Genomic DNA, 53,344 nt, shown 5'->3' on the forward strand with positions numbered 1-53,344 from the left:
AAGGCCTTCCCAAGAGGACCGTGCCGGAACCAGAGCCCCCCACCCGCGGGGGGAGGAGATCAAAACTGGTCTCAGCTCCTGCAAAGTTAGCCCCCCGGGGACCACACTTCACTTGCTCCCAGATCCCAGAAGGAGCAGAAGAGGCTCGGTGGGTGCCTGTGGCGTCTCCTTTTCCACAGCTGAAGCATCTGGAAAAAGACAGAGGCCCAGAACACCTCCCTCGGGGTCCAAGACGCCCCAAAGCTCATCACTAACTCCCAGCCTTGCTGGCCTCCTTCTCCAACTGTTGTTGTTTTTAATGTAATTGTGGTAAAACATGCATAATGTGAAATTTACCAGTTTAACAGTTTCCGGGTTTTTTCTTTTCTTTTCTTTTTTGCCGCGTATTTATTTTTGAGAGACAGAGCGTGAGCAGGGGAGGGGCAGAGAGAAAGGGAGACACAGAATCCGAAGCAGGCTCTGAGCTGTCAGCCCAGAGCCCGACACGGGGCTCGAACTCACAGAGTTGTGAGATCATGCCCTGAGCCGAAATCAAGAGTCGGTGGCTCCACGGACTGAGCCCCCCCCCGGGCGCCGCACTCTGTGCTTTTTGATCTCACTTCTCTGGGACTCGACGGTCTCATCTGTCAAATGGGGCTGGCAATACCCACTCCTCCCAGGAAATGCTCGGGAATAGTGAAAGATTAACTCAACAGACGTTTACTGAGTCCGTGTGGTGTTTCGGGCCCTGTGCTAACCTGGGGACACGGCAGGAGGCCACCCAGTGGGAAATCCCTGGCGCTTGTGTTCTTGCCAGGGAGACAGCGACTTAAGCAGGGAAATGCAGAATGTGCAGAGTGGGAGTAAGAGCCGTGGAGAAGATAAAGCAATGATAATGCATTCAACAGGGAGCCCAGGGAGGGCTTCTCTGAGGAGGGGACATCTGAGCACAGATACGAATGAGGGGAGGGAGCGAGCTGTCAGGATCCCTGCGGGGAGAGCGTTTCAAGTGGTGGGGAAAGCAAGTGCAAAGGCCCTGAGGTGAGAGGGCCGTCGGTGTGTTTGAGGAGCACCGAAGAAGCCAGTGTGGCAGGAGCAGAGTGAGTGGGGCGGTGAGGGAGGGAGGTGAGGGCAGAGGGAAGGGGCAGATCGCGAAGGGCGCTGGTAAATTGTAGGCAAACTATGACCCGTTGTATATAACACTGTGAATTCCTGATTATAAAAAGGTCCGACGAATACAGACGTTTACAAAGTATTCAACGTTCAGTGGTTAAAAGAGAAGGGTTAAGGAATTATCAAGTGGGTATGTTTTATTTGTTTTTGAGGGAGGGAGAGAGAGAGCGCGCGCGCAAGCGGGGCAGGGGTAAGGGGGGGGGGGGACAGGGGATCCGAAGCGGGCTCTGCACGGACAGCAGCCAGCCCCATGCGTGAGATCACGACCTGCGCCGAGGGGGAGGCTCACCCGACCGAGCCACCCACGTGGCCCGCTGCTGTCGTTGTTGTTGGTCGTATTAATACTAGTATTCCCATATGAAGAGGAGGGACAGACCCGGGCGTGAGTGGCCCGGCGTCGGAGGCGGAACGGATTTTGAGCCCAGGGTCAGAAGTCCCGCTCTGACACCCGAGAAGCCGCCCGGCCATTCCGCCACCAGGGGGCGCCAGAGGCCGGGCTCCCGGTTTGGGGAGGGGGGGCGCCTGGTCCCGCCCCCCCCCCGCCCCTCCCTTCTCTCCTCCCCGCTCCGGGCCCCACCCGGCTCAGACGGCTCCGGACGGGACCTCGAGCACAGGCCGCTCCCCGGGCGCCTCGGATCCCCGCGGGACCCCCCCCCCCCATCCAGCCCGGTGCCGCCGCCTGCGCGCCCCATCGGTGAGTGGCCCCCGACCGCAGCTGTCGCTTCCCAGCTCCCTCCCACGGAGCCTAGGAGCCTGACCTGGCCCCGGATGGTTCCCCTGCTGCCCTAAGACCCTCCGCGCTCCCCGGTGTGTGTAACGGTGGCCTCGATGTCCCCAGTGCCACCCCTCCAAGAAACCTGGTCTCCCCGACTCCCTCCAGCTCCCTCCTTCCAGTCTGTAACAGTGCCCCCTGCCCTCCTTACCCTTCCCCGTCGTGCTCAGTGTCCCCCACTCCCAACTCGCCTCCCCACCCTCTCAGCCAGAAGAGATCCCCTCCTTAGGATCTCCCTCTAGTGCCCTCACCCACTCCTCCCACTCGAGAGCTCCTCTCCTGCTTCTCCAACCCATGGCCTGTCCAGCCACCCCCAAATTGTCCCTCAGACCCCTCCCTGCCTGGGACACCGCCCAGGGCCCCCTCCCTCTGCCAACATCCCAGTTCCTGCCTCTCCTTTACCTCTCTGGTACTCTTTCCCTTTCTCTTTTCCTGTTCATTTATTTATCTCTTCTCCTTTGCGTATCATTGTGATTTTATGGATTTTAACATTTTTGATGGACAGTTACTTTTGATGCTCAAATCGGCCCATCTTTGGCCAGTGGGGGCTCCTTCAGGCTGGCCCCTGTGTCCCCGTGACACACCTTTGACACCCTGTGCCCCATCTTTGAGCACCTTCCCAGTACCTGACGCAGCTTCACTGATCCTTCCCTTGCCCCAGCCCTGGAAACAGCCATTTCTCCAAGGAGCCCTGTTTTTCGTTGTTTGGTTTTGTCTTGTTTTGCTTCGTTTTGCTTTTTAATGGCAAATGGTATCTGGAGACTCCAATCTGACCCAAAGCTGGTCCTGTGAAAAGATCAGTAAAATTATAAGCATCTACTGAGACTGATCGAGGAAAAAAAAGAAAAAAGAAAAAAGACACAAATGACTGATATCCGGCACGAAAGAGGGGGCAGCACTACAGATCCTACAGAGAATGAAAAGATAGTAAGGGAATATAGAGAACACAGTCTGGGTGCTGGGGGTGCTTGTTGCTGCTGGGTCGGTGATTCTGTCCTCCTGAGTTCTTAGACTTATGAGCGCAGGCTCTGAGGTCAGGTTGCCGGGAGTCCCAGACCGCGCACTTTCTAAGCAAGTGATTTGGGGCAACTTACTGCTGTCTTCGCGAGCGAGCCCGCTTTGTGAGTCAGAAATGTGGGGATAACAACAGCCCCATCTCACAATGTTGTTATGAAGATGAAACGAGTTAGAGCAGTGTCTGGAATGCAGTGATCGTAAATGTTATTATTCTTGTGATCCCCTGAGGTCTCTTGTACCTGAGTGCACCCTGGCAACTCCTCAGCCTTAGTTGCCACCCCTCCTGTGTCCAGCAACCTCCTCCACGTGTCTCCCAGCTCCCAGCCTTGGCACACACCATCCTCTCCGCCCGTTTTGCACCGTATCCTTGTTTTCCATGGAAGCGAGCAGCTCAACCGTCAGCTCAGCCAGAGTTTACCGACCCTGTGGTCAGTTCGCTGTGTCCCCCCTCCCTCTGCTGCCACTGCCCGGCATTTCCCAGGCATCACTGACTGCTTGGTGCCACGTCCTCCCCTCAATGGGGACTCTGAGTGGGTACGGGCCAGTCTCAGTCCTGTTTCTGGATCCATAGCTCCTGACCCATGGTTTCAGTGAAAGTGTGTGAACTGATGGAAGGGAGGGAAGGGAGGAAGGAAAGAATGAACAGCGGGTGGAGGAATACATTTCTTCCAGGCAGCTTCCGCAGCCTTCCCTTTGTCCATCCCTCGGTCCCCATCCAATCCTGCTTCCACTGGTAACCTCGTTCTCTTCCTCCTGCCTCCTCCGTGAACCATCACGTCCTGCCCTCCACCATCAGTGCTCATCTCCCACCCTCCTCCACCCACTCCACCTTCCGGCCCCCTTCCCCCTCTCCCCCCTCCACCAGGCAGCCCCCCGTCAACACCCTTTCCTCTTCCCGCAGGCCACTCCCCCCCCCCCGGCCCTGCACGGCTCCCTCGGCAAGCCCAGTGGGCAGTGCTCGGCCACCATGTTCAGCTGGCTAAAGCGGAGCGGGGCGCGGGGCCAGCAGCCCGAGGCCATCCGCACGGTGACCTCATCGCTCAAGGAGCTGTACCGCACCAAACTGCTGCCCCTTGAGGAACACTATCGATTCGGGGCCTTCCACTCGCCGGCCCTGGAGGACGCCGATTTCGACGGCAAGCCCATGGTGCTGGTGGCCGGCCAGTACAGCACGGGCAAGACCAGCTTCATCCAGTACCTGCTGGAACAGGAGGTGCCGGGCTCCCGCGTGGGGCCCGAGCCGACCACCGACTGCTTTGTGGCCGTCATGCACGGGGACACGGAGGGCACCGTGCCGGGCAACGCCCTCGTGGTTGACCCGGACAAGCCATTCCGCAAGCTCAACCCTTTTGGGAACACCTTCCTCAATAGGTAGGCACTTTGAGACGCAGGGGGGCAACTTCCTGTCCCCGGCGCCTCCGTCCCTGCCCTGCACGCGTTGCTTTCTTTTCAGCCCCAATTCCCTTCTCTCTTCCAGATCCTCCCCGCTTCCTGCCTCTGCTCTTCCCTCTAGGGCCCATGGAGCCAGCTTGCCTGGGTCCGACTCCTTTCTAGCTGGGCGGCTCTGGGCAAATGACTTAACCTCTCTGTACCTCTCTTAGCCTCATCTGGGACATGGGGGTAACCACGGTCCCCGCTCACACACGAGGTGCTTAGGACAGTACCTGGCACAAAGTAAGTGCTCAGCGAACGTCAGCTCTGATTTCTTTTGTTTTTTTTTTTTAATTTTTTACTGTTTGTTCTCGAGAGGGAGGGAGAGAGTGGGCGTGTGAACAGGGGAGGGTCAGAGAGAGGGGGAGACACAGAATCCGGAGCGGGCGCCAGGCTCCGAGCCGGCAGCACAGAGCCCGACGCGGGGCTCGAACCCACAGACTGTGAGCTCACGACCTGAGCCGAAGTCGGACGCTCAACCGACTGAGCCACCCAGGCGCCCCTGATTTTTCTTTTTTTTTTTTCTTAAGTGTTATTTATTCTCTGTCCTGATCTTCCTTTTCTCTTTCGAGATTCTTCCTGCCCTCTGCCTCATTCACCCTCTGTGGAGCCCTCGTCTGCCTTCTTCTGTGGCCTCTCCTCCTGCCTCTCCCCGCGTTGACCCCTGCCTCCCCCTCTGCCTCAGGTTCATGTGTGCCCAGCTGCCCAATCAGGTCCTGGAGAGCATTAGTATCATCGACACCCCGGGCATCCTGTCAGGCACCAAACAGAGAGTGAGCCGTGGTGAGTGGGGCCGGACGACTGAGCCTGAGGGAGGAGGCGGCCCGGCCTCTGCTGGGACATGGGCCCGCGTCAGCTGGCCCCAGCCGCCGGGCAGCAGAAGGGAACCCATGGGAGGCTGCGATTCCTCCGTGTCTCTGCACGTTGAGGGCACCGGGGAGGCGTGTGCGTGAACACGGGGGGAGCAGGGTGCAGCCCGTGTCTGGGCTGGTCGGGAGGATGGAGAGGGAGTGATCGAGAGAGACAGAGGGAGGTACACCAAGTCAGAGACAAAGATCTGAGCGTCCGGCAGCCTTACCGAGAGACAGGAGGCCCAGAGAGGAGGCAGAGGCCGGGCAGGGAGGCCCTGGGCGTGCCCCCCCCCGCCCCCCCGCCCCCAGGCACGCTCCTGGCTTCTCCGTCTGGGCCGCAGATGGGGCTGAGCAGGGGTTGGGAGGGGGAATCTGGGCGCCGGCCAAGGCCCGGCCTGGAATTTATAAACAGCTGTGCAGGGGGAGCAGCGGGGGGTGAATTCCAGCGGGGGCCCCGGGGGAGCCGGCCCCCCCACCCCAGCCCAGCCAGCTCAGCCTCTGCGCCCCCTCGCCAGCCCCCCCACAGTTGCTGTCCCGCGCCCGCCTGGCCTCAGGGGCCCGGGACTGGGGCAAAGGAGGCCGCCTTGTGGGGCAGAGGGGATGGGAGGCTGGGCTGCGGGGCAGGGCGAGGGCGAGGAGGGTCACGGCGTCCCTGGCCGCTGCCCAGCGGGCGCGCGTCCCCTTGGGAAAGAGGCAGGGGGCAGCTGCAGAACCGATCAGAGGGCGGGCTGGCAGCCAGCCTGAGGGGGGAGGCAAGAGGCTGGGCTGAGGGTTCCTGGGGCGCTGCCTCCTGGGGCTGGGCCTGGGAGAGAGGGAGGGGTGCCGGGTGGGGGCTGAAGGGAGAGAGTAGGGGTCTCCTTCCCTGGCAGGATGGGTAGAGGAAGAGGAGGTCTGTCTGTGGGGGGGGGGGGTCTGGGAGTCTGTGCCTCTGATTGTAGCTGGATGTGACTTCGTGGGGCGCATCGGCGGGAAGCGTGTATATAATATCCGGGGACACACGTGTGTGACCGTAGCATCGTGGAGACTCTGGTGGGGGGTTCGAATCCGGGCTCTGATATTTGTAATTGTTTTTAAGTTTATTTACTTATTTTGGAGAGAGAGAGGGAGAGAGAGAGCGCGCGCGCACGAGCGGGGGAGGGGCAGAGAGAGCGGGAGAGAGACAGAATCCCAAGCGGCCTGGGTACTGTGAGCGCGGAGCCTGATGGCGGGGCTCGAACCCCCGAACCTTGAGATCATGACCCGAGCTGAAACCAAGAGCCTGCCGCTCCGTCGACTGAGCCACCCGGGCGCCCCGGGGCTTTGCTGGTTTTAGCCCGTGCCCTCGGGGCAAGCCACTTGACCGCTCCCTGCCTCAGTCTCCCCATCTGTAAAATGGGAATGATAACAGTATCGGCCTCCCTAGGCTGCACAGGGGGTTAAAATTAAGGGTCAGACCCTGCCAGGAACTTCGGTGTGTGCACACAGTAGGCGCCGTGGGCGTGCTGAGCACGGTGTACCTGCGTTGAGGGCCACAGCCGGCCGGACACCCCCGGGTGCTCTCTGCCACGTCTCTTGTTCCCACGCTGACTCAGTCTCCCTCCCTCCCTCCCGCCCCGCATGAGACACACTTTCCAAATCCTAGCCTGTGTGTGTGTGTGTGTGTGTGTGTGTGTGTAGCCACTGGGGACGGAGGGAGCCCCAGACGCCGTCCCTCTGGTTACCCGGCCCTTCCTCCCCCACAACAGTGTCGCCCCCCCCCCACCCGGTCCAGTCCCCAGGGGCCACAGGGGACCTGCTTCCTCCTTGGAGCGCCCAACACCAGCCCCTCGGGGGAGCATAGGGACCCGTGCGGGCTCCTGCTCTGTGCCCCCTCCCTGCGTGCCCTGAGTAAATCCCGTCACCTCTCCGTGCCTCAGTTTCCTCCTCTGGAACATGGGGATCATAGGAGTGTCTGTCTCCCGAGGTTGTTTTGAAGACTCAAGGAGTCGAATCAGGGGGAGGACGAAGTGACGTCAGGGGAGTCAGCGGCGGGCTCCCTGCTCCTCCAGTTAACTCCTTCCTCGTCCCCCAGGTCGCCGTTAGGTCCCCTCCTCTGAGAAGCCCTCTCTGACCAACCCCCCCCCCCCAGTCTGGGTCAGGTGCTCGCCGCTGGGCTCCCCCAGCCCATCCTGACCACTCTGGGCCTGTCCTCGGTGGACCATGAACCCGATGAGAACAGGACTGGCACTGCCCTGGGGTGGTTCCTAAATGACACACCCACGGCGTCCTGTGTGCGTCGCAACTAAGACTCCTCGAGCACTTGCCATGTTCCCAGGCTGTTGGTTTTTGTTTTTTTGTTTTTTTTTTTTTACCCATTTAATCGAGGTGTAGTTTACATGCCTGAAGCTACTTCTTTGAAACAGGCACTGTTTTAGGCTCTTATTTTTAATTAAAAAAAAAATTGTAACATTTATTTTTGGGAGAGAGAGAGAGAGAGACAGAGCACAAGCAGGGGAGGGGTAGAAAAAGACGGAGACACTGAAGGAGGCTCCAGGCTCTGAACTGTCAGCACGGGGCCCGACGCGGGGCTCGAACCCACAGATCATGACCTGAGTCGAAGTTGGACGCTTAACCGACTGAACCACCCAGGTGCCCCTTGATTTTTTATTTTTTTTTAATTTTTTAAAAATTTATTTTAATTTAAAAAAGGTGTTTTTTTTTTAATGTTTATTTATTGTTGAGACAGAGACAGAGTGTGAACAGGGGTGGGGCAGAGAGAGAGGGAGACACAGAATCCGAAGCAGGCTCCAGGCTCTGAGCTGTCGGCACAGAGCCCGACGCAGGGCTCGAACCCATGAACCGCGAGACCATGACCTGATCTGAAGTCGGACGCTTAACCGACTGAGCCACCCAGGTGCCCCTGGATTTTCTATTTTTTAAAAGATTTATTTTTTTATTTAGAGAGCGAGTGTGCACAAGCAGGGGAAGGGCAGAGAGAGAGAGAGAGAGAGAGAGAGAGAGAGAGAATCCGAAGCAGGCTCCACAATGTCAGCACAGAGCCCCAAGCGGGACCCGATCTCACGAACCATAAGATCATTACCTGAGCTGAATTCAAGAGTCGGACACTTAACTGACTGAACCACCCAGGTGCCCCCCCCTTTTTTTTAAGAGAGAGAGAGAGACAGTGAGGGAGGGGCAGAGGGAGAGAGAGAGAGAAAGAGAGAGAGAGATCAGCACGGGAGCCCAAACTGGAGCTTGATCCCATGACCCTGGGCTCATGACCTGAGCCCAGATCAAGAATCAGATGCTCAACGGACTGAGCCACCCGGGCGCCCCTTCGGCTCTTTATGTATATTGGCTCGTTTCTATTCCCTTGTCCTCACCGCAGTCCGACAGGTTATGTTCTGTCACGACTTCCATTTTACAGAAGAGGACACGCAAGTTCAGAGAGGTTTCCTACTCGCTTAAGGTCACACAGCTGGGGGTGGGGTGGGGGGCAGAGTCGGGATTCAAACCCAGGTCTTCCTGGCTGCCACGTCAGGGGGTTGCCAACACTCCTCGCTGCTCTCCTGAGCATCGCCGTTTGAGTGAACAAGCGAGCAGCAGAAGAGTGAACAGTGTGAAAGAAACGAGTGAATGAGGAAGGAAGGAAGGAAGGAAGGAAGGAAGGAAGGAAGGAAGGAAGGAATACAGGAACCAGTTATCGAGCCAGATACTCCACGAAAGGCACTTGTCTCTGTGGCATCCCTGGTGCCCAGGATAGAGCCTGGCACACAGAAGAGCTGTAAATACTGTTTACATTACAGAGATGTAAATACTGTTAAATAAACTCAAAATATTTACCATCTGTTCTAGCAAAAGCATAGCCAGAGCCAACGTGAACTCTTCGGTGGCTGGATTGTGGGGAGATCCAGAAGTCCGAGGACGGGGCTGGGGTGATGGTGGCACTTGGGAGACTCGCGGAGGGGTGGGGGGTGTCATAGAAGCACGGAGAGTCTGTTAAGAAACACTTCAGTATTTTGACAACCTATACGTCTGGATCGGCCTAAGGAATGAATGAAAAGGGGGTAGGTGATCAGTCCTCTGTAGCCAGATGGCCCGAGGGGCTGGGGGCTGGGGTCAGAGTGATGGAGAAATTCTGGGGGCTGGGGGGGGGGGCAGAGGAGCGGGATGCACTTGGGGGCCTGGGCGGTTTCTCAGAGAAGGTTTTTGAAAGTCAACAACCTGAACGTCCGTACAGTCCGCTATCAATCCAAAGGCGCGGATGCTTCAGAAAGGCTGGAGGGCAGGGGAGGAGGTGGGGGGGGGTGGCTGACCTCTGCCCTTCGCGCCCCTTGTGCTCCGTACCCCCAGGCTACGACTTCCCGGCGGTGCTGCGCTGGTTCGCGGAGCGCGTGGACCTCATCATCCTGCTCTTCGACGCGCACAAGCTAGAGATCTCGGACGAGTTCTCGGAGGCCATCGGCGCCCTCCGGGGCCACGAGGACAAGATCCGCGTGGTGCTCAACAAGGCGGACATGGGGAGACCCAGCAGCTGATGCCGTCTACGGGGCGCTCATGTGGGCGCTGGGCAAGGTGGTGGGCACGCCCGAGGTGCTGCGCGTCTACATCGTCTCCTTCTGGGTCCCGCCCCGCCTGTTGCCCGACAACCGGCGCCTCTTCGATTTGGAGGGAGCAGGATCTGTTCCGGGACATCCAGGGCCTGCCGCGCCACGCCGCCCTGCGCAAGCTCAACGCCTGGTGAAGAGTGCCCGGCTGGTGCGGTGACCGCGCTGCGGGTGGACTGGGGGGGTAGCGTTGGCCGGAGGCGGGGACGGCCCGTCCGTTCCTCTTGGGCTGCCAGTCTCCGACTTCTCGAGCTCTTCCGATTGGTTTAGTTCTCTGGTCTAACAGATTCCTCCATGGCTGGGTCATTGTGGCACAAGGTGGCGTGGCCCTCCCCCCGCACCCCCTAGCGGTCCACAGCCTCTCCACCCACCTCCGCGCCGCTTTTCCTCTCCGCCCTCCTCTTGCGCTCCCTTCCTGTCATTCGTTGCACTTCACGCGGTCCTCCTGGCTCTGACCTCAGGGCCTTTGCACCTACCGTTCTCGGTAGGTTACTCGGTAGGTAGCCCGTTACCGGGCTCTGGAAACCCCCCCCCCCCCCACTCCTCGCCCCTCTCCTACCTGGCCGTCCGCTTGGCGCACTCCTCACCTCCAACGAGACTTTGCTTAACCTGCTCAGGAAAGCTGCCTTGCCCGCCCTCCGTTTTTAGAACTCCCCCGCGCCCGTCTTGCTTGAAGCCTTGCTGTAGTTTTCTTCACGGCGGTCATGACTGCCTTGCGTTCTGCGTACTTTGGAGTCTCTGGGTTCACTGCCTGCCTCCGCCTGCCTTTAAGCCCCACAGAATCAGAGATGTCTGAATTTGTTCACCGCCGTGTCCCCGGCGCCTGGAACAGAGTTGGTGCTCAGTCAATACTTACTGAACAGAGGGCATTTGAACAGACACTCTTCTTCAGCCACACCCCCCTGTGCCTGGCCCTGTGTTGGGCGGTACTGAGGATCCGCAGCAGTTCAGGGGAGGAGACAGCCCCAGCCCCAGACAGTGATGACGCAGCGCAGCGTGGACAGGGCTACCCGTCCTGGGGAGCTGGGGGGGAGGGGGGGCAGGGGCAGGGGGCTTCTTGGAGGAGACTGCGTCTGACTGCAAACCAGAGGGTAGGAGGCGAATTCTAGACAGTGGGACAAGCCGAGTGCCTGGACCGGAGATCAGCACATGGCCAGTTCAGAGAGAGGGCAAGATGGCAGTGTTGCACCCGGTGTAGACAGCGCAAGGAACTGAATCCGAGGCTGGGGAGGTGGGGTGGGGAGTCAGACCACCCAGGGCTGTGGCCTAGAAGCTGCGCGCGTCCTGGCAAGTTGGGCGGGGGGGGGGGGGGGGTTGCTGGGGAGCCATGGAAGGGTTCGGAGCACAGGAGGGACGGAGTCCTACTCGGGCTACCTTCTAGCGGGTGGATTCAAGGGCCGTGAGACTGGGGCCAGAGACCAGGAAGGAGGCTGGGGACCGAGGAACGGGGAGGAGGCTGGATCAGAACAGGGCCTCGGGAGGGGGAGGAGAGCACTGGTTTGAGAGCGATCTGGGAGGCCAAATGGAACATTCTTAGGGGAGGCTGCCAGGGAGGAGGTGGGGCAGGCAGGAAGCTGGGCAGGCAGGGAGGCCTGGAAGGTTGTGAGAGGTGGAGAGCCCGAGGTGGTGGTTGCAGGAGCGGCAGAGAGGGGGTGAGTCAGGGCCCCCACCCCCACCCCCACCCCAGGAATCCTCCTTGGGAGGGCGTGGCCCAGCGGGTGCCTCCAAGCCTTCGGGATCCACCTTTCTCTCCTCCCCCATCCGGGCCCTGGACTGTCTCTGTGTCCCCGTCCCTGCCTCCTCTCTCTGTCCGTCTCTCCCCCCGCCCTCGTTCTAGCTCTCCCTCTCCGTCCTCCTCCGCCCCTCTCTCGGTCCCCGCTCTGCCTCGCCCTCCTGCCCCACGGACCCCTGTCCCCGGGGCCCCTCGGGGAAGCGGACGACGGGACAGCGGCGGGGAGCCGGGGCCCGGGACCGTGGGACAGAGGGGCGGGGTCGGGCCGGACACCTGGTGCCCCCGCCAGGCGGGGGGGCGGCTCCGGAAACCCGGACAAACCCCGGAGCCCGGGACCCGCGCCCCGGCCCAGCCCGCCCTCCCACCTTATCTCTTCCTGGCACCTTCCCCCGCTTCCTCTCTGGAAAAGCCATCAGCGCCCTCCCGCCTTGCCTCTTCTGGGTCCCCGAGGAGCCGCCCTCGGCCCCGCCCCCTCGCCCCCATTGGCCCGCCCTCGCAGGCCCCGCCCACCCGCTTGACCACACCCCCGCCCCGATTGGCCCCCTCGGACCTACGGCCCTCTCCTTCGCTTTCCTCCCGCGGAGCCGTCTGTGGCTCCCCAGTGCCGCTCACACAGGGTCCCTCAGTGACCGAGCCTCGCCAGCCCCGCCTCTACGCCGTGTCCCCCACTCCTTCCCCGTGTCCGATGCCGCCAGACTGGGTCCGGCCATCAGACGACAGCCCACACCATTCACCTCTCCACGCGCTTCCCCCCAACAGTACGGGGCCTTTCTGGACTCCGGGTAACTACCCCTCGGTGCCGTTCGGTTTCCCCGTCTGTATCGTATCGAGTCACCTGGCTCTGCCCTTTGGTGGAAGCGATCGCTGCTCGAAGGGGGCGAGTTCCCTGTTCTGATACTTGAGGCCGAGGTCTTGGGAGGGTCTGATTCTAAAGGGCCCAAGGGGCCCTGAGCCTTCTTCCCAAGCTTCTCTGCGGCGACTCAGTGACGTTCGTTCGACAGACAGCCACCGAGCACCTACAACGTGCTTCCGCACTTTTCCAGGCCCCCCGGGGTTACAGCACCAGATGGGGTTACATCTGGATCAACCAGACGACGTTTGTTTTCTTGTACAATCACGTCTCGGTGGGGAAGTGGACCTTAAACAAATGAGTCGATAGTAGCTTATGCGATAAGGACCGCGGAGGAAAATGAAGCAGAGGAAAGGAGATTGGTGAGGGACTGGTTTTAGGGAGGTCAGGGAGGGCCTCCCTGAGGAGGTGCTACTGAGCAGAGACCTGAATGAAGGAGGGAAAGAGTGGAGGTGTGGGGGAGGCCCTACCGGGCGGAGGGACCAGGAAGTGCAAAGGCCCTGGGGCAGGAACGGGCTTGAACAAGGAGCCCAGGGTGGCTGGAGGAGACAGAGTGGTGGAGGTCATGAGGATTCAGAGCCAGCCAGGGGCCGCCAAAATTGTTAGCATTCTAAACCTATGATTCACGAAGAGAACTTGAAAACCAGTGTTCTCCGTTGAACAGTTGAGACCATCTCATGGCGGAGCATTTAAGCCCAGTTAAACGTGTCCCCTCCCGTCCCGGATCCCACCCATCAGCTCCCAGGGCATCTTCCCTGGAGGCAGCCCCCCGTGAGGAGTCACTTGTGTCTTTTTCCAGAGGTATTCTATTTTTTATTTAAGCATTTGCAGTTAATTACTGAGCTTCCTGTTAAAAACTGGGAATGTTCATTCCTCCGCCCTCCTTGTTTGTTTTTTGATAACTTACGAGATTGGAGATCAGAAGGTTCCCAAGTTCATTGCTTTCCTCCGCAACTATTTCTTGAGTGCTTTCTGTGCGCGTTGTGCCCGTGCTGGGGACAGAGGGAATAGATAAGGTCCCAGCCCTCCTGGAACTCACATTCTGATGGTAGGAGACAGAGTAAGCAAACCACCAGATAAGCAGAATAACGATAAGGTGCAATAAACATTGTGGGGGCGGGGGCGGGGAGTGAAGTTAGAAAAGAATTGGATGGTGGTAGTTGGGGCACCTGCTACTCATAAGATGGCCTCTGGGAGGAGGGTGGCATCGGAAAGGAAGTGAGGGACCCAGCTTGGGGAGATCGGGGCGAATTGCAGGCAGAGAGCGGCATGTGCAAAGGCCCTGTGGTCAGGGAAAGATGGGCATGCTGGCCACAAGGAAGGCCGGTGAGGAAACTGACACGGTGAGTTTGGTCAGGGCGTGGGAGAGGATGTCGGATGAAACACCAGCGGCCAAAATCATGGAGAGCCGTGGTTCTCAAAGCTTTCAGTCACAGGAGCTCATGACACTCTTAAAAATGACTGAGGGCCCCAAAGAGTTTGTAGGCACATGGGCTGCGTGGAGAAGGGATTGTAGGGGCAGGAGAAGCCGGGAGGCCAGGGGGATGCCTGCTGTGTCTCCGCGGGGGAGAGATGCCGACAGGTGCCATGGGGGCGGTGGCACCCGAGGTGGAGAGAAGCAGTGAAAGCAGAGGGGACGGACGCAGGAGGCAAGAGCTCGTGAATCGGAAGCTCTGGGGACGCCTGGGTGGCCCCGTCAGTTGAGCGTCCGACTCTCGATTTGGGTTCAGGTCGTGATCTCACGGTGCGTGAGTTCGAGCCCCGCATCGGGCTCTGCGCCGGCAGCGTGGAGCCTGCTTGGGATTCTCTCTCCCTCTCTCTCTCTCTCTCTGCCCCTCCCAGCTCTCCCTCTCTCAAAATAAATAAATAATGTTAAAAAAATAAAGAAAGAAGCCGTAGGTCGGGGGCCCGGCGGGCTCAGGCAGGCACTCTCTTCCCGCAGGTACACGCGTACATCATCAGCTACTTGAAGAAGGAGATGCCTTCCGTGTTTGGCAAGGAGAACAAGAAGAAGCAGTTAATCCTCAAGTTGCCCGTCATCTTTGCGAAGATTCAGCTGGAGCATCACATATCGCCCGGTGACTTTCCCGACTGCCAGAAAATGCAGGTGGGAGGTCGCCCAGGAGCGGGGCAGAAGGGGACAGCTTTTGGCTTCGGGGGTGGGGGCCTCGAAAACCGGAGGGATGGAAGGCAGGTTCCGGAGAACGCCCCCCTGCGCGCGGTTCCGTAAGAGCGTGGTTTTGTGCGTTAGGACGAGACAAGAGAAAACCGCAAATAACTGGTGTAGTTAGGGTGGAAGTTGGCTTCTCTCCGTAAAGTCCTAGAAGGTGGCCCAGGGCTGGTTTGGTGCTTTACAGAGCCGGGGACCCTGTCCCCTTCTTAGTTGTCCTCCATGTCTGGCTTCCGGTTCCGAGAACCCCACATGGTACAGAATGGCTGTCGAAACTCCAGCCGTTTCATCTGCATTCCAGTCAGCAAGAAGAGGTGAGGGAGAAGGGAGGGAAAGATAATGATACAGTCTCTCTCTCTCTCTTTTCTTTTTAAGATTTTATTTTTTTTTTATTTTTTTTTTTCAACGTTTATTTATTTTTGGGACAGAGAGAGACAGAGCATGAACGGGGGAGGGGCAGAGAGAGAGGGAGACACAGAATCGGAAACAGGCTCCAGGCTCTGAGCCATCAGCCCAGAGCCCGACGCGGGGCTCGAACTCCCGGACCGCGAGATCGTGACCTGGCTGAAGTCGGACGCTCAACCGACTGCGCCACCCAGGCGCCCCTAAGATTTTATTTTTAAGTAGTCTCTGCACCTGGTGTGGGGCTTGACCTCAACCCCAAGAGCGATCAAGAGTCACATGCTGTATGGACTGAGCCAGCCAGGCACGCCTACGCTCTCTTTAAGGATTTTTTTCTAGAACAGTGCCATCCAATAGCACCTTCTACCATGTTGGAAATGTTCTACGTTGTGCCGTCCAATATGGTAGCTGCTGGCCCCATTGAAACGGAAAGTTTAGGTTTTATTTAATTTTAACTAACTTAATATTCTTTAATGTTTATTTTGAGAGAGAGCGAGAGAGAGCGGGGGAAGGGCAAAGAGGGAGGGAGGCACAGAATCTAAAGCAAGTGCCAGGCTGTCGGCACCGAGCCCAACGCGGGGCTCGAACTCACGCACCGCGAGGTCATGCCCTGAGTCGAAGTCGGGCGCTTCACCGACTGAGCCACCCAGGCGCCCCTAAATTTATTTGTTTTTTATTTATTTTGAGAGAGAGGGAGAGAGAATCCTAAGCAGGCTGTACGCTGTCTGAGCCACCCATGCACCCCCCCCCCACCCCGGGGCCCCTTAACCAGTTTAAATTTAAATAAGCAGAGGTAACTACCGTCTTTTGGAACAGGCGATTCTAGGGTCGTGGATGCAACGCGTGCTGGTATCCAATTGGCCAGAACCTAGTCATGTGACCACAGCTGGCTGCAAGCTGGGAAATGTAGTCTTTCCTCTAGGGGGCCTGCTGCCCAAGGGATGCCAGTAGTGAGGAAGAAGGGGCAAATGAATACTGGGGCTCCCCGGGCATGTCCAGGCCTAGGATTAACCAGCGTTGGGGAGATCCCTGGGTCCGGGTGCCGTGCCCTGGGGTGGATGATGAACTGCTGATGAACCTGGGGACAGAGGTCCGGGCTCAGGCCTGGAGGTGGGGACTAGCTCACCCCGCCCCCTTCCCCTGGCCCGGCCCGGAGCCTCCGTCTGGAGACTGCATTAGGCTGACACTCAAAGCCCGTGCCCTTTGGGTCTGAGATGTTTGCTCACCCAAGCCCCTGAGGGCATTTCGTTCTGGCCGCTTGCAACCTCCGAGAGTCTGGGCAAGTCCCCTTTTCTGAGCCTCGGTTTCTTCCACTGGAAAATGGGCACGGTGACAGCGCTTATCTATTGCTGGGGGTGCGGAACCGGCCAGGGCTTGCAGCCCCCTGGGTACAGCGTGTGGCGGGGAGTTTGGGCTACATCGAGGTCTCGGCCGACCTCAGCGCTGCTGACATTGGGGGCCAGAGCGTTCGTGGTCGGGGGTGTCCCGTGCTTACTGCACGTCAGTAGCAACCCCCCACCCCCGCCCCCAGCTGTAACGATCAAAAACGTCTCTGGATCTTGCCAACTGTCCGCAGGGGAAGGGCAACGTCACCCCTGGCTGCGAACCAGAACCGCTGGGCTAGATGCACAGCAGCTGTTAGTTATGTTAGCATGTCTTGAACACCTTATCCAGATGAATCGACTCCCCAAATGAGGGGAGTGCTAATGTTAGGGTTCCGTTTTTACAAATCTGGAAACCGAGGCCCGGAGAGGTGGAGTCACTCGTCCGAGGACACGCAGCTCCTAAGGGGCAGAACCGGGTTGGAACCTGGGCCTCCTGGCCCTGGGGCCCGGGCCCCTACCCCTCTATGTCCAGATCAGCGGGCCTCTCCACCTTGGCTCCGGAAATGACGGTGGTGCCATGAAATGGATCGGTCTTTGCTGCGACTCTCCTGGTGCAGGTGACTTCGAGCTACCACGTGGGAAGGAGCAGGACCGCAAATCCACCCCCACGGCTGCTGTAGCACACCCTGACTTCTTGGGGGAGGAGGGGGTCCCAGGACCTCCCAGCGATCTGGCCACCTCGGACCTAACCTCCGAACTTGGCAGCGAGTTTCTGAGAAGCGGGTTAACAGAGCCAACCGAGCAGTGGGAACTGAATTTTCTTAGCCTGCAGAACGGTGGGGGTGCTGGGTGGCAGCAGCTAGGGGTGCCACGGACGGTGGGCAGACCCAGGGGTGCGCTGAGTCATCGGAGGGGCCCCCCCAGCCCCCCTACCGTCCAGTGATTCTGGGGGTACGCCTGACACGGGGAGGGGGGGAGGGCCTCCGGGACCCCGCTGCCCAAGTGTCTTCTGAGGGGTGATGCCCTAGTGGGACGCGTGGCACACGTATCTGAATTCTTATGCAGCATCCATTTGAGCTGCCCAAGTGTCCTGGTGACAGGTGGGGCTGGGGACCCGGGAGGATGATGTCCCCTGACTTCCCAGTATCCCCCCCCCCCCCATTTCTCCCCTTCCCCCCGACAGGAGCTGCTGATGGCTCACGACTTCACCAAATTCCACTCGTTGAAGCCGAAGCTGCTGGAGGCCCTTGACGAGATGCTGACCCACGACATCGCTAAGCTCATGCCCCTGCTGCGGCAGGAGGAGCTGGAGAACACCGAGGTGGGCGTGCAGGGCGGCGCTTTCGAGGGCACCCACATGGGCCCGTTCGTGGAGCGGGGGCCCGATGAGGCCCTGGAGGACGGCGAGGAGGGCTCGGACGACGAGGCCGAGTGGGTGGTGACCAAGGACAAGTCCAAGTACGACGAGATCTTCTACAACCTGGTGCCGGCCGACGGCAAGCTGAGCGGCACCAAGGCCAAGACCTGGATGGTGGGCACCAAGCTCCCCAACTCGGTGCTGGGGCGCATCTGGAAGCTGAGCGACGTCGACCGGGACGGCATGCTGGATGACGAGGAGTTCGCCCTGGCCAGCCACCTCATCGAGGCCAAGCTGGAGGGCCACGGGCTGCCCACCAACCTGCCCCGTCGTCTGGTGCCGCCCTCCAAGCGCCGTCACAAGGGCTCTGCAGAGTGAGCCGGCCACTGCCTGCAGGCCCTCCCTCCCACTCGCCCTGCTGTGGCTCCCCAGCTCCAGCTGGCTGCACGCACGCCCCTGCCCCAGCCTGCCACACGCGCTGCCTGCCCACCCTCCCAGCCGTAAGGATGGGGGTCTCTCCACCCGCCACCGCCGGACCGTGGGGACCAGGGGAGGGGCAAGGCTTCCCTGCCCGGCCTTTGCACCGCTACCCTCGCCTACACTTAGGCACATCACACCGACCTTAACACACGCACACAGACACACACACAGAGGCATCGATTCGATGGTGGGCCATTCAAGTATTTATTGAGCACCTACTATGTTTGAAGGCACAGAGCTTCCTCCAGGCCCTGGGGGTTACAGCAGAGAGCAGAACACATGGATCTGCCCTCAGGGGGGGGCTGACGTTCTCAGGACAGAGCACCTGCACTGTGACACAGACACACACGGGGCCCTAACCAGTCTGATCCCCGATTCTGGGCAGGAATCCTCGCCTCTCTCCATAGTTCCGTGGCCATTTGTTCGAAATAACCAAGGGAAAGTCCCCCTGGCCCCACTTCTTGACACCCAGACAAGGACAGCCACCCCCCCACCCCAATCATGTTCTCAGGCCTTGGGACCACGGGGAGCTCGGAGCGGGAGACCCAACCTCCTTCCTCAGACGGACCCCTCTTCAGCCCCTCCCCCCCGGTTCTAGCCACACCCCTTGCTTTAATAAGGATTCTTAGGCCACCGAAGAGCCCCTTGGATCCTGGCTTCACCCGTACCGTGCCCCCTTCGAGGTCTTTTTGCCCTCGGCCCACCTGCCCTGGTTTGAAAACTCAGCCTGCCCGCCCCCTCCCCCGGGCTGGTGGCCTGAATTTTAGGGTGACGGGGGGGGGGGGACTGCCCTCTCTGCCATCAGCCCGTATTTAAGTAGAGCCCCTACCAGATATAAAGGCCCCGGGGCTTTATTTTAGTCCCCGTTTCAAAGGGGGTGCGTGGGGGAGGGGGAGGGGCTCTTGGTGCTACAACCCTCCCTCCTCTTCCTTAAAAGGGCCGCTCCCTTCCCGCCTTCCCCCCCCACCTCCACCTTTCCGTGTCTTCACCTCAGACTAGTGCTTGGCCCTGGTGGGGGGACCCCACGGGAAAGATGGGGAAGGGTGACCTAGGTGGGGACGATGCCCCCCTCCAGGGTGCTCGCTGGGATTCCCCCCCCCCCTCCCCATTGCCCGTCCCCCGCCCCATGCCTGGGAGGGGCCCGGGAACCGAACAGCGAACGGCGTCCCCACAGAGCGAATAAAGTCAAGGCTTCTTTCCACGTGGGAGTCAGGCTGTCTTGGGACGGGTTGTGTGTGGGGGGGAAGGGGGATCGCTCTCCCCCCACTCCGAGCCCGGGGGAAGGAGAGCCCTGGGTGGGACTTGAGCGGGGGGGTGGGGGTGTCCCCTCCAAGGTCTCAGGGGCGGGGCGGGGCGGGAGGAGGCCGTGACTCAACTCAGCGGAGCCTGATGACTCAGGCCCCGGGCTGGGGGCCAGACCAACATATTTTCCGAAGAAAAGTGACTGTGGGGCCCTCCCTCCGGGACATCCCTCCCTCCCACCTCCCGCCGCGGGGGCCTGGGAACCAAGCCCCGGGGCGTGGGGCTGTGTGCGCGCGGGCTTGGGCACCTCCGCCCCTCCGCCCCGAGCGCCGGCGTGCAGAGCCTGGTACGCCCCTCGCGTCACGTAACGCCGGGGACACACGGGGTCCCGGAGGAGAGGCGGGGACGCTGCCCCCAAAGACCAGCCTGTGCGCGCGCCCGCGCGCTCACGCCCGGAGGACTCGGCTTTGGCTCCGCCGCAGACCCCGCGGGCTGAACCCCCGACACACGCCCAGACCACACCCACGGCGCCCGGGACACGCTGGCCGCGCGCTCCTCCCGCCCACGCACGCTCGCCCCGCTTTCGCGGCCCCCCAGCGCCCCCTGGCGGCCACACGGGAGCTGCGCGGGCTGCGCGCGGAGACCCCTGTGCGAGGCCCGCGGGCGGTCCCGGGCGCAGAGGCTCAGGGCCCCGAGGCAGGTCACCCTGCCCACGCCCAGCGCAAGGATCCAGTTGAACGCCGCCGTGCGGCCCCCGGCGGGGCGCCCTCCCTCTCTGTCCCTTCTTCCTTTTCCAGTCCCGAACGGCCCGTGTGAGGCTCTGAATCCCGAGGAACGGTTGCCAGCGCGCAAGGGCCTCCGAGCTTCCTTCCTTATTTGTAAACAGCAAAGATCAGTTGATGCTAAGACGAGGTCCCAGGGGGCGAGGCAGTAACAGTAGCTAATGTTTAGACGCCAGACGTGCGTTTAATGATCTCCTTTGGCCTCCTGAACAATTTATAAGGCAGATGTACCGTTATCCCTATTTCACAGATGAGGAAAGTGAGGCACAGCTAAGCAGCTTGTCCAAGATTAAGGATTCTGAGCCTGCTCCTCTTTTTATATATATTTTTAAACGTTTATTCATTTTTGAGAGACAGAGACAGAGCGTGAGCACGGGAGGGGCACAGAGAGAGGGAGGCACAGAAGCCAAAGCAGGCTCCAGGCTCTGAGCTGTCCGCACAGAGCCCCGTGCGGGTCTCGAACTCACCAACCTGGAGATCATGACCGGAGCCCGAGTCCAATGCTTAACTCGAGCCACCCAGGCATTCCTCGGAGCCTGCACTTCTAACAGTATGTTTCGAACACTCCTCGCAAACGAGGTTCTGGGCTCCCACCCTCGACATTCCGAAAGCTCTTGGATTTCCAAGATTTGGGAATTAGAACACTGAGAGGCCAAACATTCTGAGACGAGGGTGTGCCTTCTGCCCAATCTGCCATCCACGGTTCTTTCTTTTCAAAGAAAACTGTATTAAAGATAATCAACAAAATAAAATACAGGGGTGCCTGGGTGGCTCAGTCCGTTAAGAGGCCCACTCTCGATTTCAGCTCAGGTCATGGTCTCAGAGTTCTTGAGTTTGAGCCCTACATCGGGCCAGATCTGTGCTGACTGTGGAGCCTGCTTGGATTCTCTCTCTTCCTCTCTCTCTCTTTCTCTGATCCTCCCTGCCTTTCTCTCTCAAAATAAATAAGCTTTACAATTTTTAAATAAGAAAAATTAAAAATACACGCAGACTTAAAAAAAAGAATTCCTGGGCAGCCGGAAAAGCGTTTGCCTAGGGTTAGAGCCGCGAACCTGCGACCCACCGACGAGAGGAATTTGCATAGGAGGGAGGAGACATTTACCCCTTATCTCCGCCCCTTTGCCGCTCCAGCCACTTTACCAAGATGGAGGCAACAGGAAGTAGGTCACGGGAGGGGGCGGGAGATCTGCGCGCGCATGCCACAAATCCGCTTTGAGGGGCGCTCGCGGCCGAATACTTCCTTTGCCAAGATGGCGCCGGGAGGCAGTGGCGGCGGCGGCGGACGGTGCTCGAAAAATGAGGCCGATTCCGGCTTTCTGGGGCTGCGGCCCACGTCGGTGGACCCGGCGCTGAGGCGGCGGCGGCGAGGCCCAAGAAATAAAAAGCGAGGCTGGCGGCGGCTCGCTCAGGAGCCGCTGGGGCTGGAGGTCGACCAGTTCCTGGAAGACGTGCGGCTGCAGGAGCGCACGAGCGGGTGCGTGGGGCGGGACTTCCGGGAGCCGGGCGCCGTTCCGCGTGGCGGGGCGCGAGGCCCAGCGTGCTTGGGGCGGGGGGGACTCCTGGGGGCCTGGGAGCGTCCTTTTCGGGCACCTCTGGGGAAGTTGGGGACTCTGGGCGGGAGGTTGGGGGACTGATAAGATTACTGGGTGTAGGACCACCAGTGTGAAGTTAGGACTCAGGTAAATAACTAATAACTGTAGTGTAAATACGATCCATGCACCTACCTTAGGTTAATATTTTAAGTTTTACGGTCTGTTCAGTAGCAAGTTATGTAAAGCGAAGGGAAAGGCTTTAGCCTGGAGGGAACGCATGGCGGGAAGAAGGTGCTTGAATGAGCCAAACCGCGGGGGAAAGCTGGGTCCCAGAGAGGTTAACCCCCCCCCCCCCCCCCCCCCCCCCCCGGCAGCTTGCATCCTTCCCAACATCTTTGACCTTCTGCATTCCCGTCTCCCAGTGGCTTGGTATCCGAGGCCCCCGATGAGAAACTCTTCTTCGTGGACACCGGCGCCAAGCAAAAAGGTAAGGAGCTTTCAGCGTCGCCTGCTGGGTCCTTGTCACCCCCATCTCAGTCCTTTCGAGAGTCTCTGTTAATATCATGGCTCGGATGGCAGACATCTGCTAGAAAGAGGCTTTGCCCTAAACGAGAGGACCTGGACCGTACAGAAAGGAAGCTAAAGATAGCAAGTCAGGTGTTCTTGAGGCATCCCAGCTCTCCATGCACGGAGAGACCGGTAGGGGTCTGCCCCTGAGTAGAGGAGACGGAAAGTAGCAGGGCTCTCGTTAACTTGCAGAAAGGCAAAGTCAAAGCGTTGCTGTAAGGGAGGAGACTGTTTTTTGTAAGATGCGGTTTAATAAGAAGAAGCAGATCTGCTCTGCTCTGATGAGTAGGTAAGAAGCTCGTGCTAATCTGCGCGCCTTTATCTGCCAAAAGGCAGGGTGGGGCGGAAAGGGCTGGAGAGGTGAGTTAGGGGTTACTGGAGTGCGCAGCAGGCTTCCCGTCAGTAAGGAGAAAAGCAGACCAGGAGGAGACGTCTGCTTTAAGGAAGGGCTAGAAAACAAGCGAAGGGGTCTGCTTTTATGAGCGTGGCAAGCACAACAGGATACCTTCGGGGAGCACGTAGGAGTCCAGTCCCCGGCTCTGTTCTAAGGAGTATGAGAAGAGGTGTCTCGGCGAAAGAAAAAGAGGGAGGGCACTGCTTTGAGGCGCAGGAACCTTTGAGCAAGCGAGAGATGATGATGTCGAAGCGATCGATGTTCACAGAAGTGAGCTGATCTGGTGTGTGAACAGTGAGGGGAAGTCAGGACCTGCCCTAGGGTGGTCGCAAAGGCCTACTGTGGCCAGTATGAAGTCTCTCTGGGAACAGAGGAGGAGCAGTTTATAGGTTCTGCTTTAGATTTACAAAAAAAAAAAAAAAAAAAAAAAAATTTTTAACGTGCATGGGGTGGGGTGCAGAGAGAGAGGGAGACAGAGAATCCGAAGCAGGCTCCACGCTGTCAGCGCAAAGCCAGACACGAGACTCAGACCCACAAACCGAGATCATGACCTGAGCCCGAGTCAGACACCCAACGGACTGAGCCACCTAGGTGCCCCTGCTTTCGGTTTGAAAAAGAAAGCTAGGTGCGCCTGGGTGGCTTAGTTGGTTAAGCGTCCAACTTCAGCTCAGGTCATGATCTCACAGTGAGAGAGTTTGAGCCCCCCCCATCAGGCTCTCTGCTGTGAGCCCGGAGCCTGCTTTGATTCTCTGTCTCCCTCTCCTCTGCCCCTCCCCTGTTTGTGCGCTGGCGTGCACTTTCCCCCCCCCCCTCTCTCTTTCTCTCTCTCTCTCTCAAAAATAAACGTTAAAAAAATGTTATGTACAAAAACCAAAAAGGAAATGTATAGGCACTGTTCGTGGCCTGTCAGTCTGGCTGTGGCTCACGGGCTCCATTCCAGTGCGACAGCAATTCCAACGGCACGTGACTGACTGACTCATGGCTCTCAGTTTCGGGTCCTGGGGACACAAGGGAGAGAAAAAAAGGCTGGGTGGGTGACGATAATAGCGATCATGGGCTTTCCCAGGTGATCACCGTGTCTGTGTTGGCAATAATTCCTTTTTCAGGGTGCCTGGGTGACTCTGGCGGTTAAGCGTCCAACTTCTGAGTTTGGCTCAGATCAGGATCTCACGGGTCGTGGGATCGAGCCCCTCATCGGGCTCTGTGCTGACAGCGCAGAGCCTGCTTGGGATATTCTCTCTGTCTCTCTGTCTCCACTGTCCCCCCCCCCCTCCCCCACTCATGCGCACTGTCAGTAAATAATTTTAAAAAATAGCGGTTACCTTTCCAGACGATCGTGGAGGTAGGCGTTAGCGTTCTCGTTGTGGGAGCAGAGATGAGCGAAGTCTGTGTTGTGAAGGAGCGCAGAAAACGGAAGGGTGTGGCTTCTGCCCTAGTATCTTTTGTCCTGGGGTTCTTGCCTTTCACGCTCAGTCGAAAAAGGCAGAAAACTGTCGTGCTGAGGATCAGCTCTTTTGGGTCCTGAGTCTCCTTGTCACTTGGTCGCCTTGTTTCTCGTTAGCGTTTTTGTTTTTGTGGCCGTTTTTTGTGCCTTGTCCGGAAGCCTCTGGTGGGCAGGGCTGTGGGTCTGACTGCCCGGGAAACGGGGGTGGGGGTGGTCGGAGCCTGGACACCTTGGGCACGTCTGTCCTCAGGTAGAAGCCTGGGGTCGCGCCCCCCCCCCTCCCCCCCGCCATGTCTGCGCTGGGGTGAGGGGGTCGGGAAGTAAGGAGGCCTGAGCCTTGGGTTCCTCTCCTCTCCGCTCCCAGAGCTGAACGAGAAGAGAACCAAAAGCCAGAAAAGGTCACTTCTACTCAAGAAACCCCTTCGCGTTGACCTGGTCCTAGAGAACACGTCCAAGGTCCCTGTCCCCAAAGAGTGAGTGTCCCGCCACCCCCGGAGCCGTCTTTCTGTCTTCACAGCAGCTGCCACTCGCTTTCTGGCCCTGAGGAGTTCCGGGGGGTGGGGCAGGCGAGGGTCACTCGGAGGAGAGGAACGGGGCGCGGCCTGCGGCTTTGGGGGGGCAGATTGGGGGAAGCGAGGTGCAGGCTGGGGTGTGGCGGCCGAGGCAGGCAAGTGCAGGGCCCAGGCCCGGCCAGGAGCTCGGGGTGGAGGGGGGCCATCCGGAGGCCCATCGGGCTGGCTTGGTGACAGGTCCGAAGGAGGGGAGGTTGGACCGGTGATGGAGTGGACAGCGGGCGGCTCCTGAGATGGGGATGTGGGAGGAGTGGCTGTGGGAGCAAAGCTGAGGTCTGTTTTGAGGTGACGGCTGAGCTGCCCGGGAGACCTGCAGGGCGAGGGCTGCAGAGGCCGTTGTGTTGTTGGCTCTGGTCAGGGCGGATGCCTGGGCTATAGACGGACCTGGGGAGATGGGCTCTGAAGCTAGGCAGGAGGGGTAGGAGGATCCACGAGGACGTTCGCCTTGGAGAGGGTGCTTGGGACGGGAGCTGCTGAGCAGGGGGTTGTGGGGGAGCCCGACCGGGAGGACCCAGGCCTCTGCTTCACCCACTCCAACTTGGCTGCTTCTCCTCGCCCCAGTGTCCTTGCTCACCAGGTCCCCAATGCCAGAAAGCTCAAACGGAAGGAGCAGCTATGGGAGAAACTGGCCAAGCAGGGCGAGCTGCCCCGGGAGGTGCGCAAGGCACAGGCCCGGCTTCGGAACCCTCCTGCGATCAAAGCCAAGCCCGGGCCCCAAGATACCGTTGAGCGGCCTTTCTATGATCTCTGGGCCAAAGACAGTGAGTAGTACCCTTGCTGTCACTTGTGGGTGGGGACTGGGCTGCCATGCCCATTTGTGCAGGTTGTGCACCGCACAAGAGCACAGTGTGTAAGAGAAGCGCTCTGCAAGTGTGTGTTTGGTGATCCTCAGCAGAGTTCAGCATCTGGAAGTGGCTTTCCTTTCCTGAGGGCACCCTGTGCCCCTCAGCCTTGGCTCCCTTCTGCTTTCTGGATCTCTCCATATGCTCTTTTGCCTGGCACTCAAAATCCCTTGGAGCCCGAGTCAGTCCTTTTCTCGTGTGTGCTTCAGTGCTCTCTTTGTGAACGGGGAGGGATCAGAGGGAGCCCTTTGGGCCACGCTGGAAAGCCCCCAGCAGCCACCCCTCACTGCCTCCATAGACCTCCTGGACCGACCCTTGGCTGGCCAGGACGCCTTTTTCCTGCAGCAGACCAAGAAGAAAGGAGTGAAGGTGAGGCCGCGGCAGCAGGGCGTCCTGGGCGACTGCTCGGGGGAGGGCTGGGGTGCTAGGAGCTGCTCTGCACAGGGGCCCTGGCGCCTCAGTCTCTGCCTGTGGCCGAGACCCCACGTGCGGGAACCTGGTGCCTCTGAACCGGAGGAGAGAGCAGGCTGGCGGTCAGCAGGAGGTGCCCCGGGGAGATGAGCGAAGGTCACTGAAAAGAAGCCCGTGTTGGCCAGTTAACTGGGGGTGGCAGCTGTACCTAGATGGGGGGCAGGGAACTGGGGGACACCAGGGTGGGTTCGTGCAGCAGGTCGGGGAGGAGGCCGGCCTGGTGGGAGGGAGCACCACTCAGGTTTCAGAGCTTTATTTTGAGTGGTTTCGTGCAGGAGAGGCGGGGGCCACGTTCAGGTCTGGAGGTGGGATTGTGGCGTGCGGGGGTGGGGGGTACAGGGATGGAGGCGAGACACCCCTGGGCGGAAGCCCTGGGACCCGCGGGCGGTGGGTGTGGGGAGAGGGCGGGAGCCAGAGGGCTTCTTCCAGGGCTCCCCCCGGGCTTCTGCTGGAGACTGACGGCCTCTGCCTTCAGATTCCGTCTGGGTGGACCTTTCTTTCTTTTTTTAAATGTTTCCTTATTTTTGATAGATAGAGTGCGAGCGGGGGAGGGCAGAGAAAGAGAGGGAGACAGAATCCCAAGCAGGCTCTAAGCTGTCAGACCAGAGCCTGATGCGGGGCTTGAACCCACGAACCGGGAGATCACGACCCGAGCTGAAACCAAGAGTCAGGTGCTTAACGGACCGCGCCACCCAGGCAACCACCTCCCGCCTTTGTCACGAGCTCCCGCAGGGCCCAGGGCCACACTAGGGGTCTCCGTCAGCCCCGTGTCACCCGCGCCCTGCTCTGAGCGACGCAGGTCAGAGGCAGGTCAGACAGCCTCGTGCCCTCTGCCAACATTGCCGCAGGCGTCAGCGACAGGTGCCCTGTACCCTGTGTTTCCGCAACTGCTGCCCCCCCCGGGGGTCACAGGGGCTTTTCTCGGGGAAGGCAGGCAGAGCCCCTGCCTGCAGGGCGCTCGCTCGTCCTGGAGATGTGGCTCCCGAGGGTAGCATAGCAGGTGGGTAGCCAGTGTCCGTTGCTCTGGATGCCGGACGCACAGGCCCCTCGCGGTGTGAAGGCTGTGGGCGCTGCTGAGGCCCCTGCCGTCTTCCGAGCCTGGAGTCCCGCAGCGGCTTGTGAGCTCTCGGGTCCTGGCTCCCAGGCTTCATCCTGCCTTGTCCTCCTCCAGCGGCCGCCACATCTGCACGCCAAGCCCTCCCAGGTCCCTGCTGTGGAGGTGACGCCAGCCGGGGCCTCCTACAACCCGTCCTTTGAGGACCACCAGGTACGCGGCCCTGAGCGGGTCCCTCCTCCGTCGTCGCCTGGCCGCTTGGTTGGTGCCCTCACCAGGCACTTCCTCTGTGCCCACCGCTGCTGGGGAGTCAGCAGGGACTGAGGCAGCCCCCGGCCTGCCCCCCTGGGGCTCGTGGTCCGGTGGGGGTCGGGGGACGGACCCCTTCCCAGACAGTGATGACTCAGAGGGGTTGCCAAATCCAGACTTGGGGGTCAGGGAGGGCTTCCTGGAGGAGGGGGACATCAGAGCTTCGACCAAATGTCTGAGGAGGAGTTTGCCACGGGAAGAGGGGAATGGGTGTTTCAGGAACAGCATGTACAAAGACCCAGAGGTACACGAGACCGGGCCGCCTTTGGGGGGCGGTCCACGGGACGGGGGCGCAAAAGGTCTCAGTGAACGGTGAGCAGTCTGACCAGCGAGATTTCTCTAAGGCCTGGGATAGTTTAGCAGTGGGAGAACCTGGCTGTGAGAGTCCCCGTTTGTCACGCAGATGTCTGTTAACCGCGGGGGTTGTGGACGGGGGACGAGCCCTTTGTCCCCCGGGAGAGCACAGGTTCCCGGGGAGAAATGCAGGTCCGGTAGATGCGGGACACGCGGGCGGGTGCGGTTCAGCCTCGTTCACGAAGAGAGGGTGTCTCGTGGCCCCCCAGGAATGGAGAGAGCGGGGTCCTCACCTGTAGGTGCAGAGGCCGCGTCACAGCAAGCGTTAGTGGGGCGAGGCTGCTCGCGAGCAGAGGGGCCTGTGGCCGCGGTCGTTGAGTCCGGCCTGACGTGGGCGCTGGGGGGGACCTGGGAAGAGCAGTCTGTCTTGGCTCTTTGCCCGACGGTGTTGCAGAGACAGCCCTCAGCCTCAGGACTCGCCCGCTTCTGGCGCGGTCTCAGGGTTTTTAGAATGTTGACAGAGTAGGGCGCCCGTCAGCCATCACCCCCCGCCCCTGCCCCGTCTTCCCTAGGCGGCCACCGCCGTCCTTCCCACAGATCTCTTTACAGAATCGCTTGTTCTGTGTGTCACGTAAACGAAACCTTACCGTGGGCAGGGACCCGGCCGGCCTTCAAAGAGCGGAGGGTGGTTTGGGAGCAGAGGCCCTCCTGGCTGCTTGGGGAGACCCTGGAGGGGAGGAGGGGCTGGGCGCTGGGGGTGCCGACGGGAGGTGAGAGGGCCTGGTCCGTCTGTGACTCCCGGGGGTGGCCCGGGTCCTCACCTCCACCCCTTCCTCTCCAGACCCTGCTCCTGGCGGCCCACGAGGTCGAGCTGCAGCGGCAGAAGCAGGCAGAGAGGCTGGAGCGGCAGCTGGCCCTGCCCAGCCCGGAGCAGGCCGCCACCCAGGTGAGCCCACGCCCCGCCTGCTCCTCTCCCCGGCCCCGCCCACCTGCCTGGCCCTCGGGGTGCCCGGCCCCTGACACCCCACTTCCCGTCCTTTCCACCCCCCACCCCCCCAGGAGTCTACATTCCAGGAGATGTGCCAGGGGCTGCTGGAGGAGTCCGACGGGGAGGGGGAGTCGGGCGAGGGCCAGGACGAGGGGCCCGAGGCTGGAGGGGAGCAGGCCGAGGGAGCCGAGGCCTCAGTCGTGGCCGCGTGCCCGGCCACCGCGGAGAAGAAGACGGAGCAGCGGCGGCGGCGGGAGAAGGCCGCCCGGAAGATGGTGAGCACCGCAGGCCCCGGCCTCTCCTGCCCCCGCGGCCTGGTGGCTCCCACCCGCGGCCTGCTTGTTCCCGTGCTCACGGCCTGCCTTCTCTGCCCCCCCGGCCTGCTTTTTTGTGCTGTCTGCGGTCCTCACAGCTCTAGTTAGTCGAGACCCGTTTCCTGGTTCCCTCTGGGCACCACTTGGGCTCAGGATATGCAGTGGGGCACGTGCTAGATCAAGTCCGTGCTGCCCTGGTGCTGATACTTGGGGGTGGGATTTGTGGGCCACCCGTGGGTAAGGAAGGGGGCCTCAGAAGACAGCTGCTGTGAAGGGGGCCGCCCGGTGGAGGGAAGGTCCCCCGGGGACGGCACCGTGCCCGGCCCCTGACTGACCCGCCCGGCCCTCCCGCAGCGAGTGCGGCAGGCCGCCGTGCGGGCCGCCCGGCTGCGGCACCAGGAGCTCTTCAGGCTGCGTGGGATCAAGGCCCAGGTGGCGAGGCGACTGGCGGAGCTGGCGCGACGGCGGGAGCAGCGGCGGGCGCGGAGACTGGCCGAGGCCGACAGGCCCCGCAGGCTGGGGCGGCTCAAGTGAGGCCCGCCGGGCTGGGGGTGAGGGCGGGGGGCCTCCCGGGAGATCATCTTCTTCCCCCACAAAGCCCCACGTTCTCCGAGGCCCACTGCCCGAATGGGGCCCTTGGGCTCTGCCCTGGGCAAGGCGGATCCTCTGAACGCCCCCCGCCCGTGTTCTCCAGGTATCAGGACCCCGACATCGACGTGCAGCTCAGCTCGGAGCTCGCTGACTCGCTTAGGACCCTAAAGGTACTTGCCCACGTTGGGTGACGTGCTGTAGGGGGGCCCCCGTGCCCGGTGATGATCCCATCCTTGCTCCCCGTGCCCCCAGGGGCTGTGGGCGACATCATGGCTGCCCCCGGGATGGGCCGGTTGGGCTGATGCCTGGGGGCTGAGGGCACGGGGTCCTCGGGGGTGAGGGGCCGGCTGGTGTGGGGGTTTGAGCCTGTGACCCTCAGAAGGCCTTTCCTCCCAGCCCCTGGTCTCCTGGCCCCCCCCTCCCCCTCTTCAGTGCCAGAGAGGTCTCCCTAAAGCCCAGAGCGGGCCTTGTCCCTCGCTGGCTCAGAGCCTGCCGTGGCTCCCAGCGGGCCTCGGCTTCTCACCACAGCCACGGGCACCGCACAGTTTGGCACGCCTCGGGGCTCCGACCGGCTCTGCTTCAGTAGTGTGCCAGCCGTGCACCCTGCCCTCTGCCCCTGCCTGGCGTGCCCTCTCCTTCCCTCCCGTTGATCCCTGCACACCCAGCCCGGGCCTGTGCATTCGGTGCATCCACCCCCCCAGCTGAGGGCCGGGCTGAGCCCCGTGGAGAGGTCAGCGGGCCCCCCCGTTGAGGCTTCCCTCTCTGTGTCCCGCAGCCCGAAGGCAACATCCTCCGCGACCGGTTCAAGAGCTTCCAGAAGAGAAACATGATCGAGCCTCGGGAGAGAGCCAAGTGAGGCTTCGGGGCTGGCGGGGGGAGCAAGGGTGTCGGGAAACTCCCTGCGCTTGGCGGGCTTGCCGGTTACTCACCCCTCCCTTCCCTTGTGCAGGTTCAAGCGCAAGTACAAAGTGAAGCTCGTGGAGAGGCGGGCGTTCCGCGAGATCCAGTGAGTGGCCCTCCCCTTCCCCTGCCAGGCAGACTGGTCCCTCGGCTGTGACAGAAACACTTCTAATCTGCTTAAATAAGAACGAGCCCTTGGCCAGACCCAGGGAGGGCAGCCCACCAGATGCACTTGAACCCAGAGCCGGGGCGGCGAGAGGCCCCAAAGGGAGATGGAAGGGCCCAAACGAGTCGGGGGGGTGTCAAGCGGGTGAGGCCATGGGGCCCTCCCTCCCCTCGTGCACCCTCAGGCCCCAGTTACACCCCAGTTACCAGAGTTTGAGTATGTCTTCATCTCACTGGCACTTTCTTCTGTGCTGATTCAAACCTTCTGACCGTTTTCCTCCGTCCCCAGGTTATAGCCTCCACGGGATGCCGGAGCCCCCTCCCTGCAATAAAACACCTCTGACCAACACCCTGGGCCTTGTGTGTGACTTGACTCCCTCCTGGAGGCGGCTTCTTCCTCTGTGTGTCCCTCCCTAGCACATAGGGACGCAGGTACCAGAACATTCGTCTTCCCTAAAGCCTGGTGAGAACCCAGATCTTAGGGAAAGGAGGCAGAGGAAATGGGGCTTGCAGGCTGCTTGGGTGGGTATAGGGGCCGGGGGGGGGGGGTGCGAGGCAGGGATCACACCTGGGTGTCTGATGCGAAATAGCCCACGTCTTTCTGTCCCTGTGACGAGAGTCAGGTCTTGCGTATGGCCCTGTCGCGTTGGTAACGTTTGCCGAGCACCTACTGTGCTTTTAAGCAGATGGAATCACTCACTGACCCTCACGACAACCCGGGGGGGGGGGGGGGGGGCAGTCCTCCCCGTTAAAATGGGGCGGAAACAAGCACGTGAGAAGGACTAATTCCCTCTCCCCAAACCTTTAGAAAGAATTTTTTTTTAAGTCTGTTTATTTTGAGAGAACACGTGAGCACGGGAGGGGCAGAGAAAGCGAGAGAGACAGAATCCCAAGCAGATTTTATGCTGTGCGCACAGAGCCCGATGCAGGGATCGAACTCACGAACCGTGAGATCATGACCTGAGCCAAGATCAGGAGTTGGACGCTTAACCGACTGAGCCACTCCAGCGCCCCTAAAAAGGATTTTTTTAAACCATTTTTTGTACAAGTAATAAAGGACCATCTTCTTGCTGTGAATCTTAGATACAGTGCATAAGGACACCAGAACACCGTGACTATTACCCTTGACCTTTGCTCTCCATTCAGACCCATGCCTTTCCCTGCCAAGTAGCTGTCACTGCAGGTCAGTGTGAATGATTCCATTAAGTTCCACGTGTGATTCTATAAAATTATATCCACGTATGCACAAAAAGAGAATATTTTTAACGTTTATTCATTTTTGAGAGAAAGAGCATGAGCAGGGGAGGGGCAGAGAGAGGGGGAGACACAGAATCCGAAGCAGGCTCCAGGCTCCGAGCTGTCAGCACAGAGCCCGACGCGGGGCTCGAACCCGTGAACTGTGAGATCACGACCTGAGCCGAAGTCAGACACTTAGCCAACCAAACCACCCAGGAGCCCCTGAAAATAGAATTGTTTTGGCTTTGCTGGGTCACGGATACGATCATACCATATTTAGTTCTGGTAAAATCTAGGGAAAATCTGTGCAAAAGGTCATTTGGTAGGTTCGGCCAAATTGTTCTCCACGTAGCGTGTGCTGATCTGTACCCTGCAGCAACGTAGGGGCCCACTTGCTTGCTTGCAGCCTTCTTGCTGTCTGATCTCACGTCTTTCGTTAAATTCTACCTGGTTACCAGAGAGGTCGAATATATATGTGTGTGTCTTCCCATCATTGGCACCTTCTTCAATGCTGGTTCAAAGCTTTTGACCAGTTTCCTCTTAGACTGTTCGTCATTTTTCTTGTTTACTTGCAGTAGCTTTTTACTTGTTATGGATCCTGAAGTCTGTCACGCCTGTTGCAAACATTTCTCCCAGGCTCTTGGCTTTTTGCTTCGTGTAAGGTGTCGTTTGTCAGAGGCATTCAGTGTTTGTGGTGTTCTGTTAGCCTTTCCCTCTCTTTCCTCGTGGCTTTTGGAAAGGTTTCTCTGGGATGAGAGGTTTATAAAAATAGAGCAAGCAGTTTATAAAAGAAATGGGTGAAGGGAGAGAGTAATGGCAGGGTCCCCTCCCCACTCCCTCCCATATCCGGTCAAACATCACAGCTTTAAGGATCTGCTCCTGCCCCGCCCCCTCTCCCATCTTAAAAGTAAAAAGGGACGTTGTACAGACAGTAAAATGGCTCTTTGTGCATATATGTGAGGGGGAGCCGGGGGACGGGTTGGGAGCCACTCTGAAAAGAGCCCTAAGCCGCAGCCTCTGACCCAGTAAGTCCCTTCTGGGGAATAAGCGTCAAGGAACCTTCTGGAAGAGGGGAGGAAACTCTTAATGCCCAGAGATGGCCATCAACGCATCCGCCAAGTACATGGTACCTGGGGGTGGGGCTGGCCGGCTCCCCGAGGACGCCCGGTGCAGCCTGGACCTTAGAGCCCTCCGGAAGCCCGTGCCGGTCCGTCCCCTAGGGAAATGCGTCTGTTCCCATGTGTGCAGAACACGGGTCTGCGGCACAGGCCCGTGTGGGTGGTTTCCTGCACGTAAATTACGTTTCACATCCGAGTTTTACGCCCGAAGGGCAAAAGCGGATCTGCCGGCACCATGCTGATGTGTGCAGCTTCCCTTGAAACGCGAGGAACAATAGGGCAGGAGAAGTGGACAGGGGCCCGGAGGCCTCTTGAGACAAGTACAGCGACGCGTGATCTAGGTGGTGGGGTACACGGGAAAGTCTCCACTTTACGGTCGGAAATGCATAATTTGGGGGGGCCGGACGTGCACGTCAGGGTGATGGTAATGGAGCCCAAGCGTCAGGACTATTCATGCTGGTTCCTTCCACGGCCCCGCACCTGCTTTTCAATCTGCGTTACTTTTCCTGAAGCAGGTCCCGCAAATTGTAAAAGCTTCAGGCACCGCAAAATCCAGTTCTGCCTCTGACTGTCCTGCACGCAGAAATGGGAGAACTACCTATCCGTTGGGTCCTGGCTGAATAAGCAATCCCCCGTCTATACAGCAGGTCGGGCACTTGGCTCTTGGAAGGGACGGGGCCCGTCTCTGGCTGCAGCCTGAAGGTGTTGAGAGCTCGGATGTGGGAGCCGGCATCCTGATTTCAAAGCCAGCTGTGTTACGTGCTAGCTGTGCAGCCTTGTGAAGGTTACACCACCTCTCTGTCCCCATCTCGCAGTATGGACATCACGGTACCTCACGGTGCCTTTCGACGAGGATCGGGTGAGACTGCCCGTGACCGTCCTTAGCAGAGAACGTTCTGTGAGCGTTTGCTATTCTAACAGTGTTAGGAAAAGAATGAAGATGGGTTGTTTATTTTTTTTAAAGCGGAACCTTGCAGTCTGGGCCAGGGACCCCTCGCAGATGCTCTTTCCCTTCTGACCCCTGATCGCACTCCTGGGAACGTGCCCTAAGCAAAGGCCGGAAGTCTGGGGGGAGGCCCGATGCCGAGGCAGGTCGGCCCGAGTGCTGTGCAGAATGGACGGAAATGCGGTAATGGACGTGGGCAGGCCCGGCCGCTCCGGGAGGAAGCCTCCGCGGCTGCTACCCGAGGGGTCGGGCGCACGAGTAACGACCGGGACGTGTTCACGTCAGACGCTTTGTGGAAAGACGCAAACGGGATCTGCCGCCGTCCCCGCCCCAGCGCCCGGTCCTGCGGGCGCGGGGATTCCTTTTCCCAGCCTCCCCGAATCTTCTATCGTGGAGAAAGCCTTTTTAAAAATAGGAATTCGTGAGGCCCCAGAGCGGTTTCCTCGAGTGGTTAAGCGTCCACTCTGGATCTTGGCTCCGGTTTTCATCCTAGGGTTGGGAGCTCAGGCCCTGCCCTGGGCTCCGTCCTGGATGTGAAGCCTACTTAAAAGCAAAAGCAAAAGCAAAAAAGGAATTCAGATGCGGACAAAGAATCCTCCATATATAGGAAGCTGTGTGCTGTTGGCTCTACTTGATTAAGAAGAGACGCAGAAATCATCCAAATACAGAACAGTAGGAAACGGCTTTTTACAAGCAGTGTGTCTACACTTGGGAGGTTTCACCGCCATCTTTAAAAGGCAGCTTTTGGACAAATTTTTAATGAGCTGGGGAAATACTGATGATCCGTCTCAGAACTGTCAAATGCGCCAAGAGCACAGTAGCACCTTGACCAGTTTGAAGACGTCTGGAGACACATGCACAGAGAAAGGCGCGTGGAGATTGTGCCCCTGAAGGTGAACCACGGTGGATTCCTCCCTCCTTCCCTACATCGCTTTTCTGTACCTTCTCCGGGTCCTCCCGGGCTCCTCACTGCAGGGGACACCGGGTGGGCCCGACCGACCTCTGCACCCCTGGCAGCACAGGCTGGAGGCCGCGGCTGGTCTCCCGGCCGCCCCCGCAGCCGCTTTCTGGAGAGAGCAGGCTCCCGCGGGTGGACTCCCTCCAGACCCGTGGGCGGCAGAGGAGACCCCCGGGGTCACGGCCAGGACTGGGCGTCCTCGAACCCAGTGGTCCTGGCAGCGGCCTCGGAGGGTTCTGTGCTGTCGTCCTGGGTGTCACTCCGGAGCACGCGGCCCAGATCCGCGGCTCCAGCCCCCCACGGTGTGAATACCTGATCCCAGCTCCCATCCCTGCCCCCCACAAGCGTGCGTTGCTCTTATACTCAGGAAAATCATTGTTAAAATACTAAAGAGCTTTCTAAGGAAAGTAAACCACTGTGAAAAGTTGACATTTTTGCCGTGTTCATTTGGCCGCAACAGAGATGGGGGCCCAAAGAGGGTAAGACGTTTACCCAAAGCCACACAGACTCACGGGCTTGCTGAGAGAGTCCGGGCCCGGCCAGGATTTCCTCCATTCCCCTTGGAGAGCCCAGCCCTCCATGAATGAGGCAGGAGCACAGACAGACAGACAGCTGAAGATTCCTCCACCCCCCTGTGCCTTACCTTTTGTGTATGTTCATGGGGGCTGAGGAGGCGAGGAGGAATGTTGACTGATCAAAAGTCCCGTGAGCCAAAGTCTGGAAGCCCACTTACATGATTCCCCCTGGGGCAGAAGCCTGGCAACATGATGTATTCTCTCTTTTAATGGCAGTAATGCCATTTTAAAAATTAATGCCTGTTTCATCTGTACGAAGCCATTTCTGTCCCAAGTGCTTGTGTCCAGATACTGTGACCCTCCCCGCTTTTTGTTTTACAGCTGAGGACTCTGAAGCACAGAGAAGGGGAGTGGCTAGCCCAGACTTGTCCAGATCTGAGATTCCAACCCAAGCCCTGTCCACTGTCCCTTTGAAACAGCCCTTCCGTTTGTCCCCAGCCTCGTTCAGGCTCGGTATTAAGCCAAAATATTGGTCCTCTCCTGCAGCTGGTATTTGAGCAGAGACTGGGATAAAACAAAGGAGGCAGCCATGCAGATATCACAGGGGAAATTTTCCAGGTGGCGAGAACAGCTAGTGCAAAGGTCCTGGGGTGGAGAATGTCTGGAAGGGCAAGGGAGACCTGGCTGCCTGCAACTAAGTGAGTCAAGGAGAGAGCGTGGGAGGTGAGGCCCATGCTGCAACCTGGGACCAGATCATGCAGGGCCATAGGGACCACGTGAGGAGAGAGTCGCGCAGACTGTGGGCAGGGAACGGATTGTTGGGGGCCAGAGATGAAGCAGGGAACCCACCGACAAGGCAAACCGCAGTAGTCCAGGCAGGAGATGATGCTCCTGGACCAGTGCGGACTCAATGGAGGTGGGGGCTTGCCGGGTCTTTGATAGGTCTTTTGAGAGGTAGAATGCACCGATCGTCTCAGAGGCTGCGTGTTGGTACGAAGGTCAGAGGGAGGTCGAGGATAGCGCCAGGGATGTTCTTGGCAGAGCATTTGCGTGGATGGAGGTGCCCTGTACTGAGATGGGACAGGAGGGAACACACACTCCAAAAAGTACAGCTCTAACCTCTCCCCGGCCGTTGCGCAGATGGAGAGGGAGACAGAATGCATGAAGACGGAATGAGCGAACGCAGGAGGCACGAGGAAAAAGATCAATGGAGATGGGAGAGCCTGGGTTTGGGGCAGAGAAATTTGGGTTGGACTTTGGCCCCGTGAAGCCTGAGCTTCCCATCAGGCTTGTGAGTGGCGAGGTGGCTGAAATGGCTGGACACGGGTTGGAGCACAGGGGGCTGGTCAGCTTGTGGGTACGGGTGACCTTTGAGGCAGTGGGAGTGGGTTCTAGGAGTTGAATGTAGACGAGGGGCGGGAGACGGAGGGAAGAGGGAGGGGAAGGGCGGCGGAAGCGGCCAGGAGGGCAAATGAGCCACTCCTGCCCCCGCCCCCACCCCCACAAGGCTGGAAGCACCCCCGGAGGGAGGAGGGCTGGCCGGGCTGCATTGCCGAGAACTGCCCCGGGGATCCAGGGCGGGGACGCCCCTGGTGACCGCGCCCGGAGCGGTCTCGTGGCGCCGCCCGTGGTCCTGCGTGAACACGAACGTCCTTCTCTGTCTGGTTCTGACGGTCAAAATGCAGGTCTCCCAAGTTCAAGGGGAAGCGAGTGGAGGTGCGGGAGAGGCAGTGGCCGCCAGGGGGCGCCTAGAGCCCGCGCCCGGAACAAGCCGTTCCGGGAGGTTTCCGCGCGACCCTAATCCCCCATCACCCCTATTCGGGACCCCTCCAAGGGCCACACTGCAGCAAGTGGGATAAAAGCTGGACCCGGGTGAGAGGAAGCTGCTGCATTCTGAATGGGCAGGAGCAGATTCGAGAAGTCTCTCTAGGTCCGCCCAGGGGGGTCTTCTGGGGGATCTGCGGGCCTGCAGGCTGCCGTTTGAGGCTTGAAAGGTCCCGGGCAGTCGACGAGACTTAACCAATCTGTCCACACTGGTTATAAACCCCCGACTTGGGCCTGGACCAGGACCTTGCCCTGGTGGGGTGGGGGAGTGGGGGGTGAGCCGGGGTCACAGACCTGGAGGGGGCGGCCGGGGGGCGGGGCTTCAAGGGTGAGGGCCAGCGGGAGGATAGGACAGACACGGATCCCTGCCCGTGAGGGACGTGCGTAGGTCGCGGTGAGGGCGAGGCCAGAAGGTTGGGAGACAGGTGCCCTACCGGCCCTTGTCACTTTCTGTGGGCCAGAGGTACCAAGCCTCCCACCTGACCACCCCACCCCGTTCCCCTGTCCTGTGCCCTCCCCCATTGTCAGGCTGAGACCTCACCTCAAACCCCTAGGGGTGGCCGAGCATCAGTTCACCCCCTCATCCATCAGTGGACCTTTATCTATCTATCTATCTATCTATCTATCTATCTATCATCTATCTATTAATCCATCCACCCATCCACGTATCCACCCACTGATGGCTTATCCATGCATCCACAGAGACAGCATGCTGTGGGACTCCCATTTCCACGAAGTTCTAGAACAGGCCAAACCAGTGTGGTGGTGTAGGTCATTGGTGATCCTCGTAGGGAAACTGACAGGGAACGTGCATGAGAGACCTTCTTGGAAAAGGAAACCATCCGTATCTTGGTCTGGGAGGTGGTTCAACGGCCCTACGTGCGTGAAAAAAATCGCCAAGCTGTACGGTTAAGATTTGCACACTCGAGGCGCCCCAGCTGGCTCAGCCGGGAGAGCGTGCTACGCTTGATCTCTGGGGGTCGTGAGTTCAAGCCCCATGCCGGGTGTAGAGCTTACTTTTAAAAATTTTTTTGTGGGGGCACCTGGGCGGCTCGATCAGTTAAGTGTCCAACTCTTGGTTTCGGCTCAGGTCATGATCTCATGGTTCATGGGTCTGAGCCCCGCGTTGGGTTCTGCACCGCGAATGCGGAGCCTGTGTGGGATTCTCTGTCTCCCTCTCTCTCTGCCCCTCCCCTGCTCTCACCCTTTCTCTCAAAAATAAACATTAAAAATTTTTTAATTAAAAAAAAAGATTCGCCCACTTTACTGTAGGAAAAAAAGCAAATTTGTAAAAAAGGTGCACTTCACTATTTTTCTTTGAAAAAAAAAAAAAAGGATGGTCAGGGAACACCTTCCTGAGGAGGTGACATCTGAGTCAATACCTATATCACCAGCACCCCCGGATGTTCCTAGGCTTCTGCAGGTACAGACACAGGTACTCCTTGGCGTGGCCCCCACCTGAACACTTGTCCTCGCTCCTTCGAGCTCCATATCGGCTGGAATAAGTCACACTGGGTTCCCTCCCCCTGCCCAATGTACCAGTGTCATCGGCACCGTATGCCCCGTGTAAACGCGAGAGGACCGATGAGAACTCCGTGGGACTTTGGACAAATCGCTCCCCAGTGGAAGAAGAGCCTACAAGCCTTCCTTTAAAACCTTTAAAATCTGAAATACGCCCTTCCCCTTTAAGGATGCAACTATGCTTCGCATCAGCCAAAATCCGCCAGGAAAGAACACGACCCTCCCCCCTGAACTTGCCTGAACTCCGAGCGCCTGGTACTTGCCTCGAAAGAGGTAAGAATTCTCGCAGGGAGAGGAAGATAAGGATTCCTCGTGGTGCTAACGAATGACTTCGTTCGCTTTGCACTGTCAGCACGGAACCTGATGGGGGGCTCAGATCCGTGAACTTTGAGATCAGGACCCGAGCCGAGGTCGATGCTTAACCAACTGAGCTACCCAGGCGCCCCTTAAATACACTCTTTTTTTTTTTTTTTTTAATGTTTATTTTTGAGAGAGAGAGAGACAGAGCGTGAGTGGGGGAGGGGCAGACAGAGAGGGAGACACAGAATCCAAAGCAGGCTCCAGGCTCTGAGCCATCAGCACAGAGCCCGATGCGGGGCTCGAACCCACAAACCGCGAGATCATGACCTGAACCGAAGTTGGACGCTCAACCGACTGAGCCACCCAGGCGCCCCTAAATATACTTGCTCAAGGCTGCCTTTATCTGACAAGTATATCCTGGGTGCCCACCATAAGCCACTCACCGCTTCACATGCTGGGCATGTACCAGGGAGGAGGACACGACAGAAAACCAGAGAGCGCACTTTCTAGGGGAGAGACAGCCTGACAGCATCCACAATTTGTGAGTAAGATACGTAAGATGCCAAGGCCGTAGGTGCCAGGGGGAAGACGGGACACAGAAGGCTGGGGAGGGGTTACTATTTTCGGTAGCGTCAGGGAGGGAGCGATATTTGAGCAAAGATCTGAAGGAAGTGAGGAGAGAGCCCTGTGACTGTCTGAAGGAAAAGCGTCCAGGCGGAGGGAACAGCCCATGCAAAATCTCTGAGAGGAACCTCGGAAACGTTATGCTAAGTCAGACACAAAAGCTCACACACCGTAAGATATATTTACGCAAAAATGTGCACGCGCGCACACACATGCACGACTCCTATCCCTCGTTGCCATTAATTTCCTAGAAGAAATGATGGCTTAAGGGTCATTTTCAAAATTAGGAAAAAGCTCTGTGAACGCACTAAATGCCACTGATGTGTGCACTTTAAAATGATTAATTTTAGGGGCGCCTAGCGGCTCGGTCAGTTCAGTGTCCAACTCTTGGTTTTGGCCCAGGTCATGATCTCACAGTTTGTGGGTTCGAGCCCCTCGTCCGGCTCCGTGCTGGCAGTGTGGAGCCTGCTTAGGATTCTCTCTCTCCACCCCCCCTCCCCTGCTCGCTCTCTAATAAACATTAAAACAAAAAAAAAGATTTAAAATGATTTCTGTTATGTGTATTATCCCTCAGTTAAAAAAAAAAAAAACCAAAAAACTCTGTGAGGAGGGGTAAGATCGGAGATAAGGGAGGGGGCCAGAACATGTGGGCCCTAGGGGTCCCCAGTGAGGACTCTGCTTAGACTAATCCAGGAGCCCTGGAGGGTTCTGAGCAGAAGAGGGGCTGGCGCCCCCTGGTGGCGTTGATGGGAACAGGCGGCAGGGGACGGAGGTGGGGCAGGCCCCAGGGCGCCCCAGCGGGAGGTGATGTTGGCTCCCCCAGGGCTAGCAGGTGGAGGTGGGGAGGGGCAGGTGCATCCAGGATACGTTTTGAAAGGAAATCCACCGTAAGTGGCTGACGTACAAGGAAAAGGAGAAAGTCAAGGTTTATGCCTGGTCTGGAACTTCCAATTTCCAGATGGGCGGGGGGCAGGGGTGGGGGGGTATCCAGAGCTCTGCTCTGAGACGCCAGTTAGACACCCGATTGTAGGTGGCAAGCAGGCAGTTGGGATGTAAAAATCTGGAATTCAGGGGCTGGAAATATGCATTTGGAATTTGCATGAGCCCCCAAATCTGTGAAAATCTGCCCATTCTCTCCCTACCCAGTGCAGCAGAATTTTTATTTTGTAAAGTGATTCCAGTCGGGCCCCTCAAGGGCAAACACAGTCAAACAACGTGGGGTGCTCTGTGTTTTGCTGACTTTTTCTTCCACAGTCTTTCCCCTCCATCAGGGGTACCGGTTGTGTTGGGGGCCCCAAACCACCCCTGTGTTCCAAGACTCTCCGGAAGGCCCCACGGGAGTCAGTACGTAGTTGATTTATTTTTCTTTTAAGCTTATGTATTTATTTTGGGAAAGAAAGAGAGAGAGAGTGCGAGCAGGGGGAGGGTCAGAGAGAGAGGCAGCGAGAGAATCCCAAGCAGGCCATCTGCCTGGCATGAACTCCAAAAGCACAGCGGATGTGAGCGCGAAAGATATTGTTTCATTCAAAAAGCCAAAACCGTGGCGCAGTGAGCCTCCTTATCATTTAGGGAAGTTTTATATCAGTAGAGGGAAGCGTTTATCAGCCAATTTCCCCAGACGCAAGGCAAGGGCCAAATTCGCAAGGGGGGGGGTGTGCTTTCTAAGGATAGCACCCCGGGTTCTCTCCTCCCCCCTGAGGCCCCCGCTCAGAGACCGAGCAGTGATTGATTTGAACAAGATAAGAAGCCAGATAAGGAACGGAAAACATGTGATCTACACGAGCAGCTAAAACCACAAAAACTTCTGGAAGGAAACATGGCCTGAGGTTTGACACAGATACTTTACATAGGACGCGGAAAAAGGACAAAGAGAAAACGCGAGAAAAAATATGAAAGCAAAATTAAGCAAGCCCTGATCGAAATTAAAAGCTTTTGGGGCGCCTGGGTGGCTCAGTCGGTTAAGCGTCCGACTTCGGCTCAGGTCATGATCTCACAGCTCATGAGTTCGAGCCCCACATCAGGCTCTGTGCTGACAGCTCAGAGCCTGGAGCCTGCTTCGGATTCTGTGTCTCCCTCTCTCTGTGCCCCTCCCCCGTTCATGCTCTGTCTCTGTCTCAAAAATAAATAAACGTTAAAAAAAAAAAGGCTCAAAAAAAAAAGAAATTAAAAGCTTTTGCTTTTAATATTTAATATTAAAATTTAAGCTTTTGCTTAATTTAAATTTTTTTTTTCAACGTTTATTTATTTTTGGGACAGAGAGAGACAGAGCATGAACGGGGGAGGGGCGGAGAGAGAGGGAGACACAGAATCGGAAACAGGCTCCAGGCTCTGAGCCATCAGCCCAGAGCCTGACGCGGGGCTCGAACTCACAGACCGCGAGATCGTGACCTGGCTGAAGTCGGACGCTTAACCGACTGCGCCACCCAGGCGCCCCTAAGCTTTTGCTTAATTTAATAATTAAGTGTCAAAAGACACTTGCAAAGGGGCGCCTGGGTAGCTCCGACGGTCAAGCGGTCAAGCGTCCGACTTCAGCTTAGGGCATGATCTCACCGTTTGTGAGTTCGAGCCCCGCATCGGGCTCCCTCTCTCTCTGTCTGTCCCTCTCCCCCCTCTTTCAAAAATAAATAAACATAAAAAAAAAGACTTGCAAAAATGAGAAGGCACTGGGAAAGTGCTTGCAAATCGTATCTCCAACAAAGGAACTTGTAGCTACAATATATAAAGAACACTTACAACTTAACAATTTAGATGAGCGACCCAACAGAAAGTTACTCAGTCGGTTAGGCGTCCGACTTTGGCTCAGGTCGTGATCTCACGGTGTGTGGGTTCAAGCCCCGCATCAGGCTCTGTGCTGACAGCTCAGAGCCTGCTTTGGATTCTGTGTCTCCCTCTCTCTCTGCCCCTCCCCCACCTGCACTCTGTTGGTCTCTCTCTCTCTCTCTCTCTCTCAAAAATACATAAACGTTAAAAAAAATTAAAACAAAAAAAAGAAAGTCAGCTTCCACACATGCTGGACCCATGACCGGGCGAAGCGGGGTCCTCCCCAGATGGGCTCAGTCTGTGCAGGGCTCAGTGGTCCTACGTGGATAGGTGGTGGGGGAGGGGGACAAGAGGAGCCGCAGCCCCAGGGAGGCCCTGACCTCATGCAGAGTGACAGACAGATGGACAGAGGTGGTCCTGACGCTGATTACCCTGCACCCAGGCTTTGGAGCTTTCGGGCTCCCTGACATCACCCCCCTGCCCCGCCCGTGTGGCCCACAGGAAGGTGGCTCAGAGTGCAGGCTCCACAGCCAGACAGCCGGGGTCACAACCCCTGCTCTGTGCTTTGCGTGACCTCAGGGGAGTGCCTTCAGTCTGCCCATCTGGAAAATGGGATCATCACAGGGAAGCAAGTTCCAGGCTGTCAGCCCAGAGCCCCACGTGGGGCTCGAACTTGGAAACCCATCAGATCGTGAAATCAAGGGTCGGATGCTCAACGGGCTGAGCCCCCCTGGCGCCCCTGGCTGCCCTCACCAATTACATAGCTGCCTTCCTTGATCTGTTTACAAAATTCCCGGCCCCGGCACTGCCTGCCACCCTTTCCTGCCTTTATTTTTCTTCCCGGCACTCGCTACGCCCTCGGGGAATACGTATTTGTTTCTGGCTTTTCCTTTGTCCGTCTCCCCAGTCACATTGTGAGCCCCAGGAGGCAGCCATGGTGTAGCCGGGTGGGGGGGGGGCGGCGGGGACAGCTTATGAGTTACCATCGGTCTCTGTATGTGTGTGAGGGAGGGAGGGAGAGGGAGAGAGAGAGAGAGAGAGAGAGAGAATCCCAGCCCAGGGATCATTACTAATTCCACCAGCTTCCCCACTGCTGGATAACAAAGACCCCTTTGTTCTCAAGGGCAGAAGTGGGGGGTGGGTGGCGGTGTTCCTCTTCTCTCGAGGCTTCTGGCAAGTTCTCCACCCAAAGGCTGGCCAACAAAACACTCTGGGGAGCTTCTGCGCGGGTGCCCAGCCGGGCCACTTGCTGGGTGTGCTGGGAAAGCCAGTGGGGGGGTGGGGGGGAGAGGGGGACAGGGAACCATACCTGTGACTGACAGAGTAGTCAGGACACGGCTGGGGGAGCCCCGAGGGGACCGTGACCCAGGCCAAGGGGCTCAGGGGGGCTTCCTTGAGGGCGGTCCTGTTACAAGATAGGTTTTGGAGAAAAAAAAAACAAAGAAAGGAAAATCAGGACTCACACAGAATCCAAAAGTGAACGTGCGATGGGAGACTGGGGAGTCCGCACGGGTGAGGTGTTACAACCTGTTCGGAGCAGGACCAAAGAACAGACACGTTGACAGATCAGGAACATTGAAGCGCGTGTTCAAAGGGAAGCAAAACGTTTGGGGAGGCGCTCCGGGTGCAGAGGGCGAAGAACAATCTAGCGACACCCGCCCCTCACCCCCCAAGGGGGGGACATTCCCCAGGCGCTCCTGGCTGCCCCAGAACAAAGAAAAATACTGTACCCGCCAAGAGATCAGGTCGTGCCCGACGTGAGTCTCCATCAGTTTAGGATATCTTAGCAAATGACAAGAAAAAGGCAGTCTTGTCAACAGCCCAATCTCCAGAAAAACCTATTGACTCAGTTTCCTGGAGCGCCAACATCACTCTCGCCTCCGTAATTCATGCGCATGCCTGCAGAGAGTTCGTGTGCATTACCCACAATCTGCAGGGTATTAAAACAGAGCCCACCATCCGGAGGAAGGATTCGGTCTGTGTGGGATTACGTCCTGCCCCGAATTCACGTCTGTCCAAGTGCTAACCCCCCAGGATGTCCGTATGTGACCTTCTTTGGACACAGGTTCACCGGTAGATGTCAGTAGGTAAGATGATGTCATACTGCAGGAGGGTATCCAGCGTGACTTGTGTCCTTATAGAACTGGGAACTTGGAAGTCCCACCGCACCGGGTGCACACAGTTTTCCACGGAAGCACGCGGTTTCCCCTACCACACTGTAAGTGAACCTACGTCCCTTCGCTCCTGGGCGAGGCAGAAACTGCACCAGGTTGAGCCGTCGCACAAGGAAGCGTTTATCTGCAGCCAAGGAGGAGATCTCGGAAAACAGCTTCCGAACGTGACTCCCGGTGGGATGAATATTTGCGCAGGGACGCCCCCTCCCGGATGTAGAGGCAGGGAGGAGGTCCTGCGAGCGCCTGAAGGCAACAGCCCGACGCTTGCCTGGTGTGTTATGTAAATGAGGCTAGCGCAGGGGGCGGGGTTAGTATTACAATGAGGCAAAGGGAATTGTCCGCGGTTGGAGAAATCGCTTCATCATCCGCCTGCCCCGGGACGCGTGGGGTCAGGGGGTTACGCTCAAGCCGGTCTGGGTGGTCTGGGCTGGCCAGAGGTCTCGTCTGGGCAGTGGCTAGGTTTTGCTTTTCACTTGCCTGAGTGAAGAGAGAAACTGGAAAGGAGGTTAAGGAAAAAAGTGGGGGGGGGGGGCACAAAGGCAGAGGAGTACGAGCAGGGGGGCAGTCAAGGTCTGGTCCTGGGGTCTAGCTGGCGACAATACGTAGGTGCCGATTTCTCGGAGGACGAGCAGGAATCGCGCAGGGGAAGAGGGCAGAAACAGCATGTGCAAAGGCCCAGAGGCCGGAGAGGGGGGTGCAGTCCAAGGGGGGGATTGCAGTGGTTCCGTGTGGCTAGGGCACTGAGACCGGGCAGGGACAGATCGTGCCAAGATTTGGGTTTTTGTTCTGAGGGCTCTGGAAGCCACCGAGAGAGACCTCTGTATACGGGACATCAGTTGCACCCAGCCCTGTGTTGGCTCATTATATCCTTCTGAGACAACGGGGATCAGAGTCACACAGCCAACCGTTAGAGTCGAACTGGCACCTGCCTCGGGGCAGGGTTATAGCAGGTGAGGACCAAGGACCTGGAGGCGGAGGCAGAAGCTGGGGCGGGAAGGTCTAGGGCAGCGTTCATCTTTCTCGAGCTAGCTAGCTCCACGCGTCAGACACTCAAGGCTCTCCACCTGTAGGAACGCACTGAACGTGCGCACATCAACCCCCGTCCTCCCCCCAACTGTCCCCAGGCTAAATCACTCCCACTAGGGAAGGGATTGATTTTGTCTATTTGTTTGCATCGCTGATGGCAGGCAGGTACGCGGGTACGTATTGGTTAAATGGGTAAGTAGTCCTTGAAGGCGATTACGCCCATCTTCCAGACGGAGAAAACTGAGGCTCAGGGAAAGGCTCCCACGCTCTAATCCCTTTAACTAACTGCTGGCGTCCGGCACTTTCATGAACCCCCTTGCCTTGGAGACGGCTGGCTGGAGAGCGCCGGCGACCGCCACGGCGACCAGGCGGCGCCCGGGTCCAGCCCCCAGGCCTGAATAAGAACGCGGGGACCCTCCAGCGCTCCCTGGAAACCTCGGCTTCCGGGGCCCGCCCCCGCACACCCCCAATGCTTTCGGACCCCGCCCTCCTACCCTCTTCCGGGAGAGAAAAGGGGCCCGAGGGCCGCCCCCTCCCGGCCGGCGCTGGAAAAACCATCACCCTTATTAGCAATTCCGTTTAGTTCGCGGAACGTCTGGTCCAGAGCCCCGCCCCACGGGCCATACCATTCAGGCCCGGACGGGGGGGACCGCGAGGGGACGCGTAGGGGCTTCCCCCGGGACGACTCCTGTCCGGATGCATCCTGGCCCCAGCGGGGAAGGGGAAGAGCCCGCGTGGGGGCTCAGGGTGCCGGGCGGCAGGGTCCCTGGGCCCCCGCCGTGGGGCCCGCCTCCCCCCACCCTTCCCGCCTCCCCCCGCCTTTCTCCCGCGTTGGTTCGCGCCGTGTAACGCCAAGCAACAACCTTTGTGCGACCGTCCGGGTGTAGCGGAGTTCGCCGGTGCACGCCGCAGGTGGGTCGCCTGTCCGCGCCCCGCCCATGCTGCGGTCCCCAGCCATGGCCCTCGCCATCCGAGTCGTTTATTGGTAAGCACGACGGCCAGAGGCCCCCTCCGCGACCCCCTGTCGGATCCCATCCTCCACCCGACGGTCCTGGGGGCTGGACCTACGGGGATCCTTTCCCGAGAAAAGGGGTTCTCTGCGGGTGGGGTGGGCGTGAGCGGAAGGGCGAGAAGGAAGGGCTTTGACCCCCCCCCCCCCCAGGGCGTGGCATTCAGGACAGCTCAGGTTCTCGAAGGTGGAACTGGGACACGCGGGTGGTCATTTTAGACATCCGGGGACCCCGGGGGGGGGGGCGCGGGGGGGGGTCAGCTTTGTAATGGGAGAGGGGCCTCCGTCATCGCTAAGGTTGGCCCTCCCCCAACGTCGTCAACCGCCCTGGGGTGGGGACCGCGAGAGTCCGGAAGGTTCGAGAATGTTCCAGCGTGGGTTTGAAAGGCATGAATACTGTGGATGCCCGTCGTTAGGAGCCCTCCATCTTTTCGGTTTCTCCACCTGCAGAGGGGAGAGAGTGATCTCAGTAGTTAGCCGCGGATGGAGTGCCGGTATTGTGCGCTAAACATGTTGGATCCAGCTTCCCCCCTGCAGGGAAAAAGTCCCGAGTGGACCGGGGATTTTCTGTCTTGTTGACTGAGTTATGCCCCCTCCCCCCCCCCCCAGGGCTGGCATCTAGTGCTGTGCGGGCTTGCATAGACACGCCTGCACGTAGGCGCTTAATAAATGCCTGTTCAGTGCGTGTCTCCTCCCAGAAAGGAGGAGAATTTTAGCTCCGTTTTGGTTATAGGTTGTGGGAGAGGGTGGGGTCAGGTCAGAAGCCCGAGTCTGAAATGGCCAGGGGGCAGTCGCTGATTTTGAAAGACTCAGATCAGTCTCAGCGGTGGAAATGTTCCTGCGGCCTCAGCAAAGCAGACGGTGGGGTGACATTTGGAGGCCCCCGGGAGGCGCGTGTTGCAGACTCCAGTCCAGAAATAGCATGTCGTGGGGGTTGGGCAAGCGTTTGGAACCCGTCCTCAGGACTGGTAGGACCTTGGGGATCCAGGAGTAAAGGTTCATCCCCTAGACCTTCCCACTGGCTGTGGGTGGGGGTGGTGATTCCGCGGTTCTTACCCTAACGCGGTTCTCTGTTTCCCTCCCTCCTGCCTGTGTCTCATACTTGTGGTCTCTCTCTGTCACCCCCCTTTTCTGCGCCCGTGTCTTTTGTCTCTCCTCCTCTGTCGGTTTTCCTTGTGTGTGGGTGTCCCCCGTCCCCTGTGCCTGTGCGGCTTTCAACATTCTGTGTGTCTTTTCTCTCCTCTCTGTCTCCTCTTTGGTTTTGTCGTTTGTCCCTCTTGATGTCTTCCTGGGCCCCCTTCCCGGTTCCCCTCTTGCCTCCCCGCTGCCTGCCTCTTCCCTCCTCCGCCCCCGGATCCCCACCGTTTCCCCCTCTCCCCTGGGACCCACTCTCTCGGACCTCCCACCAGTGGTGCTTGAGGCTACAAGTCCAAGGTAAGCAGAGTGGCCAGCCCCCAGACGTGTCCCTGGGAGATGAGGGAGGACGGCAAGCGGCACGGCCCCTGTTGACCCCCGATGTGACCTCCCCCGCCCTTTTCAGTATCTTCAGCTCAAGAAGAAGTTAGAAGATGAGTTCCCCGGATGCCTGGACATCGTGAGTCTGGGGGATGGGGGAGAGAATCAAAGACGGTCTCCTTGTGTGTCCCCTCAGCCCTGAGTGGCCGCCGGGTGGTTCGGGTCGGCCCTACTCTTCACCCATATTCTCCCATTTCCTGGGGGCGCAGGTGTCCCCAAGAGGGCATCTCAGCCCCCCCCAACATTTCTCTCTTCCCAGTGCGGCGAGGGGACTCCCCAGGCCACCGGCTTCTTTGAAGTGATGGTAGGGGGGAAGTTGGTTCACTCCAAGAAGGTATGTCTGTCCGTCCGTCCGTCCTACCTTGTGTTCAGCCTGGCTGAGAGTTGGGATCCCGGTCCTAGCTTACTCCTTCCCTCTTCTTCACACCCCTAGAGAGGCGATGGTTACGTGGACACAGAGAGCAAGTTTCTGAAGCTGGTGGCCGCCATCAAAGCCGCCTTGGCTCAGGGCTAATGGGCCCCGAAGGCAGAGGTGAGGGGGGCCCAGCCACTGGACACTGTGATTGACTCCCTGTTCCTGGAATTGACAGCTAGTTTGGAACCCAAGGCCAAGTTTCCAACCCAATGTATTCCAGAACGAGTAGCGGTTTCTATCTTGTGCTCTGGATCACGGAGCTGCTTTTCAGCACCTTCCGAGCCTGGTTTCCCATTTCCTGGCCAACGTGTTCCAGATGAGCCCCAAATCCGGCCTGTTCTAGAACTGGGCAGACCAGAACCAAGGTCTAGCTCCTGACGCTCGACAGTCTGGAAGGACTTGGTACCGTTCCCTAATCTCAAGAGTCAGTCTTTCCTCTGGTGTTCTGGAACTAACTTCCATCCCAGCGTCCTGTGAACCCAAGTGCCAGTCCCCAGGGTGCTTTGCTCCAGAAAACTGGTTCTCAGGTGCTTTAAACTCAAGTTCTGTTTCTTTTCCTTTTTTTTTTTTTTTTGAAATTTATTTATGTATTAAAAAAAATTTTTTTTAACGTTTATTTATTTTTGAGAGAGACAGAGCGTGAGCAGGGGAGGGGCAGAGAGAGAGGGAGACACAGAATCCGAAACAGGCTCCGGGCCCTGAGCCGTCAGCACAGAGCCCGACGCCGGGCTCGAACTCACGAACCGTGAGATCATGAGCTGAGCTGAAACCCAGAGTCGGACGCTTAACTGAGCCCTGCAAGTTCCGTTTCCTTAACGTCCTTTACTAGAGCAGAGGGAGGTCACATTGCAGTGTGAACTTGAACACGGCAGAACAGATTGAACGGGTGTGGTATAAACGTACTAGCGTCCTGCCTGACGTGCAGGGGTCTGAAGCGAGCAGTGTGTCCCCCTCCATCCCCCACCCCCACCCCCCGCCAGGGAAAAAAGAGAAAATCAAGAACTGTGGAATTCTAAAGCTGCACGAGCTGAACGCTTTCGTGCAGTGGGGCTGGGGATTCGAATTCTGAAAAGGCCGACACAGAGCACCTCTCCTGCACAAACGTAACCATTTGCTGCTCCCGAACCGTCGGCAGCTCAGGCGGTTACTGAAATCAGCACGAGGTTTCCTTGGGTCCCAGAGAGGCCGTCCACCGACGGGTGGTTTCGTCCAACGCGAGCGAAAGTGGGGTTTACGCAAGAGAAAGGAGGGCGCCGTGGTTCTCGGTTGCACGTCTTGCGGGTGCGGCTTCCAGGGTCTCCCAAGACCACGCTCGGGATGTGTGAGTCGCTAGAAGGACCCGCAGAACTCAGCAAGGTCACGCCTGCGGTTACGGTTCATTATAGCGAAAGGCAGCGAAGGGAGAAGCAGGGCCGGGTCCTGGCGGTCCCGCGTCACCGAGGAGTATTGCGACAGGGAAGCCGTGGCCGAACTTGGCCCCTGGCCCGTCCAGAAGTCAGGAGCTGCTACCGCCTGGCCCAAGGCCCCACCATGAATCACACTGTTAGCATAGACCAGTCCCTGTGGCCCAAGGCCCCAGGCGGGACATTCATTCATTCCCAGTGCTGAGAGGTCACCCTCAGGAGCTGGGGCCCCACCTGAGGCCTGGCACAGCCGGTTGGTGACCGTGAAGAGGTCTTTTCTGGGGCTCGTAGCTGGAGTGGGTGGGTGCGGGTGTCCCAGAAGCCCGTTTCTGTCGGTGGCTTCTCTGGAAACCGAGTTTCCCCGTGGGGTGCACGTGATAGGTGTTCAGTCACATCTCCTAGTGGCCGCCTCTAGCACTCCCTCCCCCCCCCCACCCCCAGCCTCATTTCTCTCACAAGAGACTCGACTGAGAACTAAGTCTTGGCCCACCTTGCCTGTAGGGTTACAATTTTTCCGTCACGGGCATCCCCTGGTCCTTGTGCCTCAGTTTCTCCGAGAGCACACGAGCAGGGGAGGGGCGGAGCGAGAGAGGGCGAGGGAGAGTCCCAGGCAGGCTCTGTGATGGCCAGCGCAGAGCCCAGTGTGGGGCTCGAACCCAAGAACCGTGAGAGCATGGCCTGAGCTGAAATCAAGTCGGATGTTCAACCGACCGAGCCCCCCCCCCCCCGGGTGCCCCCTTTCCCCATCGCTTCTCTCTTTCCCCTTAATCGTGGGCCCTCACTCCCCCAACCCAGCCTTGTTCCCTGCAATCTGACCCCTCCCCTCTCTCTTCTCTGCACAGTCCAGTGACCTTGGCCCAGCCCCTCGTGGCCGACGCTTCATGACGGGAAGGACTGAAATGTCTGGTGGACGCCTGGTCTTTCCCTGATGTCCCTGCGGCCGCTGCGTGGGGGCAGAGACTGACGCCTCTGGTCCTTGCCTCTGTGTGTGTGTGTGTGTGTGTGTGTGTGTGTGTCCAGGCATGTAGCTCTGCACCCTGCCTGCCTTGTTCCCCTCTCTCCCCACTTGCCCCCAAATCCCCCAGCACCCCCCCTGGTTACTCCTGCTCCTGGCTTCCTTCTTGGGGTGGCGGAGAAAGGGATCTGGATGAGTGGGTTGTAGATTTCAGCAGTGTGGGTAACGGTTTACCGTTCAGTAAACACTGGATGAGTTTAACAAAACGTGTCTTGCGTGTGTCCATTTTACCCCTGGAACCTCCTCCCCAGCCTCGTGCCCCCCCCCCCCCCCCCCCCCCCCCATCTCTGGCCCAGGAAACGGGCCTTGGTGATTACGAAGCCCTTCATGGTGGCTCCGAGGTCGTGCCGATGAGGCATCAGGCAGCAAGCAGCAGTGATGTCCATTTAAACGAGACCCGGGCTCCCAGATTGGTCCCAGTACATCCTGCCGTGGCCCCGGATTCGTAGAGGCTTGTACGAGTCTGCTAGGGTGGCCATCAAAAAGACCAGACTGGTTCCAACAACAGAAACCGGGAGTCTGAGGTCAAGGTGAGGACAGGTTTTGTTTTTTGTTTTTTTTTTTTTTTTAACTTAAAAAAATGTTTATTTTTGAAGGAGAGACAGAGCGTGAGCAAGGGAGGGGCAGAGAGAGGGGGAGACGCAGAATCCGAAACGGGCTCCAGGCTCTGAGCTGTCAGCACAGAGCTCGATGTGGGGCTGGAACCCATGAACCGCGAGATGGGTGACCTGAGCCGAAGTCGGATGCTTAACCGACTGTGCCACCGGGGGCGCCCCAAAGGCCATTTATACCTTAAATGCATCCATGTTCCCTGGAAAGGTTGACTCAAATCACCAAAACATACGATCAAAACTGCATTTGTGTAAAACCCACCAGGTTCTTTATAAAAGGGCCCCCCCGAACAGAAAGGTGTTACTATTTTCCTTCTAACAGCTCTTTATCCTTACGGGGCTAACAGATCGGGCGCTCGGACGATCCGGCTAGGACAACTCTGGAAAATGTTGGATCAGATGGGCTGTGCCTAATCATGCTCCGGTCCTCTCTCTGATCACTTGAGCCAGGCCATCGGGTGGCCCCGGGTGAGGCGAGGAAATCCGCTGGGTGCCACATAGAAGCATCTAGACGGAAAAGTCCCAGTCTCTGAGGCTGCGAAGTTGGAGACATCTACAAAACCTCTCTGGAAGAGGCTGGTCAGTGGGTGAAGACACGAGGGAGAGAGCCTGAGACACAAAAGATCACAGCCTCAGAAATGTTCACTTTTCTTCTTTTAAACAGCTTTACTGAGATACAATTCACATCCCATACAACTCACCCATTTAAAGTGTATAAATTGAAGGCTTTATATAATATAATTCACAGATGGAAGCAACAATCATCACAGTCAACTCTATTTGTTTGTTTGTTTGTTTATTTATTTATTTATTTATTTATTTATTAAATAGTTTTAGGGGTGCCTGGCGGGCTCAGTCAGTTGAGGGTCCAACTTTGGCTCAGGACACGATCTCAGAGTTCGTGAGTTGGAACCCTGCGTGGGGCTCTCTGCTGACCGCATAGAGCCTGCTTTGGATCTTTTGTCCCTCTCTCTCCGCCCCTCTCCCCCCACCCCGCAACCTCAAAAATAAATACTTAAAATTTTATTAAGCTATTTTTTTTTAAAGATTTTAGTTTCTAGTAATCTCTACACCCAACGTGGGGCTTGAACTCACAACCCCGAGATCAAGAGTCGCGCGCTCCCACTGACTGAGCCAGCCAGGCTGCCCCAAACGCAGTCGATTTGAGAACATTTTCGTCAGCACAAAGAGGAAAAAAAAAAAACCCATGCCCTTTAGCAACCCCCCCCCCCCCCCAGCCCCCAGCAGCCAGTAGTCGACTTGCTGTTTCTGGGGAATTGCCTGTTCTGGGGAGTTCGTATGAAAGGAATCGTATACCCCGTGGCCTTCTGCGTCTCGCCTCCTTCGCGTGGTGTAATGTTTTCCAGGTTCATCGCTGTAGTAGCGCGGATCGGCATTTCACTCTGTTTAGTGGCTGAGGAATATTCCACTGCCTGGATACGCCGCCTGTGTATCGCTTCCTCAGCTGCTGGACAGGTCGGTGGTTTCTAACTTTCTGGGTGTCGTGACTGGCGCCACCCTGCACGGAGCGCGCAAGATTTCGTCTGAGCACCCGTCCCCAGTACCTCTGGGCGCACGCCCTGAAGCGGAATGGTCGGGTCGAGGGCAATGGTCACACAAAGACCATTAGAGACCGGGGGACTCCACGCTTCTGAATTGTTGAGGTCACTTGCGTCCACTCCGAGTTCCAAGCTGATGAGCTCTCAGGCCCGAGCCATTCATTCCAGGATGACAGAGAGGATGCGGTTCCTGCCGGCCGCCAAATGCTGATGGCTCATGAGGCTGTGCCCGTGTTCCACGGATCTATAT

At 58.4% G+C, this 53,344-nt stretch overlaps 3 protein-coding genes, 1 long non-coding RNA gene and 2 other non-coding genes across 8 annotated transcripts; 5 read left to right on the top strand and 1 right to left on the bottom strand.

Moving 5' to 3' along the window:
• The first annotated feature begins 1,741 nt into the window (after positions 1–1,741).
• On the top strand, positions 1,742–19,305 carry EHD2 (EH domain containing 2). Its single transcript, XM_030298021.1, is given in 11 exon segments — positions 1,742–1,846; positions 3,843–4,312; positions 5,058–5,155; positions 9,535–9,699; positions 9,702–9,719; positions 9,722–9,852; positions 9,854–9,914; positions 9,917–9,944; position 9,977; positions 14,313–14,477; positions 17,451–19,305. Coding segments are annotated over 10 exon segments (1,623 nt in total). The 5' UTR covers positions 1,742–1,846; positions 3,843–3,908; the 3' UTR covers positions 18,003–19,305.
• On the bottom strand, positions 9,007–9,619 carry LOC115502540. The gene is made up of 2 exons (XR_003965123.1): positions 9,529–9,619; positions 9,007–9,226 (listed from the first exon to the last, which is right to left on the bottom strand). It is a non-coding gene; the product is annotated as an uncharacterized LOC115502540 (long non-coding RNA).
• A 2,058-nt stretch (positions 19,306–21,363) lies between the features above and the next one.
• On the top strand, positions 21,364–30,914 carry NOP53 (NOP53 ribosome biogenesis factor). 2 transcript variants are annotated; one of them, XM_030298018.1, is made up of 13 exons: positions 21,364–21,602; positions 22,083–22,147; positions 24,430–24,538; positions 25,199–25,398; positions 25,778–25,848; positions 27,122–27,217; positions 28,449–28,553; positions 28,667–28,870; positions 29,264–29,439; positions 29,604–29,670; positions 30,276–30,352; positions 30,450–30,506; positions 30,855–30,914. In XM_030298018.1, exons 1-13 carry the CDS (start codon positions 21,379–21,381, stop codon positions 30,859–30,861), a joined length of 1,458 nt encoding a protein of 485 aa, XP_030153878.1. In that variant the 5' UTR covers positions 21,364–21,378; the 3' UTR covers positions 30,862–30,914. The 2 variants fall into 2 exon arrangements, with proteins under 2 accessions (XP_030153878.1, XP_030153880.1); XM_030298020.1 differs by lacking the exon at positions 30,855–30,914 and having other exon boundaries at positions 30,450–30,510.
• LOC115503584 lies at positions 23,509–23,631 on the top strand. The gene has a single exon (XR_003965423.1). It is a non-coding gene; the product is annotated as a small nucleolar RNA SNORA54 (small nucleolar RNA).
• LOC115503586 lies at positions 29,713–29,821 on the top strand. The gene has a single exon (XR_003965425.1). It is a non-coding gene; the product is annotated as a small nucleolar RNA SNORD23 (small nucleolar RNA).
• Positions 30,915–46,425: 15,511 nt separating the features above from the next.
• Positions 46,426–51,130, top strand: SELENOW (selenoprotein W). 2 transcript variants are annotated; one of them, XM_030298680.1, is made up of 6 exons: positions 46,426–46,552; positions 47,986–48,010; positions 48,117–48,170; positions 48,351–48,425; positions 48,525–48,623; positions 48,727–49,117. In XM_030298680.1, the coding sequence occupies exons 1-5, from the start codon at positions 46,506–46,508 to the stop codon at positions 48,603–48,605; spliced, it is 282 nt and encodes a 93-aa protein (XP_030154540.1). In that variant the 5' UTR covers positions 46,426–46,505; the 3' UTR covers positions 48,606–48,623; positions 48,727–49,117. The 2 variants fall into 2 exon arrangements, with proteins under 2 accessions (XP_030154540.1, XP_030154539.1); XM_030298679.1 differs by lacking the exon at positions 48,727–49,117 and adding an exon at positions 50,752–51,130 and having other exon boundaries at positions 46,430–46,552.
• The last annotated feature ends 2,214 nt before the right edge of the window (positions 51,131–53,344 follow it).

Source organism: Lynx canadensis, chromosome E2 (assembly GCF_007474595.2).
Source record: "Lynx canadensis isolate LIC74 chromosome E2, mLynCan4.pri.v2, whole genome shotgun sequence".
Classification (NCBI taxonomy): domain Eukaryota; kingdom Metazoa; phylum Chordata; class Mammalia; order Carnivora; family Felidae; genus Lynx; species Lynx canadensis.

Bases quoted from the DNA above. Each gene is read 5' to 3' on its own strand.
- NOP53 (XM_030298018.1), top strand. From the start codon at position 21,379: ATGGCGCCGGGAGGCAGTGGCGGCGGCGGCGGACGGTGCTCGAAAAAT. The intron at 21,603-22,082 runs GTGCGTGGGGCG...CCCGTCTCCCAG, and splicing joins CTGCAGGAGCGCACGAGCGG to TGGCTTGGTATCCGAGGCCC. The intron at 28,871-29,263 runs GTGAGCACCGCA...GCCCTCCCGCAG, and splicing joins AGAAGGCCGCCCGGAAGATG to CGAGTGCGGCAGGCCGCCGT.